Source organism: Vitis vinifera, chromosome 13, assembly GCF_030704535.1.
Source record: "Vitis vinifera cultivar Pinot Noir 40024 chromosome 13, ASM3070453v1".
Lineage (NCBI taxonomy): Eukaryota > Viridiplantae > Streptophyta > Magnoliopsida > Vitales > Vitaceae > Vitis > Vitis vinifera.
The window spans coordinates 25,185,696-25,257,784 of record NC_081817.1 but is presented as its reverse complement, the minus strand read 5'-3'; the positions used below and the strand labels follow the sequence as shown (position 1 = coordinate 25,257,784).

Sequence of the window (72,089 nt, the reverse complement as noted above, 5' to 3'; positions counted from 1 at the left end):
TTTGGTCTTTAAGATTACTAGCTTTATAAGCTTCTTTAATCTCAATTTATAAAGGTCTCCTACTATACTAATGGGCTTAAAGTCTATAATATCTTGTACTTCCATTTTCTTTTACATAAAAAATAGGAAGTTAGTTTAAGACTTCTTATAAATAAGCCTATGGAAGGAAATAGCACCTCTTACTAATTGGTTGTTAAATTGTTTATTATATATTCTTCAGGTTGTACAAAAAGGCATAGGTCATTCTATTAACAACATCACTACTGCTCTTGATGAAGGACACCCACAAACAATTCAAAACATATCATCAAAAGAATTTTGAGGTAACATGTTGTGGTTATTGTAAGTTTTATGAATCAATTCCATGTTTAGAGATCATTTCATGCAAGTTCCATATTTAGATAATAGATATCCTCATATTATTAAATGTTGACATACTAATACAATAAGAAGAACATAGATATTTTAACACAATTTTATAATTTTACATAAATATGTTAATTTACAATTTTATAATTTTTCGGACTTCTAGTTTTTTTTGTTTTTTTTTTTCATTCCTTAGTTCCTTCTCATGCAAAACATCTAATGTCTTGTACAACCTATAAGAAGAATGAGAAGATGTTAATGGTTGAAGTTTCATAAATAAGATAAAAATCATACCAAAATAGTCGATGAGATAAAAACTTTTTTTTAAAAAAAAAAAAAAAATAGAATAAGAGTTCTAAAATATTTAGAAATTTGGTGTAATAAAATTATTGGAGTTTGTTGAGTTCTTTTGATATTTTGAAATTTATTGCAATGGAAGAAAGATATTTTGGAAATTTAAAATTGGCATATACACATTTCATTTACAAAGTTGCTTCTTAACTATTTGTTAATACTAATAAATATGTAACCCTCTCAATTATTTTGCAGATTGAGCATCTAGAAAGTGAGTTACAACCATCCTTTTGCACTTGGAAGAAAAATGATGTAAAACTAGATGTAGTGAAGGTTATGAACAATTCAAAGTTGAAGAAGAAGTTGTAAAATTGTTGGTTTTAGTTGTTGATTATGTATGATGTTTATGGATAAATTGTAATAGTGAAAAAGGAAGACCATATTTGATACTTTTTGTCAATGGAGATTCTTAAATTAAGATTTCATTATTAATTTAATTGTTGATAGAAAATTATAAAACAGGGCATAATTAGGACATTTTAATTTTTGGGCTATTAAAATTTTATATGAGATAAGATGACGCTTTTTTAAAGCGTCATGCTTTACTTGAATAAACAGAAGATAACACTTCTCAAAAGCGTCAAGGTTGATGTTAAAAAAACATGACATTTTTTTTTAGTGTCAAGGTATAAAATGCTATACGATGACACTTATTATGAGTGTCAATGTTGCTCCTACAAATAAAAAAGCTATAAGATGACACTTATAGAGTGTCAATGTTGCTTCTACTTATACAATGACGCTTTATTAAGTGTCAACGTTGCTCCTACAAATAAAAAGTTATAAGATGACACTTATATTGAGTGTCAATGTTGCTTCTACCTATACAATGACGCTTCATTGAGTGTCAATATTGACATGAATGAAATTATTAACATATGATGACACTTATAAAGCGTCAATGTTTCAAATAATGACACTTACTATGAGCGTCATGGTTGACGTGCAAAGAAGATGACACTTCTAAAAAGTGTCAACGTATGCGATTTAAAAAGATGACAGTCTAATAAATGACGCTTTTAAAAAGCGTCATCTTATATCTATCTTGACACTTAAAAAGCGTCATCTTTTGACATTTTCCTTGTAGAATTGAACCTCTTGAAGAGTGAAAACATCATTTCTTGAAGTAAGATTAACAATGATTGACTCATATTTAGGATAAAATCCAATAAGAATATAAAGAATCATATCTTTATCAATAATGACCTGACCAATAGAGTTAAGATTGTCAGTCAAACCTCACATCTTAATAATATACTCCTCTACACTAAGAGCTCATTTCTTCAATGTCTATAGCATCATACAAAGCTACATCACTTTGGCCTTCAATTGAGACCAAAAATGTTATTCACGTGTGGACCAAACTTCAATACTAGTAGCACAATGATTGACATGATTGAGCATTGATTCGCTCATCGGTAAAAGAATCTAGCTTGGAAGAAATTGATCATGTCTCATTCAAATTAGGAAATCAAGATTCTAAACCCCAGTTGGTGGAGAACTATGACTGTTACAAGGAACTTTGACAAATTGAGGCAGAATTAGAACAAATCCAAACAAAAGCCTTCAAATCTTTAAGCTCGTATAGTTGAAAGCACTTGAGCTCGCCATTAGTAGCACTTATTGTGATCCAACCAAAGAGAAAAACATTGAAATTTGGAACAAAAGAGGCCATAAGAAAATTAGGAGCACCAAAGGAAGTAGAAGAGGTCAAAGATATGTTTCTAGAGAAAAATTTCAAAAACAAATGGAAGAATTTAGAAAGAGAAAGAAGAGAGAGAGAGATAAAAGAATTCTCAAATGCAAACTTGCTCTTATACCAACTTAGAGAGAGAAGAGATTTGGTGAGAATTACGACACTCACTTAAGTCTATTATTGATTATGCTATATATAGCTATTACAAGAGGGTTCAGTTACTTACAGTCTGAGCTGGCATAACAAACTCTTAGTTGATTATGTTGTTAGAATCCTTGTTATTAGAAAAGACATTAGTTGTTTGCTCTTTATATGGAATATAACAAACATCCACTTCATTATTGTGATTACTACTCAAAAAGTGCAATTTGATAACTTATAATTAACTCTTTTAAACACTTTTGAGTAGTAGTTATTGCCTTTTAACTCAATTAACATGTTAAGGACCTTCGCAATCAATTCTAATCAAATTGTGTTAAGTTTTGGTGTTTTGATAGCTTTTTGATCACCAAAGCAACCCGAGATTGAGGAGAGTTACTTGGAATCCATGGCAAAGCAATGGAAAGCTCAGAAACATGAAGAACCAAATCTTTGAAGTCCTTTGCCATAAGAAAATCCGGAATGAAAGGAGCAAAAGCAAAGATAAATCTGCCATGAAGCATTCTTGATGACAGTCATGTCAACCACTTTTGGAGCACTTCCTGAAGTCCAATTTATGCATGCTATATGTCGTTTCGAAGCTCAGGAAGTCAACAATCCAATGCTTCAAACGGTGCACAATTTGGAGTTGAAATAAAGGATTTACAGCCATTGCAAGCCGATCACTCCAAGCTGAAGGAAGAATTTTGCACAGCGCTGCGAAATCACCCTTTTGTTGCGAGATGATTTCGCAGCCTTTTTGTACAGTGCTGTGTTTCCCCCCTGAAGTTTCCCGTCATGATGGAAGCCGAATACCACAAGATGAAAGACCACTTCGCAGCATTGCGAAATTAGGCGTTTGCTGTGAAGTGATTTCGCAACCCTTTTTGTGCATCTGCGAAATCTCGCAGACCCCGTTTGCATCTGCGAAATGGTCCCTAGTGCTTCCCGATATTTACAACCGACACTTGGAGATATTTTTCATCAGATTTTTGTTGTCTAAATCCCAAAATTCTCCTTGTAAGCTACCAATTATAAGTTTCCTTAGCTTTTAAGTTAGGAAAAAGACTAAATATCCATGTAATAATTAGTATTGTAATTTTTTTATATAAATAGCTCTGGAGAGCCTGTAACAAAGGACGACCCTTTTTGTAAACGTTTGGAAGGAAGTAAAAATACAGAGCTTTGCTTTGCCTTACCTTCTCACTTTGATTGTATTTTTCATTTTCTTAGTTATGCACTCTTTGAGGAAGTTTCCCCAGAGAATGAGTAACTAAACCTTTAATTCCTTGGAGCTAAGGTTGCCGGGAAAGGTTCCAAGTGCATGAATTAGTAGTTTTGTGGTTTCAGCCATGAATGAAGAGTAAGTGTGATCCTTTGGTGATTTCTTTATGTTTTTAGTTAACTTAAAATGCCTTGAAGTCACCTAGGCCAACACTTGGTAAGGCAAGTGATCTCCGTCCAAGGAGATACACTAGTTTACCCTTTGCGAGCCTCTGGGAGGTGACTTGAAGGTAGGATTTTTTAGAATTGCCAACACTTGGTAAGCTTTTGGACTCCAAGGAGACATCCATTAGTTATCTCTTGCGAGCTTTTGAAGGGAAGTCCAAGGTTAAAGATCATCTTGAATGGTAAGTGCTCGTGAGAGGCATGAACCATTGCAAGTTGCATCAGTCAGAGGGAATTAAAGTTGAAATCCAATTCAGGGATGCATTTATACAGCACCGATTTGAGAATTGACTATATGCTAATTCTCTAATGCGAGGAAATGAACCAACTGACCGGAGCTATGTTTTTGCATGAGGAACCTCCCCTGTGAACCAAAAATCTCCAAGGAATGTTTTTCTTCATAATTAATTTCCATTACTTGTTTTGCCGTTAGCTTAAATCTAAATCTTTTTAAACCAAAGTTTGTGTTTTATTTCTTGAGCTAACCTTGAAATGAAAAAGCACCAATTCACTTTGAATTGGTATCATTTGTAATTTGGAAACCCTTCCCAGTGAACGATCCTAGAGCCACTATACTATAGTAGCTTTGTCTTTGCTACCCTAGTATATGGTGTAATAGGTTATAAATTTTGTTGATTACTCCCTCAATCAAGGAGTACCAGCTAGACACGAATCAACTGAGACATCAATTGGGCATGAATCAAATGGTGTCGTTGCCGGGGAAGGTGTCAAGTTTATAGTGATACTATTTCAGAGCACTTGTGATTTTCATCACAAGATTGGTACCGTTTCTTTTGCTTTACTAATTCTCATTCTTTTTCTACTAATTTATAATCCAAATTTATCTTTTAAATTCAACTTAGTTTTATTTTGTTTTTCGTAGCCCTGTTTTCTTTTGTTGTCCTTTATTTTCATTTTAGTTACAGATAGATACTAGTTGTGTATGCCAAATTGGATACGAGATAGTGGAGGAAGGCTTGTTAAATGTGATACACCTCATAACAAGGAATTGGAATTGAGCTTGAATATCATGGAAGCTACACCTGAAGATCAGCATAGTCACCAAGGTCGTCAAGACAATCTCAATGAATTCAGATCAATGAGGGACCTCATGCATCCACCTCGTATGAGTGCACCATCATGTATAGTGCCCCCTACAGAGCAGCTAGTGATTAGACTGTATCTTGTTCCACTTCTACCAACTTTCCATGGGATGGAAAGTGAAAATCCCTACGCACACATCAAGGAATTTGAAGATGTTTGTAATACATTCCAAGAGGGAGGAGCTTCAATTGATTTGATGAGTCTTAAGTTATTTCCTTTCACTTTAAAGAATAAGGCCAAAATTTGGCTTAATTCTTTAAGGCCAAGGAGTATCCGCACTTGGACTGACTTACAAGTTGAATTCCTCAAGAAATTTTTTCCCACTCATAGAACAAATGGCTTGAAAAGGCAAATTTCAAACTTCTCAGCTAAAGAGAATGAGAAATTCTATGAGTGTTGGGAAAGATATATGGAAGCTATAAATGCTTGCCCTCACCATGGTTTTGATACTTGGCTATTGGTGAGCTATTTTTATGATGGGATGTCTTCCTCAATGAAGCAACTCCTCGAGACAACGTGTGGAGGAGATTTCATGAGCAAAAATCCAGAGGAAGCTATGGATTTCTTGAGCTATGCAGCTGAAGTTTCAAGGGGATGGGATGAACCAACCAAAGGAGAAGTGGGAAAGATGAAACCTCAACTCAGTGCTTTCAATGCTAAGCCTGGGATGTATACCTTGAAAGAAGATGATGATATGAAAGCAAAGTTTGCAGTTGTGACAAGAAGATTGGAGGAGCTGGAACTGAAAAAGGTGCATGAAGTGCAAGCTATTGCTGAAGCACCAGTGCAAGTGAAGCTTTGTCCTAATTGTCAATCATATGAACATTTGGTGGAGGAGTGCCCTACAATTTCAGCTGAAAGGGAAATGTTTGGAGATCAAGCAAATGTTATTGGACAATTCAAGTCTAATAACAATGCACCGTATGGAAATACTTACAACTCAAGTTGGAGGAATCATCCAAATTTCTCATGGAAGGCTAGCAACTCAGTACAACAGCCAGATCAACCATCTCAACAATCTTCAAGTCTTGAACAAGCAATAGCAAATCTCAGCAAGGTAGTGGGAGATTTTGTTGAAAACTAAAAGGCCATCAATACTCAACTCAGTCAAAGAATTGACAGAGTGGAGAGTACTTTGAACAAAAAGATGGATGGAATGCAAAATGATATATCCCAAAAGTTTGATAATCTCCAATACTCAATTTCAAGGCTCACAAATTTGAACACAGTGCAAGAAAAGGGAAGATTTCCTTCTCAACCCCACCAAAACCCCAAGGGTGTCCATGAAGTGGAAAGCCTTGAAGGAGAATCATCACAGATGAAGGATGTCAAAGCCTTGATCACTCTAAGGAGTGGAAAAAAAATTGAGAAGCCAACACCCAAGCCACATGTTGAGGAGGTAGAAGAGACAAAGAAAGGGGAGGAAATGGAAGACAAAAAGAGAGAAATCAGTGAAAAGAAGGAGGACTATGATTCAACAATGAATGCAATTCCAGAGAAGGAACTTCTGACGGAAGAAATGCTGAAGAAATCAACTTCTCCGCCTTTTCCTCAAGCATTACATGGGAAAAAGGGGATTAGAAATGCATCTGAAATCCTTGAAGTATTGAGACAAGTGAAAGTCAATATCCCACTGCTGGATATGATTAAACAAGTTCCAACATATGCAAAATTCCTAAAGGACTTATGTACTATCAAAAGAGGGTTGATTGTAAATAAGAAAGCCTTCTTGACCGAGCAAGTCAGTGCAATCTTACAATGCAAGTCTCCATTGAAGTACAAAGATCAGGGAAGTCCTACCATTTCAGTCATGATTGGAGGAAATGTAGTGGAGAAAGCTTTGTTAGACTTGGGAGCAAGTGTGAATTTGCTTCCATACTCTGTCTACAAGCAATTGGGACTTGGTGAGTTGAAGCCAACGGCAATCACTCTATCTCTAGCAGATAGATCAGTAAAAATTCCAAGGGAGGTAATTGAAGATGTCTTGGTTCAAGTTGATAATTTCTACTATCCGGTAGATTTTATTGTTCTTGATACAGACCCTACTGTAAAGGAAGCTAATTTAGTTCCTATCATCCTTGGAAGGTCATTCCTTGCTACCTCAAATGCAATCATCAACTGTAGGAATGGGCTTATGCAACTCACTTTTGGCAACATGACACTTGATCTCAATATCCCTATATGTCTAAAAAGCAAACCACTCCGGAAGAAGAAGAGGGTCCAGAAGAGCTATGCATTATTGATACTCTAGTAGAGGAGCATTGTAATCAGAATATGCAGAACAAGCTGAATGAAAGTCTTGCGGATGTTGAGGAAGGTTTGTCTGATCCCCCTAATGTGCTTGCTACTCTACAAAGTTGGAGAATGATAGAAGAGATTCTACCTTTGTTCAATAAAGAAGAAGGAGCAGCTGCTGAAAAAGAGACTCCAAAACTCAATCTGAAGCCTCTACCCGTGGAGCTGAAATATACATACCTTGAAGAAAATAATCAATGTCCTGTCGTAATATCTTCATCTCTGACCAGTCATCAAGAGAAGTCTTTACTGGAAGTTCTCAAGAGGTGTAAGAAGGCAATAGGATGACAAATATCCGACTTGAAAGGCATTAGTCCTTTAGTTTGCACGCATCATATATATATGGAGGAGGAAGCAAAGCCAATTCGTCAACTTCAAAGAAGATTGAATCCCCATTTACAAGAGGTGGTGCGAGCTGAGGTGCTGAAGTTACTTTAAGCATGCATTATTTACCCTATATCTGACAGCCCTTGGGTGAGTCCTACTCAAGTGGTACCAAAGAAGTCAGGGATTACTATGGTTCAGAACGAAAAAGGGGAAGAAATTACTACACGCCTCACTTCAGGTTGGAGGGTGTGTATTGATTATAGAAAGTTGAATGCTGTAACCAGGAAAGATCATTTTCCATTGCCATTTATTGATCAAGTGTTGGAAAGAGTCTCTGGCCATCCGTTCTATTGTTTCTTGGACGGGTATTTAGGGTATTTTCAAATTGAAATTGATGTGGAAGATCAGGAAAAAACCACTTTTACATGTCCATTTGGAACGTATGCTTACAGAAGAATGCCATTTGGTTTATGCAATGCACCTGCAACATTTCAAAGATGTATGTTGAGTATTTTCAGTGATATGGTGGAGCGAATTATGGAGGTTTTCATGGATGACATCACCGTATATGGAGGTACATTTGAGGAATGCTTAATCAATTTGGAGGTAGTTCTTCACAGATGCATTGAAAAAGACTTGGTGCTCAACTGGGAGAAATGCCATTTTATGGTACGTCAAGGAATTGTCCTTGGCCATATCATCTCCGAAAAAGGCATTGAAGTAGATAAAGCAAAAGTGGAGCTTATTGTTAAATTGTCATCCCCAACAACTGTAAAAGGAGTAAGGCAGTTCCTTGGCCATGCAGGGTTCTATAGGAGGTTTATAAAAGGTTTTTCAAGTCTTTCAAAACCTCTTTGTGAGCTGTTAGCTAAGGATGATAAGTTTATATGGGATGAAAGATGTCAAAATAGCTTTGATCAACTGAAGAAATTTTTAACAACAACTTCAATAGTGAGAGCCCCTAACTGGCAACTACCCTTTGAACTGATGTGTGATGCCAGTGACTTTGCTATAGGAGCTATGCTTGGCCAAAGAGAAGATGGAAAGCCCTATGTGATCTACTATGCAAGCAAAACATTGAACGAAGCTCAAAGGAACTACACAACTACAGAGAAAGAATTGTTAGCTGTGGTATTTGCCTTGGACAAATTTCGTACTTATTTGGTAGGGTCTTTCATCATTGTTTTCACTTACCATTCAGCCTTGAAGTATTTATTGACAAAGCAAGATGCAAAAGCAAGGTTGATAAGATGGATTCTTTTACTACAAGAATTCGATCTCCAAATCAAAGATAAGAAAGGAGTGGAGAATGTGGTAGCTGACCACCTTTCAAGGTTAGTTATAGCACATAATTCTCATTCCTTGCCTATTAATGATGACTTTCCTGAGGAATCACTCATGTTCCTAGTGAAAACTCCTTGGTATGCTCATATGGCTAATTATCTAGTTATTGGTGAAATTCCAAGTGAGTGGAATGCACAGGACAGGAAACATTTCTTTGCCAAAATTCATGCTTATTATTGGGAGGAGCCCTTCCTTTTTAAGTATTGTGCAGATCAGATCATAAGAAAGTGTGTCCCTGAAGATGAACAACAAGGGATTCTAAACCATTGTCACGAGAATGCATGTGGGGGCCACTTTGCCTCTCAGAAGACAACTATGAAGGTGTTGCAATCAGGGTTTACTTGGCCATCTCTTTTCAAAGACGCCCACATCATGTGTAGAAGTTGTGATAGATGCCAAAGGCTTGGAAAGTTAACAAAAAGAAATCAAATGCCTATGAACCCCATTCTAATAGTTGAGCTATTTGATGTATGGGGCATTGACTTCATGGGACCTTTCCCAATGTCTTTTGGTAATTCTTACATCTTGGTGGGGGTGGATTATGTTTCTAAATGGGTTGAGGCAATCCCCTGTAAACAAAATGATCACAGGGTGGTTCTCAAATTTCTTAAAGAGAACATCTTTTCAAGATTTGGGGTGCCCAAAGCCATATTCAGTGATGGAGGTGCTCATTTTTGCAACAAACCTTTTGAAACTTTATTAGCCAAGTATGGAGTGAAGCATAAGGTAGCTACACCTTATCATCCTCAGACTTCCGGGCAAGTTGAGCTAGCCAATAGGGAAATAAAGAACATATTGATGAAAGTGGTGAATGCAAGCAGAAAAGATTGGTCTATTAGGCTTCATGATTCATTATGGGCGTATAGAACAGCTTATAAGACTATTCTTGGCATGTCTCCCTATCGTCTTGTGTATGGTAAAGCATGCCATCTCCCTGTGGAAGTTGAATACAAAGCTTGGTGGGCAATCAAAAAGTTGAATATGGACTTGATCAGAGCTGGAGCAAAGAGGTGCCTAGACCTTAATGAGATGGAGGAATTAAGAAATGATGCTTATATCAACTCCAAAGTTGCAAAACAGAGGATGAAGAAGTGGCATGATCAACAAATTTCCAACAAAGAATTTCAGAAAGGACAAAGAGTTCTACTCTATGACACAAGACTCCATATCTTCCCTGGAAAGCTCAAGTCAAGGTGGATAGGCCCGTTCATTATTCACCAGGTATACGTCAATGGAGTGGTGGAATTATTGAATTCCAATGGCAAAGACACCTTTAGAGTCAATGGATATCGTCTCAAGCCGTTCATGGAGCCGTTCAAACCAGAAAAGGAGGAAATCAACCTCCTTGAACCACAAAAAGCCTAAGCAAATAAGGGTTTGATGGACTTGGTTTCACCACAGTCCAAAATTTTTGTAAATTTCAAAGTTTTCTCACTACTTTTCATTTTAATTTTTGATCTTAAAGCATGTATTTATATGTAATTTAATCTTTTTGAATGATCTCAGGTGGGAGAAAATGCAAAGAAATTTGAAAGGAAGAAATCGGAGCGAAATCAACCCAAAAACAGAGTTAAAACAGAGCAAAAACAGGGGTATGCGAGATTTCGCAGCCTCTGCGAAATTAGCACTTCGCTGCGAAACCGTTTCACAACCTAAACGAAGCCGCTGCGAAATCAATGTGTCTCTACGAAAGCGGCTATCCTTTGCGAAATCAGTTCGCACCTCATTTGACTCCTCTGCGAAAATTTTCGCAGCTGCGAAACCAAGTTTGGCACATGAGTGCCACTTCGTAGAACAGAAGCCCCCATTTCGAAGCTGCGAATCAGCTGCGAAGCTACAAAGCGTGAAAATACCCGTTTTCGCAGTCAAAGCTCCATTCCGCAAGGTATTTCGCAGCTGCGAAACCAAGTTTGGCAATCGAGTGCCATTTTGCAGCACAGTGACATCCCTTTCGAAGTTGCGAAATGGGCTGCGAGAACAGCTTTTTGCTACGAAATCGACGTTCTTCTGCGAAACTCAAAATGACTTTTAATATTTCGTTATTTTTATATATACCGATCATTTGAGTTTTTTTTTTTAAAAATGATTTCAAAAGGAGGGAACGCCATAGTAGCCGTCTGTTCATCTCCTTGCCCGAGCCCGACGACGCACGAGTCTCCGATCATTTTCTCCGGTCACCACTTCCGGCCAAATCTCGACAGTCCGATATGGAGCGAACCAGAGGAGCCAAATCTTCCTCTCCTTCCAGCTACAAACGAATCCCGCGAGGGGCGCCTGTTCAAGGCTCCACCTCTGAGCCTCCGCGATCGAAAGCTGTTTCCCCTCCGGCGAAGCCCGCACCTCAAAATCCTCCGACGAGGCGTTATCTCACTAGGTCAGGGGGCCGTCCCCTGCAAAAGAGGGCCAGGGTTGAAAGCTCAAAGCCCATAGACTTAACAGAGCAGTCCCCGGTTCCCTCACCAGAGCCCTCTCCACCGCCATCTCCGGTGCCAGCTCCGGCGCCGCCAGCACAGCCTCAAGAGCTCCAGACGCCACTTTCTAAACCCCAAATTCCATCTGAGGTAGCACCTGAGGTACTAATCAGGCGTCCGATGCTCACCCAACCGCCAATTGAAGGGAATCTGGACTGTAGAGCTCGACCATTTCACTCTGAGTTGTGCTTTGACACAGCAACCTTCCAAGTGCGGCCGGAGCTTGCAGATTCATTCCGCCTACTGCGTAGATATCATATGGAGCATCTGCTGGCCCCTAGAGATTTCTTCTACCCTAGAGTAGCCATGGATTTTTATCAGTCCATGACTACTAAGCAGGTCAGAGATCCTACTTTAATCCATTTTACTATAGATGGTCGACATGGCATTTTGGGAGCTCGCCATATAGCAGAAGCCCTGCATATACCATACGAGCCGAGCCATTTTGAAGACTACCGAGTATGGACTAGTCCCTCTCAGCTGGAAATGGTCCATATCTTGTCCAGAGGAGCTTCTACAAATCCACATCTGTTGAGGGGGGAACTTCCTCCGAGCATGTTTCTCATTGATGCACTTTTGCGTCACAACATATATCCACTCCAGCACTGGACTCAGAGGAGAGGAGTTCTTTTGGAGGCCCTGTTCAAGATTTCAGAGGGATACTTCTTTAGCCCTCACCACCTAATTATGGCTGCTCTTCTCTATTTTGAAGAGAAGGTACATAAGAAAAAGCTATAGAGAGCTGATGCCATTCCACTTCTTTTTCCACGACTGCTGTGCTAGATTCTGGAGCATCTGGGGTATCCATCAGATCCTCAGTTGGAGGGCAAGCGTATTTGCTGGGAGGTATTTACTCTCGACAAATGGAACAATATGACAGCATATAGAGTTGAGCAGCCAGGGCGGCCACAGCCAGCTGAGATACCAGTTGCCAGGAGAGCATCTCCACGTCATATACCTGAGGGTATACCCATTGCCTCTCCTACCATATCCAGAGCCCCTCCAGTTACTCCAGCCTCATCAGAGCCATCTACTTCAGCTGAGCCAAGGATGGCCATTCCCATTTCGGAGTATAGAGAGTTATGCCGCTCACTGCAGACCTTGACCGCATCTCAGAGCAGTCTTGCTCAGGAGATGGCAGCTATTAGAGCATGCCAGGAGCAGATGTTGACCACCCAGGCTCAGTACACTGCCATCTTAAGGCAGCTCCAGCATCATCTCGGTCTTCCTTCAGTTGCTGAGCATCTCTCCTCCACCACTGCAGTGCCATACTCGCAGGCCACAGAGCCTCAGGCCCCTCCTGAAGAAGCTACTGAAGAGGCAGAGCCATCTGCCTAAGCTTTCAGCCCCAGCACCATCCATCCATCTGATCATATATTTATCTACTTTAATTTTCTTTTATGTATTTCGTTTTTATTACTCTTTTATGAAATCCCATCTTTTTTATATCTTATATGGGATTACTTGTATTGCTTTCTATCTGATTGTACTCGCATGAATTAAAGTAATACAAGTCTAGCATTTTTTTGTTAACTCTTAGCATTAATTTATTCTTATTTCCTTTTCTCACATCTTTTATCCTTTTTGAAACATGTGGTTTCTCCAATCAGTGTTCGAAATTGAAATCACTCAGGAGGTACCACTTCCTCCCTTTAATTTCAATCACCCATATCACATTGAGGACAATGCTCAGCTCGGTTGGGGGGAAATGAGGAAGGAAGTATGCTAAGTTAAAGTAAGTATGCTAAGTTATTTTGGTAATGCACTTATCTTAGTAAATTAGTTGTAATCTTTTACTTTCCACTCTAATCTCCATGGATTTTGAGGAAAAATTTTTAAATTAAAACAGGAGAATCTGAACTTTTGCTTTTCACTTGACTTAGAGTTTGGAGTATGCTTACTAAAGTGGTTTAATTGTTGAAGCTTCTATTGAAATCAAGTTTAGTCTTCCACTTTAAGCTATTCACACACTGTGCACACTAGATTCTGAATATATGATGAAAAACTATTTCCCTCTTGACTTAGGAAAATTTTGGGACTTGGTACCTTTGACCTTATTTAATAATATTGAGACACCTTATGAAAGGCCAATGAGCCTTTGAAAAAAAAAAAAAAAAAAAAAGAGAAAGAAAGCAAAATGTTTGCTCGCCTTGAAACCCGAGCAAGGTCTGAGGGGTATATGGTGAAAATCTTTAAAACCTGGTGCCCTAAGCCTTAATTGGTTGGGAGTCACCGACCTCAATGCTCGTTACAAGGGTGGATAGGTGGATTTTAGCATATGGTAGGTGCTTGGGTATTAAAATTCATTCTCAAAAGTCCGGGGTAAAATCCGAGGAGTTAGAGGTTGAAAGATCCTTAAAGCTTGATGCCCTAAACCTTAATTGGTTGGGAGTCATCGATGGACCCCCGTTACATGGACAATTCAGAAAACAATACCCCTTAAACCTTCTTAAAAAAAAAAAAAAAAAAGTGTGTTCTCTGCCTATTGAATTTGGTCAATTTGCTAAGTGTTGAAAAGAGATAGGTTGGGGGGAAAGATTAGTTTAGCATGCTATATTCGGAAGCTATCATCTTACACTTAGATTTTTGTGGAAGAATAAAGTTTGGTTCTTTGGAAGTGAAAATGATTTTAAAACTTCAATCTGCATAATGCATTCCCTTGATCAATAGTGTTTAGCAAAGTTTTTGATAACTCTTGTTGAATTTGAGTTTATATTTCTTCAATGTTCCATGTGGGAGTTAGATCATCATGTCACTTAAAATTTTTTGAAGTAATCAGCATGATGTTGTAAATTATAGTAATGTTTATTTTTATTTTTCTCTCCTTCATTGCTAAGGGACTAGCAATATGTCGGTTGGGGGGAGTGATTACTACTCAAAAAGTGCAATTTCATAGCTTATAATTAACTCTTTTAAAAACTTTTGAGTATTAGTTATTGCCTTTTAACTCAATTAACATGTTAAGGACCTTTGCAATCAATTCTAATCAAATTGTGTTAAGTTTTGGTGTTTTGATAGCTTTTTGATCACCAAAGCAACCCGAGATTGAGGAGAGTTACTTGGAATCCATGGCAAAGCAATGGAAAGCTCAGAAACATGAAGAACCAAAGCTTTGAAGTCCTTTTCCATAAGCAAATCCGGAATGAAAGGAGCAGAAGCAAAGATAAATCTGCCATGAAGCATTCTTGATGACAGTCATGTTAACCACTTTTGGAGCACTTTCTGAAGTCCAATTTATGCATACTATATATCGTTTCGAAGCTCAGGAAGTCAAAAATCCAATGCTTCAAACGGTATGCAATTTGGAGTTGAAATAAAGGAGTTATAGCCATTGCAATCCGATCACTCCAAGCTGAAGGAAGAATTTTGCACAGCGCTGCAAAATCACCCTTTTGTTGCGAGATGATTTCGCAGCCTTTTTGTACAGTGCTATGTTTCCCCCCTGAAGTTTCCCATCACGATGGAAGCCGAATACCACAAGATGAAAGACCACTTCACAGCGTTGCGAAATCAGGCGTTTGATGCGAAGTGATTTCGCAGCCCTTTTTGTGCATCTGCGAAATCTCGCAGACCTCGTTTGCATCTGCGAAATGGTCCCTAGTGCTTCCCGATATTTACAACCGACACTTGGAGATATTTTTCATCAGATTTTTGTTGTCTAAATCCCAAAATTCTCCTTGTAAGCTACCAATTATAAGTTTCCTTAGCTTTTAAGTTAGGAAAAAGACTAAATATCCATGTAATAATTAGTATTGTAATTTTTTCATATAAATAGCTCTGGAGAGCCTGTAACAAAGGACGACCCTTTTTGTAAATGTTTGGAAGGAAGTAAAAATACAGAGCTTTACTTTGCCTTACCTTCTGATGCGACTCATGGTAGCTTAGCTTTAAAGGCGTATCAACAAAATTTATACCTTGAATACTATTACTAAAGTAGCCAAGCTACTATAGCATAGTGGTTCTAGGATCGTTCACTGGGAAGGGTTTTCGCAAACACAAGTGATATTCAAATTAGGAAAATAGGTGATTTTCTTATGGATGTTAGCTTTAAAAGAAGATGTAAATGTTTTAGAAAGATTTAAACTAATCTAAGCTAACATTAAAGACTAAAATGAAAGGGTGTAAAAACAAGTTTCTCAAAGATAGGATAGCTATGCTCTGGCTCTTATGCAAATTGGAAATCTCAGGATAGGCTCCTCGCGTTGGGGTTGCAACTATGGTGATGCTTGCTTCCCGAACCGGTATGGATTTAGCAAATCAAGTTTTAATCCTTTAAAATGGCAAAACAGATGGTAGTGAATTTCATCAATGGTTATTCACCTTAGACTTCCTTTGAATGGCTCGTAAGAGATAACTAATGGTCTAAAGCCAAAAGCTTACCAAATATTGGCAACTCAAAGTCATTCCAAGTGATAAACTCACCTTTCAATGGCCATTGAAATTGGTTCTAACGGATTAATGCAAAACTTGGAATTGAAAACCTCACCTTCCAATAGCTCGTAGGAGATAACTAATGGATAGAAATCCAAAAGCTTATCAAGTATTGGCCGTTGGAAGTTGTCCAAAGGAAATAAAAACCAAACTTTGCATTAATGAACCTTTAATGAAAAACGACTACCTTACCTTCCGGGTGCGAGAAATTTCCATGGGATTGCATCCAAGCCATCACATAACATCCATACTTTGAGAAACTAAAAGTTTTAGCCAATCATCCTCTGAGGAAAAGCCCTCAGAGGCTGTTTGGCTTCCAAGAAAATAAAATAGTAAAGAGAAAAGAGAGACGAGAGAGCTCTGTATATATTCTTAGTGTTAAACGTAATATCTCTTCTATATTCTATATATTTTCCAAGAGGTGATATCCACCCCTTATATAGTCTTTACAAAAGCAAAAGCTTGTGATTGGTTAGTTACAAGGATAAGAAAGGAAATTACATCACAAAATACAAAGGAAAATATCTAAAGTGGAGTCGGCAAAGGCAGAGGAAAATTCGCAACACGCATGGGTTATGCGAATTTTGAAGGTGTTATGCGAATTTCGCATAACACCTTGTGGAATGCGAAATTTTCGCATAACCTGGAGCAGTTGGCTTCCGAAGGCGATATCTTCCTCATTTCAGCTCCAAATCGTACACGGTTGGAAGCGTTGGATTTTTGACTTCCAGAGCTTTGAAATGGTATATAGCATGTAAAAAATGGACTTCGGGAAGTGCTTCAAAAGTGTGAAAGAAGACTGCAGCTGCTGTCCTCTTTGCTTCTCTTCACTTTGCTTGCTTTTCCTCTTTTCCATTGTTCTTTCCTTGCATACTTTGAACGACTTTGGCAAAGGGCTATGGAGCTCCAAAGCTTGGTTCTTCATGAATTTGAGCTTCCAAAAGCTTTTCCATAACTTGTCCAAGTAGCTCCTCCATCATTTGGCATGCTTGAATTGATTCATAAGCTGATAAAAACATGTAAACTTGCCACAAAATGGTTAAAACCAATTACTAAGGACCTTAATGAATCAATTGGGTTAAATGAATATGATTACTACTCAAAGGTGCTTAAAACCATTATAATTAGGTCTACAAAATAGCACTTTTTGGTAGTAATCACCTTCTCACTTTGATTGTATTTTTCATTTTCTTAGTTATGCACTCTCTGAGGAAGTTTCCCCAGAGAATGAGTAACTAAACCTTTAATTCCTTGGAGCTAAGGTTGCCGGGAAAGGTTCCAAGTGCATGAATTAGTAGCTTTGTGGTTTCAGCCATGAATGAAGAGTAAGTGTGATCCTTTGGTGATTTCTTTATGTTTTTAGTTAACTTAAAACGCCCTGAAGTCACCTGGGTCAACACTTGGTAAGGCAAGTGATCTCCGTCCAAGGAGATACACTAGTTTACCCTTTGCGAGCCTCTGGGAGGTGACTTGAAGGTAGGATTTTCTAGAATTTCCAACACTTGGTAAGCTTTTGGACTCCAAGGAGACATCCATTAGTTATCTCTTGCGAGCTTTTGAAGGGAAGTCCAAGGTTAAAGATCATCTTGAATGGTAAGTGCTCGTGAGAGGCATGAACCATTGCAAGTTGCATCAGTGAGAGGGAATTAAAGTTGAAATCCTATTAAGGGATGCATTTATACAGCTATGTTTTTGCATGAGGAACCTCCCTTGTGAACCAAAAATCTCCAAGGAATGTTTTTCTTCATAATTAATTTCCATTACTTGTTTTGCCATTAGCTTAAATCTAAATCTTTTTAAACCAAAGTTTGTGTTTTATTTCTTGAGCTAACCTTGAAATGAAAAAGCACCAATTCACTTTGAATTGGTATCATTTGTAATTTGGAAACCCTTCCCAGTGAACGATCCTAGAGCCACTATACTATAGTAGCTTTGTCTTTGCTACCCTAGTAAATGGTGTAATAGGTTATAAATTTTGTTGATTACTCCCTCAATCAAGGAGCATCAGTTGGACACGAATCAGCTGAGACACCAATTGGGCATGAATCATATTGAGCACTTTCTCAAGCACGAATTGAATATCAATCTTGATATGTTTAGTTTTGGCATGAAAAATAGGATTTGAAGTAACGCAATAACACCAATGTTATCACACCACCACATGAGGGTTTTTTCAAGAGAATGACCCAACTCATGAAATAGAGATTGAATCCAAATCAATTCTGTAGTGGTAGAAGATGAAGCACAATATAGGAACAAATACCTTTTTTTATTGAAGAATTGATTGACACACTTTGACAACTAGATTGAGAAACACTAGGCTCTTGTAGTAGAGAAAGCAAGGCCTTAAACATAGAAGATGACTTGGACTATAAAGATTGTGATTGCGTGAGATCAAGTTGATAGAGACCATTCCTAAGAGCTCGTTCCACCATAATTTTCTTTGAAGCTTTGTCCTTGCTTAGACAATAGTCATAACAGAATTCAATTAAAACATTATTATATTTTGTAAATTGAGAAATACTGAAAAGATTTTTGGTTATGTGTGGAACATGTAAGATGTTATTAAGGAGAAGAGGTTTAGAAGAATTTTTGTAAGGTAAAAAGGAATTTCCAAACTGAGAAATAGCAAGTTTAGAACCATTACCAACCATAAGCTTCTCATTGCCTATATAATCTACCTTGATAGTCAGATTGTTCATATCGACAGTGATATGGTTTGTTGCGCTACTATCGACATACCACTCGTGATCTGCAAAGTTAGAGGTGAAAGCAATATTTGCCTGATAACTAGTCAAATCAACACTTGAAAAGCTAATATCAAACCTTTTGTAGCATTTAACAACCACATGACCAATCTTGCCACAAAGTTGACAGATTGGCTTGTTGCCATGACTAGAACCACCATTGTCAAGGCCATGATGACCACGGAAATGACAGTTACCACCATGATTGGCATTACTCAATACAACAAGAAAAGATCTGCGATAAGCAACATTAGTAGAGGGAGAATTTTGCAAATCAGTTGGCAAAAAGACCAATTGATGTTGAATCATCATTTCATGAGTCTATATGACAAATTGAACCTCTTGAAGAGTGAGAGCATTGTTTCTTGAAGTAAGATTAACGATGATTGACTCATATTCAGGATAAAATCCAATAAGAATATAAAGAATAAGATCTTTATCAATAATGACCTAACCAATAGAGTTAAGATTGTCAGTCAAACCTCACATCTTAAGAATATACTCCTCTACACTAAAAGCTCATTTCTTCGATGTCTATAGCATAATACAAAGTTGCATCACTTTGGCCTTCGATTGAGACCAAAAAAGTTATTCACGTGTGGACCAAAGTTCAATAGTAGTAGCACAATGATTGATATGATTGAGCATTGATTCGCTCATCAATAAAAGAATCTAGCTTAGAAAAAGCTGATCATGCCTCATTCAAATTAGGAAATCAAGATTTTAAACCCTAGTTGGTGGAGAACTAGGACTGTTACAAGGAACTTTGACAAATTAAGGCAGAATTAGAACAGATCCAAACAGAAAGCCTTCACATCCTTAAGCTCGTATAGTTGAAAGCACTTGAGCTTGCCATTAGTAGCACTTAGAGGCAAGAGGCAAATTAGGAGCACCAAAAGAAGTAGAAGAGGTCAAAGACATGTTTCTAGAGAAAAATTTTGAGAAAAAAATGGAAGAATTTAGAAAGAGAAAGAAAAGAAAGGGAGAGAGAGATAGAGAAAAGAATTCTCAAATGCAAACTTGCTCTGATACCAACTTAGAGAGAGAAAGGATTTGGTAAGAATTACGACACTCACTTAAGTCTATTATTGATTATGTTATATATAGCTATTACAAGAGGGTTCAGTTACTTACAGTCTGAGCTGGCATAACAAACTCTTAACAAACTTCCTAACAAATACAAGCGTAATTTAATTATATCACTAATATCATCAAATGTGTTTGTACATCTTTACAAGAACGGAAAATATTGTTAAAATATTGACTAAAGAAATGAAAGTTGTATTCTTATTAGGCCACTCTTCTAATCAAGCTCACCAAGAAATCCTTATAGTTTCCAAGAGCTACATCTTCAATCTTCTGGGTTAAAGGAATTTTATATTGCTTATCAAATTCTTCTATGATTTCTTTCATATCAACATTGCTCCGTGTCATTATTACTCGAGTTAGGGCTTCTTTTGTATTCTCGTCTGCATCATCTTTGAATGCATTATTTAAGACCTAAAAGAATTGAAACAATCAATCCAATACATGATTCTACAAACAAATATAAGATCATTTCTAAGATGTTGTTTGTGATGAATTAGTCTTACCTTACTGAAATATGCTTGGGGATTGCATAGGCACTGAAGTGTCTCCTTCAAACTCATTAGAGTGTCAAGATCCTAAGCAAATTAATGAGAATCATACTAAATTGGTAATTTAAGATGATAAGAAAAGTAAATTAAAGAAACCCTTCATGTGATTTTTCATTGTTTTTCCTACTTAATTCATTCACTTTTTATAAAAAGAAAAAAGAAATAAAATATGAAAATATTAAATTGTTTTCCTTTGCTACATTTCATTTTTTTTTTTATATTTATAATTCAGTAGGTATGTTATACTCCTTCCCCAAAGATTTAGACTTAGTAACTAGAGCTCTCTTGGTAAAAATCTTGGCTCTTACTCACCATGGTTTTTAAAACAGATGACATAATTAAGAAAAGTCTACTATATAAAAAAACACCTAAAACTTTTCTTCTAACTAATATGGAATATCATATTACAATTTCAATTTTATTATTATATATCTACTAAGGGGTTTACTTATCATTGTTATTCCTTCAAACAACTATGGTACCTTCCTTTTTTTTCTTTATTTAAAATTTATTTTAATTACAACTGTTGTTGAATTAAAGTTTAAAGAAGAAAAATCAAGGTATATTACACATATATTATAATATCATTCTCGTTCCTTACCTCATCTATATTTTTGCCAAAAATCTCCTTATAGTACTTGACCACCGCCTTGAGATGGAGCTTGCTCCTTGTTGTTAGAATCCTCACTATCGCATCATCTTCAATTGGGTTCTTATCAACATTCTTAACCGCAATTGCAAGTGTCATGGCCTCTGATCTAGCAATCCCCTCATTAACCCGCAACCCTTCATATCTATACGAACTCACAAGGGCTACTAGGAGCTATCAATGTAGGAAAACAAATTTTCGTTATACCATAATTTACATTAATTATGGAAATATTTAACCTTCTTTAAATACCTTTAAAATCAAAGATGTCAAATAGGGCCTTAATCTATCATAAATAAGTTAGATTTGTGTTCTTTTGCCCTTGTACTAATTCAAATTGGGTCAAACATAAGATGAGGCTTGAGAGGGAAGAACTTTGGTGTTAGCCAACTATATTGTCATGCATTTGAGGCTTAATTTTTAGGTTATCAACAAAAGAGCCATGCATATTATGGCACAATGATTGGGCCACATTGCTTGGGCTAGCCCAATCTTGAAACATATGAGCTGGCCTAGTTTGAGCACAAAGTGGGCTCTTGTCATCATATAAAAATCAATCCCACAAACCATAATAAATTCTTTTAATTTTATAAAAATATTATAATATATTTTTAATCATATAAATAAAACCGTTAAGAGGAGTATTTGAAAATTTTAATATTTTACAAGAAGTAATAAAACTATCATGAAATGGATTCTCAAAAAGATTATAAAGTATAACAATTGTGTGACAAAATTGTTATTTTCATATAAAAACTATGTTCATGCTTTGAATATCATTCATTTGATGTGATAACCTGACTGAAGTGGCACGAACCTTGCGTTCGATGCCTTCAAGTCGAGAAGCAACATCCTCGATCGATTGGTCGAAGAGGGATTGATAAGCTTTCCTAGCACCAAGCAGCTCTTCTGATGATCTTGTGCATGCAATCTCAATGAGCAAACCATATGCTTGAGGACCCTTAGAAATAGCCTCATGCACCAAACGAGCATCCCTTTCCCAAGGATGCATGATCCATTGCACCACAATATCCTGACCATAAAAAAATTCAAAAGAGTCATAAGATTGCAAAAAATTCAACCATTCATAACTAACATATTATCACATCCTAATATATGTGCCTTGGCAAAATATAATACAATACTCTTAGGAAAATACTAAGATATTAAATTAATGCCTCTAAAACTTCGAATTTCAGTTTCTATAAATATACGATGAAATTTGGATCATTGAATAAAAGTACAAATATAAAGAAAGAATCATGGTATAAAAACAAATTAAATTAAGGCATAAGGGAACAAATTTAAGGTATAAACAAATGAGACCAAGTTATAATGGGATAGAACCAATATATAGAGTAAGGAGACCTCGAAATGTGATACAAATGAATGAGCTTGGAATAGTACAAAATAATGAGACTTGAATTACATATGCAACACCATTTATTGGTGGTGCCTTTTGAATAGGTTCCACAAAAAGTATATTTGGATATTGTACTAAAATGTGTCATCGTGTCAATTAAAAGCACTTAAAAAATAAGTCAATCCAATTGATCCATGAGTACAAATTGGGCATGAAACAATGATATGAAAGGGTAAGTGTTAGCAAACAATAAGTTTATGAAAAGAAAATTTTATTTTATTTTATTTTTCATTATTTGAAGTAATGGTACTATGTCATTATATATATATATATATATACTTTAGAATTTTCTTATATTATATATTTCAATTTTTTGAATACAGAAAAGTATTTATAGGCTATATCTAGTACCAAAATACATTAAAACTAGGTTAAAAAGAGAACATTTTTCAGCCATTTTCCATGTGATATCCATAATTATGACTTTCAGCTAAGATTTCTATTACAAGAAGAAGAACATGAGTACCTTAAACCGCATAAATTCTTTCGTTAAGCATGCAATATGGTGATCATCCCACCTCTCAAAAAGACGTTCATCCTCCAAGAAGAATTTAGGAGTTCTCTTTCTAAAGGATTCCAAGTGCTCCAAATGCCACTTTCCTAGGATCGATACCATCGAATCCTCATCAACTCCAAATCCTAAAAAATGCAAATTAAGGTTGCTTCAAATAGATGGACTACATATAATTCTTGGTAAGCCTATATAAAATAAAGCAAATAGAAAATAACAAAAGCCTAAAAAAGTTGAATTTCACAATTTAAGACTATTATACCATAATTTAGAGTGTGATAGGTTGTGATTTTAAGAAGTATTTTTAATATTTCTAACATTTGAAAATTTTTATCTTTCGAATATTAAAAATGTTAGAAACACTTCTTAAAATTACTATCAAATACATTCTTAAAGTTCGTTTAGTTATAATTCTAAAAAAATGTTTATAACATTTCTAACATTTGAAAATTTTTATCATTCAAGTACTAAAACAACGAAAAACATTTCTTAAAATAATTTCTAAACACATTGTTAGTGTCCAACTAAAATAAACAAAATTAAATAAAAAAAATGATAAGAAAAATATAAGGGGCAAACCTGAGAAAGCCTTGGTGAGAGCTTCAAAGTCATTTGGAGGATCCATTTTGGTTGTTTTTCTTTTCCCGAGTCACGCAATAAGATGAAAGGCTTCTCATTCATACATGAATATGAGATGATGATTTAGTAAGCGATCCATCCAAGGGGATGGATGCAGTAGAATAAAATGTACACAAAAAATGGAATGACTTGTGGGAAGAGGAAAGGCATCTGTCCTCAAAGGACTGCATGTCAATATCATGGAGTCCTTTCACTGATTATGAGATTCCGACTATAGTGTTTGAATTTTGCTTTTAAGACTTGATTTTCTGATCAAGACTTTGACCTAGGTTTGGGTGATTTTAGTTCATGGAATAATGATTTTGAACAATTTGAATATGTTTTGATCTAATAATAATGAATTTATAGTTGGGCTTGGGCTTGGGCTGAGCTCCTATATCTCTTGTGGGCCGGCATGGGAATTGAATACTAGTACTGGTACAGTGTTGGTCAAAGCTGGTTTAGAATTTTGTCGTGAAAAGATTCATGGAAACTTAGGCACTCATCACGGTGCTGAATGTTCATGTGCCTCTTCTATGGGGGTCAAATTATGATGAATGTATTGTGTGATCAAGTCCTTATGTATATACATGATCCTACACAAAAAAAAAAAAAAAAAAAGTTGATTAGCATTTAGAGTTCGTTTTATAGTGATTCTATGAAACGTTTTTAATCTTTCTAACTTTTGAAATTTTTTGTCATTTAAGTATTAAAAATACTAAAAATATTTTCTAAAATCCCTCATAGACGCATTCTTAGACTCCATTTGATAGTGTTTTCGAAAAACACTTTCAACCTAAAAGGTATTTTTGAAAAAAATAATTTTTTTGATAAAATTTAATAAACACTTTTAAAAACCATTTATAGTATTAAAAAAAAATTAACAGTGTTTTTTAAAGAAACATTTGATAATTGATTATCTTAAAAAACTTTTAGAAAAAAACACAATTTCAGTAAAAAATAAAAAATTGGGTAAAAATACTATCAAATAAACTCTTGAACCTGTTTGATAGTACTTTTAGGCGAAATGTTTTTATTGAAAATGTTTTCTCTATAATATTTCTATGAAAAACTATCTTATGAGATTATGGAAAAATGATTTTAATAATGTTTTTGACAATATGTTGCATAAGTATAAAAATATTTTAATATTAATAAATTATCAAAAAGGACATATAATTTAATTACAAAAAGTAAATATTATAATAAATCCAAAACTTTTCATTGTAAAAGAATGTAAAAACATTTATATTGTTAAAAAAACTAAAAATAATAATTTTTATAATTACAAGAAAATTTTGGAAAATATATATTTTTAAATGGATTAATAAATAAACATAAATCATAATATAACAATTTTTTTAACTAAAAAATGAAACAAACTATTTGATTATATATTAAATTATAAATAATAAATTTTTATTATAAAATGATGGGTGGTAGCTACTTAATATTCAAAAGTTTTCTTAAATTGTATTTGTTTAAAATTAAAAGAGTCAAATATTAATTCTTACCCCATTGTATTCCTATGTGGAGTGGAGAGTTGGGTTATAAAATATGGTTAAAATTATACCTTTTATGATGCCCACATAATGTCCATTATAAGCATATGCGAGTTTCTTTCCTTTTGTGAGGTAGGAATGCCTAAAAGCATTCATTTCGAATATATATTTGCAATGTACACATTATTCACTTTATAAAACTTGCTCATCTAGAACGGAGAGTACTTTGGAGCCGATTTCAACGATGTTGAACAAGGGTGATAAAAGCCTTCGACTGTAGAGTCTCCACTCGGATGGAGAGGGAATGAGGAAGAGAAAAGTGAAAGGGAAATGGAAATGGAGGATATCAGAAAACACTTGGGGGTATTTTAGAAATATTTGTAAGCTTTTAAAGTGATTTTTAAAAAAATCACTTCCTAAGTGCTTCTCTAAAAATCGCTTCAAGTATTTTTCTAAATTTTGAAAAGTGTTTTTTTTTAAATATTATCAAATACCTATTTTTTACCTTAAAAATGCTTTTAAATATTTTTAGGACTAGAAACACTTTTAAGAAGCATTACCAAATGGGCTTTTAATTATTTTTTACATAAAAGTTTAAGACATATTTGGATGTATAGTATTGTTAGACACCTTAAGAGCTATGTGAAGATATAGGATCTAATATTAAAAGCTTCAAAAAGCATCCATCCCTAAAATTGGAAACCCTTTTTATGATCCCCTCATTTTTTAAGCTCTTAAATTTATAAAAAAAAAATGGTAAAGATCCTATATCTTCATTTCTAATATTATCGGAAATGATTATTTGTTTTTTTTATTATTCTAAAATTATAATTTTTAGAAAAATATTAGAGTTATGAAAAGATTAAGAAAAAAGAAAAAAAAAAAAAAGAAGTGGGACGATGATCTGAATTAATTTGTAAAAAAATTTCAATCTTCTCACAACTACTTTTATCTTTAAAAAACCTATAATTCTAATGGATATATAGAAAGTTTATCCTTGAAAAATCACAATTCTAATGGATATATAGAAAGTTTGGTAGATGCCAATATAATTTCTCTTTTAACACTTCGAAACAATCCAATAAATTGGTGCTAGCCTACTAAGCCTTGAGGCCCAAAAGAGAGCGGGCTTGAACAGTGAAGGGATACTGCCCAGCCCGTGTAATTACATGGTCATACTATTTGGGTCAGCCTAGTCTTGAGATCTATGGGCCATCTTGGTTTTGGCTCACTAAGGTATCTCTTAGGCAAGCTCAACATGCTTGATGCACTTCTCTTCTTGGAATAAGCCCAGAGTTGGGACGACCCAATCTTTGACTAAAGCCCATGTAAGAGCATCTAGGCTTTAGGCAATTACATTTAGGGTTACTCAGTGTACTAATGCATGTGGCAATTTTGACACAGCCTAACATGAGTGAGAAAAGACATAAATTTTAGTGGGTTCGGGTCACACATAATCACGTTTTTGTTATAATCATATCAACTCATATAACTCATTCAATTAGTCATGTTTATGATTTGTTTATGAGAAAAGACATTTATGATTTGTTTAACCCAATTTATTAATTTTAAATATTTAAAAATTCTAAAATTTTAAAATACCTTTTAATTATGAATAATATCATATAGTTAAAAAAACTTAAAGAACTAAAGTATAATTTCATTAAAGATTAAAAATATTTTATAATTTAATAAATAAATAAAATTATAACGAGTATATAATTAATTTTTTAATTTAATTTTTATTTTATAAATGTATTATAACTTAAAATAAATAATTAAAATGAATGAAAAGTTTAAAAATCAAACTTAAAAGTTAAGAACAACTAAAAAAAATATTTTAAATTAATATTCTTATAAAATTAAAATTTTAAAAAGGTTAATTAAAATACAATCATATTAATGAGTTTAATGAATTAAAATTATATTAATCAGTTTAACGGGTTATAATCATGTTAACAACCAGGTTTCATAAGAATTAGTCTCAGCCATTTACTTTGAAATTCTCCAATAACATGCAGTACAATTTGATTTGGGAAAAAAAAAAAATCAAACATATCATTATTTTCCATGCAAAAATTATGCTCATATACTTTGAATGTCTTCTAAGTGGCACTATCTCTCTTCCTTTTGATGTCTTAAATTTGGAAGTCAACATTCTCAATTGATACGTCAAAGAGAGATTGACAAGCTTTTCCAGGCTTTGTGCATGTGATCCCGATGAGCAAGCCGTATGATTGTCGACCCATGCATGGTCACAGCTTCTCAGCATGTCAAATGAGCATCCCTTTCCCAAGTATGCATGGTTCATTGCACCAAAGCATTCCAACCATGACAAAACTCAAATCTACCACAAGATCGCATTGACATCTTGTCACATCCTAATATGAATGTCATTTTTTTAGAAGAGTTGTGCAGTTCTCTCACTAAAGAAGTATAAATACTCTGAATCCCATTTTCCAAATATCATTGTCATCCATTTCTCATCAACTTCAAATCCTATAAAAGCAAATTAAAGGGGTTTCAATATCTAAAAATAATAATTAATATAGGAATTAAATTAATTATGATTGGGTCGAGAACTTTCTCTCTATTGCTGCTTATGATGAAAGCTATTAGAGAATTGCTAAATGAGGGGAACGAGGAGATCTAGGACATGCCAAAACCTAGAGGTGGGCATTTGTAGGAATCTTCCTTGCATATAGGAATGGCAACGAGGTGGGTTCAAGAAGGGTCCCCCCATCCCAATCCTGCCCGTTTATTCAAAACAATTCCCATCCTCGTCCCATTTAAAAAATTAAACGGGGCGGGGCAGGGTGGGGCGGGTATGATAAATTCTCATACCCGCCCCGCCTCACCCTGTTTAATTTTTTTTTTAATTTTATTTATTTATTTTTTAAAATTTACTTTTAAAATTTTTAATTACATTAAAATAAATATATTTTATAAATAATTAAATTATCATATTTTTTATAACTTATTTTATTTAAAATATTTTATTATTATCTATATATTAAAAATAGTAAAATAAATTAATTTTAAAATTTAAATTAAATTAAAATTTAAAATTAATTTTATATATAATCGGGGCGGGGCGGGGTGGGATGGGGCAATACTCGAACCCGCCTTGGGTTTTAAAAAAAAAATCTCATACTCGTCTCAAACCCGTTTATTAAAATTGAACCTTGTCCCATTAGGGGCGAGGCGGGGCGAGTACCCTAAACCCGACCACCCCCCCCCCCCCCCCCCCCCCCCCCTATTGCCATCCTTACCTGCATACGTGTTGTGAGCACAGAGGGTGTGGGGGCCATTTTGAGAGAAAATAGAGGGAAACTCTATTGAAATTTTCCTAGTCAAACATTGTTTTAACATTTAAGTTCAATTAAACTTTGGTTATTAATTTCTTTTTTTAGAGGATGTTTGGTAAATCAATATGAATTAATGATTTAATGACTTAATTTAAGTCATTAAGTAGATTAAGTATATTTGGTAAAATAACTTAATATCAAAATTTAAAGTAAAAAAATGACTTTAAGTTTTAATTCAAAATAATGAATTTATTTTTAATCTCAAATATCTTTTATCACATTTATCCATATTTACTAAGAGTATATTTTACAATTATGGCTTTACATTCATAACCCATCTTTTGTAGTAAATATTTTTATAATTAATTTATATATCTACAATATTTTAAATATTAATGTTTAACAAATAAATTTATTATTTAAAATTAGTAAAAATATAAATATTAATTAAAATTAATGAGGGTAAATATGTCAATTTGATGATTTAGAATCAATTTTAAATTAACTTTATCAAACAACCTTAATACTTAATATAAAAAATAAGTGATAAGTTTTAAATCAATAACTTATGAATAATTTAACTTAAGGTCAACTTAAGTCATTATTAAGTAATAAGTATTAAGTTTTTATCAAACACCCACTTACTAAGTTACTTAAATTAAAAGATATTAGAGTCATCATAATTTGTCTTCTTTGGTTCTTGGAATCATGTAAGAGAATGAGAGTAAGAATGGGAGAGAATGCATTGGGTAAGAATAAGCATTGTAGAAGTTTGGTTACAATAGGAAACAAATCGAAGAGTAATGACTTGGGAAATGAAAGGGAATAAGATATAGGATTGCTAATGCATGGGAAAATGGGTAAATAGTAGGGCTATGTACAAAAAAGTGGATTCTATGCTTTTCATTTTTTTTCAATATGTTATAACCATTTTTAAATTGGATTAGATATACTAAATGCATACCTAATTGTTAAGATTTTAGCTAGCTCAACCTCAAGTAATCATTGTAGAGAGAGGGGGAGGGTGAATGGGTGAGGTCACTTTTTGCAAATTTAAGCTAAGGCAAGTGGCAATTATATGCAAATGTATAACAAATATAATGGAAATTAATTGCATATAAAATAGAGAAAGGAAGAGAAATTGTAAACACGGGATTTAATGGTAGTTTAACGCAACTTGACTTATGTCCACTCTTCTCAAGTTCCTAATTGACTGAGAGTTCCACTAATCCAAGACTTCCAACACAAGTATTCAAGATATATAATTGGATTTTTCAACTCTAATGGGCACTACAAATTTCTTCAAGAGATGTCTCACTTTTGAATTCCTTAAGTGATATCCCATATTTGGCAAACACTAAGTGATATCTTATACTTAAATTTTTCTGTTAAGTGATTCCCCACACTTGAGATTTCTTTGCAAAGGTTACAAATTGATAGGAAATATAATCTCACAAGATCCTAGTACAAATTTAAGCTAAGCTCAAATAATATGAAGAAAAACTAGGATTGAGGTGCATTAAATGGATATGCAAGTTCTGAAATAAGGTGCACTTGGATATGTAAGCTTTGAAATAAGGTGCATTAAAAACACACTCCCCCAAGGTTTAAATATAATCAAGAAAGATTTTGGAATGTTAAACTCTTTTAAACAATGAAGAATGAAACCGTTTTATAAGAGATGAAAGCCCAAACTAGCCATAGGCACAGTTTGGGGGTTGATTGGTTGAGCATCGACTTGACTAGTTCACTATCCATTGTGCATTAATTGCATAAGCAATTGACCATTGGGGTTCAATGCTTCAACTGGGGCTTGATCAAAACTCGGCTAGTCCTCGATTGGTCTCAACTTGTTGAACACATGCTACTAGAAATCAAGGGTGCACAAAATGCCCCTCGATTGATAAAGCCTAACTGGCTCAACCAATTCCCTAGACCCTTGACCTGTCGCATTGTGAAGTGCTTGAATAATCCGGTTTTGAGGTTTGGAACCTCTAACAACTTGTGTAAAGCAACTTAAAACCTTTAAAGCAAGTTTATAAAGAATTTGACTTAAGGTTTTGAATCGTCCAAATATAAAATATTTTAAGGCAATTTAACTCTTGGATGATTGTGGGTGCATCAATAAAAATACAACATATAATCCTAATGTATCAACAACCTTACAAAAAGATCCTAAGGAATGAGTTTTCATTGATTTTCTCTTTGAGGTCTTCATTTTCTTTTTGAATTTCTTCTGACTTATTTTATCTTTATGATTACCACTTTATAAATCTTCTTGCCTAAACACATTTAAGATAAAATATTAGTTTCAAGCTTTATTTTATTATCATCAAAATGGAGATTAACCAAATCTTGGTTTAACAATCTCCACTTTTTTTTTTTTTTTTTATGATGACAAAATCAAGGTTGCTAAAATGCCCCTCCTCAATATATGATCCTTAATTTTTAGAAAATATTTAAGTTTAAGAACTTTAAGGAGTATATTAAAAATGTTAAAAAAATAAATATACCCAAATATAAATAACATAAAGAGCAGTTAAGAATATGACAAGATAAGACATTAAATATGATGCATGCATATTTGACCAATTATGCACATAACATCAATAATTAAGATTACGAAATACAAGATAGTCATTTTAGTACAATGATAGCCTAATACTAATATTTCATTGTAATTACATCCACTCATAACTGGGGAGAAAAATCAATCATAATACCAACTCTTAAAATTAGCAACCCTTAATTTTTTTTTTTTAATTATTAAGAGAAGACATTTTGCTCCTATTTTTCTCTATATGCTTGTGGGTGTTTGAAGCTATCTTAGATATATTTGTGGATAGTAGAGAAGAAATTCGTTAAGCAAAATACAAGGAAAGTAAAAACAACTATTGAAATAGAAAGCTCCAAAAGTATTGTTTTTAATTAATACGATGTTAATTTTTCTTTTTTATTTTATGGCATAGAGTTTAGGTGTAAATAAAATATTTTGAATTAAAAAGATTGCATTTTGTACCCTATCCAATTCTTGCCATGAGATATTGGTGATATCTTTACCATGATGATCAATTATACAAGAGGGTTAATGCTTTAATATATACTATAGCACAATGAAATTGGACTTGAGAATAACCAATTTATTTAATTGTACAAATATATAGGTCCTTGGTACAAACAAATAAGAGCATGATACAAAAGCAATAGAACTTTGGTACAAAGCTATAGGAATAATGGTTCAATTGTATTGGTCCAAATGCATAAAGAAATGGGTCCAAAATAAAAGGTAATAAGATCAAAGATACAAAGCAATGGGACCATAGTACAAACTAATTGAACAAATGATTTATAATTCTATCATTGAGAGTGAAATTAGGGATAATAGAAGATGAGTGACTAATTTAGGGGAGGAATGATCAATTTCTAAATTGGAATGACTAATTTCATGAAGGCAATTAATAGTTAAAGGAGCACAATGTGCCTCAAAAGAGGGTGAAGGGAGGAGACAATAGAGTTTTTCATGTACCATCTCTTTCCATTGATGGTGGAGTGATTTTTCTCTCTAAATTAGTGTGTCTAATATCATTCAATAATGTAAGTGTGGTACCTCTTGCATATAGTTGTTAAAAAATAATTTTTTTAAAAATTTAATGTTGTTGTATAAGCTAGATGTTGAATTTAAAAATTAAGAACAAACCAGGGACATGGTAGGACAAAAAAAAAATGAGTTTGTTAGGGAACATGGGAAATACTGCTGAACCTTGAAACTCAAGTCACTTGCTTCACTATTAATAAAGAACTAATGGAGCTATTAATTGAAGATTCCTTTAACACATGAAAGCAAGATGCTTAGCTGTTGTTGGTTCATTTTCAGGACTAAGACAAGGGTTGATTTTGGGAAAAAAACACATTAAAGAGGGTTTCCACGGTTCTGAAATTCTCCCTTGTAAGTCAGAAAGTTAAGCTTTCTTTATTGGCTTGGAGGATAGAGCATTTTTAGATGGATAAGGTTAGATATTAATTTGGTGTTATAATTTTATGTATTTTTACTTCAATAAAAATTGAAATTGAAGTCAATATCATGATTTCCAAAGAACAATGTTGATATATATTATGAAAGTTTACACTAAACAAAGCATTTGCTTGCATAAATCAAAAAACGGTTTTTCCTAAAATCAATATAGTTGGAAAGCATGATATTATCGGCTCAAATTCTATAAACTTAAACTTTTAGAAAATATGATTGTCCAATATGATATCACAATCTCATTTGATAAGAGATCATGTGTTCAAACATTACTACAAGGACATTTATTTGATCATATTTAAGAGGTGTTAAAGACTATAATTTACATTATAGATGTAATGTAAATTATTCTCATTCAAAGAATTTTATATTCTTAGAGGTTACCTAATTTAGGTTTTACTAAGGATTGAAATTTTGGATTTTATCGGCGATATTTCGTAGATATATCGAATATTGGACGACCTTGAAACGATTTTGAGCACTGATTATCAAATGAGAGGAATTTTGGGAAAATGTTGGAAATATCGTCGAAATATCGCCGATATATTGGTTTGGAACTGATAATCAACAATTAAATCAGTTGTGGAGTGACGCGCAGAGCAATGGGGAGAAATGGAAAAAGTCGTTGATATATTGTTGATTTTTTTAGGCAGATTTTTTGAAAATTTTGAAAATTCATCCAACGGTCAAATTTGAATTTTTGATGATCCGATGGCCTATATTTCACTCGTGTTTTTTTAAAGGCATCCAATAGTCAGATTTGTGATCCAATGGTGGAAAAGCAATATTGACTTGATCCAACGATCAAAATTAATTTATAACAGCTATTTGACCATCCAACAACTAGCTTGACCAAAAAAAAATCCTATAAATACTGACAATCCATTCTATTTCATACATAAAAATTTGATCTTGTTCTATTGCTCTAAATTTTTATTTTATTTTATTTTATTTTATCTCTAGCAAAATTTAAAAATTTTGAAAATTTGGTGGTGAAGGGGATTAACTCTAAGTTAAGGCTAATTAAGGTATACTTTACCTTTCACAAAATTTATTTTTATTATGCATAATTCAATTTTATTTTTTATGTATAGTTTAATTGATATTATCTAATTTTAAAATTTGTCATATTAACATTATATTTCATATGGAATGGAAATTGATTTGACATCTATGCATATTTAGTTTCATTTTTTAATAACTTTAAAATTAAATTTAATTCATATGGAAATTTAATTGTAATGTTTATCTATTTCATGCATAATTCAATTTTAATTTTAATTTTTATTAGTAATGATTCTTATCAATTTCATGAATATGGAAAATTTATTTAATTTAGTTTAATTTAATTTAAATTAAATTAAATTCATATGGAAATTTAATTGTAATGTTTATCTATTTCATGTATGCATAATTAAATTTTAATTTCAATGGACATTACATATATGCATAATTCAATTTTAATTTCAATTTTTATTAGTAATGATTCTTATCAATTTCATGAATAATATTAATATTAAATTTCTTAGATGTTTTATCTTTAATAATTTTAAATTTGATATTAGTTTTGTATAGGAATTTAAAATACATGTTTAGAAAATGGCTAGTGGAAGTGGAAACGGTATCATGGGTCGAGATCCTTATTGGAAATATTGTACACTTATGGAAGGGAACAAAAATGGAACAATATGCAATTACTGTGGGTTGACAATAAAGAGTGGTGGGATTACTCGTTTTACATTTTACCTATGTCATACAGACCCTCATTCAAATACAAAAAAAGTGTTCTAATGTGCCTCCATAAGTGAAACAAGAAATAGGACGACTTCTAAAGGAAAAAAATAAGGCAAAAATGAAGAAAACTACAAATATAGAAGAGATATAAGCTGAAGTGAGACACAATAGGAGGAATACATAGACATGTAACTGATAAAAAGGATGAAAAGAACCATGATGATGATGATGATGTGTATATGTATTTGGTTGACATGCACCTTGATGAGTGGCATGCTTATAGAGCAACAGTTTGAGCATCAAAAGCTATTGAATGGAATCGACAACAAAAAGAACATTTTGTAAGAGGCAAAAGAAAAACAAGTATAATATTAATTTGAATTATTACTATTTCTTATCAACTTTATCAATAATATTAAATTAACATATATGTTTAATTTTAATAATTATAATAGGTGAGTCTTCACATCCAACTAGTCCAACAAGGCATATATGAAGATCGCAAAGTGTTTGATATTCAGATCCATCACCGCCTACTGCACCCTCATTGTACAAATCTTTAGTAGCAAGACAGAAAAATGCGAAAAATCTTTTCGAAGGTGGTGCCATCAAGGAAACCATGGGATGTTTGATTAGTAAGTTCTTCATATATGATAGTGTTGCGCCTAATAAAACAGACTCTCACCACTTCAAGAACATGATTGTTGGTGCACAACAAACAGATAATTAGTATAATTTTAAAAGTTGTATTTATTTTAACAATATCATTATTATTTATGAAGTATGATTGCCACAAATGTTCTTATATGCTTTAATTATATATGGATGGTAGTTATATGTATAGAACCGCTGTCTCCTTATGAAATCAAACACAAGTACTTGGATATGGAGTACAAAGACATGGAAGCTTATGTTAATATTCAAAAAGAAAAATGGAAGACTTATGGATGCACGATTATGTGTGATGAATGGACTAGGTCCACAAAATTAAGCATAATTAATTTAATGGTATATTCAAAAGGTAGCACAATCTTCCTCAAATATATTGATGCATCAAATTATATAAAATACAACAAATACATATATGGTTTGTTAAATGATGTGATCAAGGAAGTTGACAAACAAAATGTGGTATAAATAGTTATGGATAATGGGTCGGCATTCGTGAAGGTGGGGAAGTTTTTAATGAAGAAATACAATCTTAATTAGTCTTCGTGTGTAGCACATTGCATCGATTTGATGTTCGAAGACACCGATAAAAGGCCGAGTATTGCAAATGTGATTACAAAGGCTTGAAAGATAACCAACTTCATCTATAACCATAGTTGGTTGCTTGTGCAAAAGCGCAAGGTGTGTGGTGGAGACATAGTTCGCCTTGGAGCAACAAGACTTGTAACCAATTATATTGCCCTGGATAGTCTTTTGAAAAAGAAGGTGGACTTGAAGAAAGTGTTTATCAGTGATAAATGGGCACAACACAAGTTAAGTCGCAAATTAATCGGCAAAGAAGTTGAAAAACTTATGTTTGACCATGCATACTGGGAGAGTGGGAAAGCTAGTGTCAATCTATGAGGCGCTATACACAATTCTTCGCATTGTCGATTTCAGAAGTTGCTCCTACAATGCCATTTGTGTACGAATCGATTCAAGTTATGAAAGAGAACCTCATTCGACTTAATGCTAAAGAATGGGTGTTAGAAATAATTTCATACCATTAGGATATGACTCTTAAACATCCTCTTTATGCAACAAGTAACTAAGTATTATCTATCTTTGAAAGTTATTGGTATTTAATATGTTTCTTCATAACATTCTAATTCTACATATCTATTTTACTATTGTAGCATTCTTTTTTAATCCAAGGTTTCAATATAAATGTACTGATCCTGATCTACTTCAAGTTGTTCATGAAGTCTTTGCGAAATTAGATCCTGCAACAAAAGGTCTTAGTTAATTTAGAAATTAGGTAAATTATTAGAGTTATAATATAAATTAAAATTTTGAATTTCATTTACTCAATTTTTGACTTTCAATTATTTAATATATATCTTATACTATTCTGAGATGCAAAAAGAGAATTTGGTGATCAAGCAACGATTGCTTCGAGGTCAGAAATGGTTCCCAGTGAGTATTATTTGTGAATTAATAATACATTTCATTAGCATATTATTGTAGCTTTCCAATATAAGTATTGATATCATTTATTTGGTTGTAGCTGAATGGTAGTTCATGTATGGAAACCACACTCCTACATTAAGAAGGTTAGCCATCAAGGTTTTATTGCAAACTGCGTCATCTTCAACTTATGAGAGAAATTAGAGCAAGTTTGCCTTAATTCATACAAAGCAAAGAAATCAGCTTGCTTACCCGAGGTTCCAACTATTAGTTTTCTGTTATTATAACATGAAACTAAAGACCCGTGATATGAAGACAAAAAATGACAAAGTTGCGGAGAAAGATTACCTCGATTTACTTGACATTATAGCTAAGGTTGGTGAAGAAGAAGATAACCAATTATTTTAATGAGTTAGACCTTTTCATTTAGATGATGAAGATGGAAATCCCGACCTACGAATTGTCGCACATGTCCGAGAAGTAGGTGTTGATGTTGAATGGGTGTTATTTGAAGAAGTTCATACTAATAGTTTCATCCAAGACATGAGAGATTCATTTCTACAAGGAACTTCTCAATTGGCAGTCACTTTTTGACCTTCTTTTGACTCCACGAGCATTGAACATAGTAACAGAACTAGTGTTGCTGGTATTTCCGCTTTCGGTTATGATGGTTCAAGAGGAGAGGGGACCAATGATGGTAGCGACCCTGGAAATGATGGAGGGGATGCTAGACAACAATAGAAAAGTGGAGAACCATTGGCATTTATTTGTGAAGATGATTTCACATATTGTACTCAAGATGAAGATCACGACTCTAGAAGAGCTAGTCCAATTGTTGGAGCCATTGGAAAGCCATATAGAGGAAGACAACGAAGTATGACGCCATACAACGAGGACTCATTGTTGGCCAATTTTGAGTCAATGAGTATAGAGACTCAATTCAGTGACTCATCAAATGAAGCCAACATTTATGCCCTTTATGTAATGAGTTATGGTCAACCTCTTCCAAATCTTTCAAATTCCACTGATGAAGCGTGTGAAAGGTATAACTATCCTTTTTTCCACACAAATATTGTACTACCTTCCATATCAGATGCAATAACAAGGATTTCAAATGAGCACATGGGAAAACCCTGAATTTGGTATCCATGGACAGGTTGTGGGTAGGGCTCAACCTGTCTATTGACTATGAGTTGTAGGGAATCCATTCATATTAAAGAATAATTAAATATTAAAGTTATATGTTATCTTCATTGTGCTATTGATAAGAATGAACACAATTGCATTTTCCATTTGAACCTGTAAAAATATACAGGGACACTTAGTAATTACCCATGAAGTAACTAAAGTAAAAAAAAAAAAAAAAAAAGGTTTGAAATCAATCTCCTTGTGTATAATTATAAATTATTTTCTATGGAGGATTTTGAATCGATTGTTGAATATTCACTAGGTTTATGAATATTATCAATGGACTTCAAGCCTTAGAAATGACCTACACCAAAATGAAGAAAGTTATGAAGATTTTGAAGTATCTACCAAAGAAATAGGGGGCAAAGGTAATGACAAATCAAGATCTCATTAAGCTTTTTCTTAAAGAATTCATTAGGTCAATTATGACTCATGAGATAAACATGAGAAATCATCAATAATCAATAAGAAAAGAAGAAGAATAACATTGCATTCAAAGCTTTAAAAAGAAGGTTTTATAGTTTCATATATATTAAAAACACATGTCAATTTAATGAAATATAATATATATATATATATATATATATATATTATTTACAAAAGAGTATCAATCCTTTTATTAGTATAACAGATTTTTTTAGTAATATTTATTTTAGAGAAAAAAATTGTAAATTTATTTACATAAATATTTCAATACTTTTTTTTGTATATATTTCATTACAAACGATTTTTTATTTGATATATATATATATATATTTACAAAAGAGTATCAACCCTTTTATTAGGAAAAATATTTGTATTAGTATAACAAATTTTTTTAGTAATATTTATTTTAGAGAAAAAAATTGTAAATTCATTTACATAAATATTTCAATACTTTTTTTTGTATATATTTCATTACAAACGATTTTTTATTTGATTTTATTATAATAGATTTATTGAAAATTGATTTTATCTTTATTTAGTTTAAGAAACAGTCTCCCAAGTTTGTTACAAAGATCCTTGCAATTTATTTCTAAAAAGGTTATTTCTACTTTATAAAAAAAAAACTTCAAATTTATTATTTTAAAAAAAGGCTTCAAATTTATTTCAAGAAAACATTAGGAAAAATTTTGTCCTTATTTTATTTTAAAAAAATCTAGTTTATTTAAATGATCATATCTCACTTTTATTAAAAGCAAAATGATTTTTTAATTTATTTCTTTTAAAAGGTTTCATAATTTTTATTTTTATTTTTTTTTTAAATGTTTAAAATTTATTTTTAAGAGAAAAGGGTTCATATTTAATTTTTTTTTAAAAAGGTTTCGGATTTATTTTTGAAAAGAAATAAAGGGTTTCATATCTTTTTTTATTTACTTACTTAGTGACTCAAAAATAAAAACAACTAAAACTATGCAATATACAAAACTAAATAAAATATATAGAATAGATAAATATAAAGGGAAAAAAAACAATAAACAATAACCATTTAAATGAAATATATTTAAAAAAATGAGATCGATTCTTTCAAAGATAGAAACTCATATTTTGTCATACATTTTATCATCAGAAAAGGTTTTTAATCTTAAGTTTTCAAACGGAACCAATATGAGCAATTAAAGGTCACTTGTGCATCAAGTTCCAATGTTTATTGTATGTTTGATTTGTGGTTGACTAAGGTAGTCAACCAATTGACCTAAATAGTTGATTGATTTAGGGGAATTTTCTTAAATGATTGGCAAAAAGATTTCGATTGAAGCAGATCCTTGATCGGTCAAGCCAGAGACTTGACCCATTGACTCAATGCTACATTGATTATCATCTTTTACTACCTAATAGCTTGTAAACATTGGTTGAGCCTTATTGTGTTTAATAGTTAGGTTGAGCTTCTATCTCCTATATAAAATTATATTCTTCATGTTCAATTATCTATAGAGCCTTAGAAAAGAATTTTGAGTGTGCTAAGTTTAAACTTGAATTTCATTCTTAGTGTACCTTATCAATCATAGTTTATACTGTATCCAATGAGCAAAATTATAAATAATGAGTTTTAAGCTTTGTAAACTCTATCTTGTAACCTTGTGAGGGTAGACTCGAATGTGTGGTATCACTTATGGGAAAATTCAAGTATGAGACATCACTTGATAGTTTGCCAAGTGTGGGGTATCACGTGGAGAATCCAAGAGTGAGACACCTCTTCATAAATGTTGAATGTCACTTGAAACCAAGAATCTAAATGTGCAAATATATGATGTTTGGTTTGAAGCTTTAAAGATAGTGAAATATGAGTTTGGAATTGAAATGAGAGGATAGTGGATGTAGATTGGGTTGAGTTCGGGTCGAATCATTACAAAAATCTTGTGCTAGTATTCCCTTCTTTATATATATATATATATATATATATATATATATATATATATATATATATATTAGTGTCTAGATAATTGCTCATAACAGTTTAATTTGTTATTTGCATTCATTTTGTAAAAATTGTTAAATTAATAGAAATAAAAATGATAAATGTTTATTGTATTTTTATTTGCAATAAGTTGTTTCATCTATTATGATTAAACAATAATTAATGTGTAATAATTAGTATTTTATTTTTTAATGAATTAATATTTTATAGATAATCATAATTATTTCATTAATAATGGTTCAAAATCAATATTGTATTTATAATAGTGAAAATATTAGTCATAATCTAATTGTTTCCATTTATAGCATTTATTTTTTATTTTTTTTTCAGTTTCAAAGCATTCTTTGAAGTTTATATGAAGGATAGTTTAAAATTTTCAAATAATTTCTCTAATATTAAAATGAGCCCTTAAATTAAAAAAAAAAAAAAAAGGTTGTGCCCAACAACAATCCCATGCATGAAAATTCTTAAGATTCCAAATAAGAAAAGAGAGAAGGGAAACATGAACAAGGAAGAACACGACTCCAATGGGGATCAAACCCAGAATCTCTGGTTTCGTAGACTAACGCCTTATCCATTCAGCCATGGAGTCCTGATACTTAATAGAGAGGTTAGGCATAATCCACATTCTCACTTTAATTGATTTTTTTTTTCCTTCAGCTACTTATGGCTTATTTGAAAGACATCCTTCCTTTTATTTCTTTTCTATTTTTATTTTTGTTTGAGTAGTTGACAACTTTAATTTATTAACGTTCATCTTTTTAATTTCATGTGTTTATAAATAAATTGAGATGGATCATTTTTATTAACTTCTTGTAATGTAAAAATGGGTTGGTTGTTGCTTATTTTCATATTTGTATTTTCTTTTCATTTTTGGATACTCAAGAGGAATTTTATATTGCTTTTTTATTTGAAATTAATTTAATACATAGGAAAAAAGATGGGTTATGTTTTAAGATTCGAGTTCAAATAAATATTGATTAATCGTCGAATCATATTTAATTATTATATAAATAAAATAATTAACTTGCAAGATGTGATTGGATTAATATGTGCATGGATAAAAAAGTAATTAATTTTTACATAATTATAAGCTTTTACTAGAAAGATGGAAAAAATATAAAAATATATGGGTTGTTTAGAGGGATGACAATGGGTAGGTTTTTCTTTGAGTACCTATAATGACCTGCACCCAACCATGTAAATATTGTCTACTCTAGACCCAAAGGGGCTCTCATGACTTTAAAACACGTCTATAGGTTAAGGGGAGTTCATACTTATATAACGTCAGAAACTTTTCCCCTATTCGATGTGGGATGCCACAGACACCCCTATGAAGACATAACGTTCTCGTTGTATCCTACAAGATTGCGGGGCCAAACAAACCCTTACATTGGGGTCGGGGATCGGTTCTGATATCATTCTATAACGACTTGCACCCAACCGTGTAGATATTGTTCGCTCTGGACCCAAAGGGGCTCTTACGGCTTCAAAATGCATTTACAGGGTTAAGAGAAGTTCATACTTATACAACGTCAAAAAATTTTCCCCTATTTGATGTGGGATGTCACAGTACCCACCTCATTGGGAATGTAATAGGATAGGTATGGGAGGATTGAGGAGTATAAATGGGTCACAATTAGGTTTTGAAAATTTTTAAAAAACTTTAGGTAAGGTTTGGGGCAAGTTCAACTATTGTCTTAGCCCATCCCACCCTGATTATGAATATAATTGAATAAGAATTACTTAATTTAATTTATTTTTATTTTTCTTTTTTATACTTATAAAATAAAAAATTAATTTTTTAAAAATAAAATTTTATAATATTCATTTATTTGTAAATTATATTTATCATTAATATATTTATTTTTTTTTAGAAAATAAGCAATTGAAAAATAAAAAAAATATCAAATAGGGAAGGGGGGGTATGAGAAATTCCCATACCCATTTAAAGTGTTTTTATTTATTTATTTTTGGATGGTTATAAGAATAAGTGTAAATAATTGACCTACAGTCAAGACAAAAGTGACCTATCCCAAACTCATTTTATTGTCATCCTTGGTTGCAAACTTTTTTTTCTCAACATGGTAAAGAGTGGAGATAAGATTTATTTATTTTAACAAAAGTCTACTTATATTACTCTTAAATCATCAAATAATCATACAAATCACTTATGATATTTTAAAACAGGGTAACACCCTTTCATATTTATTTTTCTAAAACCTTTTCTTCTATACAACACTGTAAAAATTTAACTTAAAATATTATTATGTCCACATACAATTATTTAATGATGAATTATCAAGAGAAAGGTCATTAGTGATACTAATAAATCAAAGAAAAAAAAATGAAACATGTGTTTACTTTTCTCCTTTCTTTTATTGGATGGAAGAAATACTTATAATATTTTATAGAAAATGAGTTAGAAGAAGGAGAACATAGAATGCTCAAAGAAAAATATTGTCTCATTTCATTAGCGCTAGTTAAATTTTTTCAATATTTATTTGCCCATTTCTCCTATTCCACAACTTCTTTGCTAAACTAAAAACTATCCCAACGAAGAACTACACTTAGGGGCTGAGAAGTGGGATGTGGGGAGTGGGTGGGTTGGGTGAATAGGTGATTTTATACAAATTCAAAAGGTTCTTCCTTTCTTCCCACAACCATTCAACAAAGGATAAAAATCACAAGCAAGCATGAATGCAACAATACTCTCCTAATAATTTATAGATGCAAGTCATGTGCAAATGCTTCAACACTCCCCAATTACATTAATTCATAAGAATAATTATTTCCGTAATACATTTTGAATTACCCTTTGATACCATTAACAATATGAACAAAAAATTTATTGAAGAATATCCAAAAGGTAATCACACCAATTTTAGCTCATATTTTATCATTTCAACATACATGCTCAAGTAAAAAATAATATCTAATATTGGAAATAAATCAAAGAGTAGAATGAAAGTAAGAGAGATAATGACACCAAATTTTACATGAAAAATCTCCTTAGAGATCAAAACTATGAACCTACCAACGATAAAGAATTCCTCTATGACGAACAACCAATTTGTACAAGGTTTTACTTAACTTAAGCTTGCTAATCCTTCATAGACTACATAACCAACACCTTCTTACTTTAGCTGCATGCGTTCATCTTCCATAATATACTTGGAGTCCTCACCAAGTTTGATCTTGATCTTGAAGTTCAATTAAGAAGAAAATGAGTTTTCACCTAAAACCTAAATAGATAGGAAATTGAAAGATGAATGGAATAGAAGAATCAACCCCTTTTTTTTTTTTTAAGGAAATCTATTGGAATATAGTTTGGAAATCAAGATGAAAAAGGGAATTTTCTTGACAACCAAACACCCTTAACTAGATAAGGATAGAGAGAGCTCAAGAGAGAAGGAGAATGGTTGCAGATATCTATTCCCCAAAATAGGAAGCAATTTTAGGTTTTAAATGGAAAGAACCCCTTGATCCAATGGTTAAGAAAAAAAAAAACCTAAATCAATTTGACCAAAACCTGGATCAATTTTAGAACATGACATTTAAACACCTAGACAAAAATAGTTGTCCTGGCTTCCTCAACTCTTTTTAGAAACAAATAGTTCTAGAAGAAACACTTTGAAAAACTTTGGTTGATTCCATCTCATCCATCTACAACCTCAACTATATACCTTAGTCCCTTAGTAAATTCAATATGTTGATCTTCATTAGGCTAGTAGTCTGAGGAAGGATTTGGAAAAACTGAGTTAAATACTTAGGAAATTTGTCTGGAATTACTAATCTAGCTAAACACTCATAAAAACATAAATACTTGTATTACTTTATCATAAAGCTTCCCTTATTGTTTTTGGGTCTTTGCAAAATCATCAAATAAGAACAAGTGAGAACAATGTGCTCTCCATATGTCTTTTAAGTGTTTTTTTTTTTTTATTCTAACAAATGGAAACCACAATTCCCAACAAAGCCTTTATATTCCTCACAATGCTCTCCATGGATAGTTTATGCTATCATGAAGAAATAATTCGGATATTGATGAGTACAAGAAGCAGCACATCACTTATCACAACTTTTAACCTCTACAAAGATGAACATGACATTTCCATCACTAAGTTACAAATGATAGCAATCACTTCATCTTCTTTAACTGAAGCACAATTTTTTTGGTAGTTGAGTTTGAATTTCTAGTAGGGTTTTTGCATTGAATCAACTTCAAGGAAGCATTAGTAGATCTTTAATTAGATTTACAAAAGTAGTACTTGTGTGCAACATTCCAACTAGTCCTTTCTACATATTGTTAATGAGTAAAAAAATGCATGCAATTCATATTTGAGTCTATCTATTTTCATGAAAACTCGAGGAACTTCCAATCCATAGGCACTTGATGCCTGCATTGCATGAAACCTTTTGTTGCATCAAAAACCCTAAAAAATAATTTGCAAATGTGAAATTTCGATAGCTAGTACTAGTAGAAACTAATGATTTCAAGAACCCAATCGAATTATGTTATTTACATATTTCACAACAAAAAGAGCAAATTTGATCAAGATATACTTTGTGTGATTGCTATGAGACTTGAGAAGGACTAGAAGGTGATCAAAGAGCTATTCTACAAGAGGAACAATGTCTCTCTTGATGATGTGGTAGTCAAGACACTTCAAACATTACAAGGATGGTATAAATAGGTTTTTTTTTTTTTTTTTTTTTTTTGCATGCTTGTTAATGTATGAATTGAAGCAATTAAGGCTAGATTAGTTGGATTGACATCAACATTAGAGCTTGAGTTGATTTGAGATATCACTCAATTAGATTGATTAATGTACAACCTAAACTTGATTAATGTTCATCTTCAATCTTCTTGGTTAGAGGAGTTCCATATTGCTTATTATATTCCTCAGCAATGTCCTTTATATCAACATTGGCTCGGGTTACAATAACTCGAGTTAAGGCTTCTTTTTCATCCTCGTTTGCGTTAACTTTCATTGCCGAATCTTAAATCTAAGATTAAAAAAAAAAAATTGTCCAAGAAATGCTTCAACCAAAAAAAAAAAAAAGATTATTTTTTTAATGTGTTATAGTGAATTTATCTCACCTTACTGAAATACATCGGATGAGCATACAAGCAATAAATTGTGTTCTTCAAACTTGTCTCATCAAGATCCTAAACAATGAGGAATTATATTAAAATGAATATTTTTGAAAGCTAATTCAAGGAAAAATGAGTTCTAATAAATATTAAAATGAAAAGAATTGTTCAAAGTAACACAGGAATGAGAATTGTTTTTTTTTTTTTAAAAGAATTTATAAAAAATACTGGAGTTTAAAAACAATATAATGAATAAGAATAAAAATAGAGTAAAAAAAAAAAGGCACATGAGTGGACCACACAAATAATGTTCCATGATTCAAAACAATATGCTTTTCCTTATAATTTGTATGTCCATAATTTTACATGTTAAACTATTAGCAAAGTATATATTTCAATTTAATTACTTCTTAGAATGTATTTGGCATGTGAAAATAAAACAAAAATAAAGATAAATCATAACATCACGTAAAAGAGAAAAAATTAAAATCCAAAAAACAAAAAAAAAGAATTTTGTATCCACAAGATTGAAATTTTAATTTCATTCTTATATTTAATAAGTAATTTGGACTTAGAAGAAATAAATAGGAAATGAAATAGGTTCTTTTTATTCCTATACCCATTTTCTATTCTAGTGTTTCAAATATGTAAAGTGATAATAGTAGAGGAAAAGGGAAGAGAAGGAAATACAAGGAAGAGGAAAAAGGAGCAAAGAAAGAGAAAAAAAAAAAGAACATAAAATAACAAAGAAGGATAACAAATACTAACTTTTAAGTTAAATACTAATTACCTTTCATTTTTTTTTCTTTTTCACTTTATTCATTTATTATTGTTTAAGTAAAGAATAAAAAGTGCATTTGATATGGAGGAATTAAAATACAATAGGAATGTTGGATGACGTGTATTATGTAAAAAAAAAATTATAATAATATATATACTTAAGAAAAATTGTGTTTTCACACATTCACTCATGTAAAAATAAGGAAAAAGTGTGTTTTCATATACTTGCATAAAAATAATTACAAAATAGGAACTTTGTAAAAATGATTCAAGTTTTATGCACTCATCTAATCAAATATAGTATCTATATCATTAAAATATAGTATTTGAATGATCAAAATTGTAATTTGAGCAAAAGTGCATGAAATGCTAATTATTTTTAGATAACTACTTGAAATTTGTATTTTATAAATTTGAGTTCCCATTTGGTGGTTTTTTCATATAAATGTATGGAAACACATTTTTTTTTTTTTTACTTCTCATTTCCATTTTTTAAATAATTCAAATATAATAATGATTGGAAAATAGAATAGATTTCCTATTCCTATTTCATATTCTAATGTTTCAAACAGGCCATAAGAATTAACAAATATAATATCATGATTATGTTATACCTCTTCAATTTTCTTGTTAAAAGTCTTCTAGTAACATTTGAAGATGACCTTGAGCTGAGGCTTGCTTCTTGTTGCTAGAATCCTTACAATCTCTTCATCTTTGAATAGCTTCTTCTTATAACCTTGTCTATTAATGGTTATACCAAGTTTTACAGCCTCTGATCTAACTGCCACATCACTAATTCGTGATCCTTCATATCTGTACGTACTTACAAGTGCTACCAAAAGCTGTTGATACAAGAAGCAATTTTTCATTACATTATTTCATGTTGATTATAATATTTGTTACATGGTTTCTTTATGTGGTTATGAGTTTTTAGTTATCATTAGAGAGAATGTGTTTGATTAAAGCTCTCCAAAATCAAAGATGTGGGAGGGAAAGAACTATGTTTGGTTGGTGGGCAAAATGGGCTTTCAAGTTTCAAATTACGACATACAATGGGCTAGGTTCAGTTAAGAACAAGACTTTGAGGGTGTTTGTCTTTTTAGCTTTTTATTGAAAGCAATTTGCTTTTGGACTTTAAGTTGTTTGTTTTTTTACTTTTCATGACTTATTATAAATTTTTGGTTGAATAGAAAAAACTAAAATATTTGGTTGAATAGAAAAAATCAAAATATTTGGCTTTTTCTAAATGGATAAAGTACCATGTTGTTTTTCTTTACCTTTTAATGCTTAATAGAAATAAAATATTAAAAAAACAAACAACCTAATACTTAACAATATTAAGCACTATTTAGTTTTAATTTCTATTTAAAATTAAGTAAGAAAACAAACACCACCTTATGCTTTTTGGCCCATAAATGAACTTCAAATTGGATCCAAAATATGATAAAGCTTGAAGTCCAATTTATTATGGTTAGGCTTAGGGGTTGTACAGATTATTGGATGGAGTTTTTGAAGTGTTGGACCAAACTAAAATGAAATCTCAACTATTGAGTTGATATTTGATGATATTGATAGATAATTAAACTAAGAGCCCGTTTGACAATGATTTTAGGAAGTGTTTCTAACATTTTTAATGCTTAAAAATTTATATCATTCAAGTGTTAGAAAGACTAGAAACATTTTATAAAATTACTATCAAACGCACTCTAAAAGTATGTTTGACAATAGTTCTAGAAAGTGCTTTTAACTTAAAAAGTGTTTTTGAAAAAAATTAGATGTTTAGTAAAATTTAGGAAACACTTCTAAAAATATGAAAAATCACTTGTAGTATTGAAAAGTCACTTATAGTATTTTTTTGGAGAAACACTTGATAAATGGTTTTTGTAAAAATATTTCTAAAGAAAACACTTCCATTAAAAATACTTTAAGTTGCCAAACACACTTTAAGAGTATATTTGACAGTGTTTCTTCTTGAAGTGTTTTTAGCCTAAAAAGAGTTTTTGAAAAAAATTGGATGTTTGGTAAAATTTAGGAAACACTTCTAAAAATATGAAAACTCACTTATTGTATTGAAAAGTCACTTATAGTATATTTTTTTGGAGAAACACTTGATAAATGATTTTTTTAAAAAAAAAATTTGAAGTGTTTTCTACATTTTTCCAAACAGTTGATTTTTCTTCAAAAACAGATTTCTTATTTCTTTTTTATACTAAAAGTGCTTTCTAGAAATACTATCAATCGGACTCTTAAATTACCTTTCAAATATGACCAAATTGCTTTCTAAATATGATCATCTTACATAATTATGACCATAGTAATTCTTGATTGGTTCATTAACATGACTATATATATTACCTCTCACAGTATCCTAACCAACACTGCACCATATAAAACTCCATTATTGAGAAAAGACACAATTATAGGACTTTCTAGGAGTCCAACTAATGGGGACAAAAAAAAAGTTCGAAACTCCAATTGTAGAAGAGTAGGCTCAAAAGATCATTTGCAATTGCATACTTTATGGAGAAAATATATGTTAGAAAGAAAGACGAATGCCATCTTTTTAAGAAATAATTAGTCAAAATGCTTCAATAAATTAATAAGATAGAAATGCTCTTTACTTGATTAAAAATTGCATAATATCTCACTAATCTAGGTCAATTTTTATTTTCAAATAAAACAACTAAAAATAATGCTCATACACTTCAAATATAGTTTGATGCAAAAAAGAAAAAAAGAAAAAAAAAACGTAACTAAAAGTAGTACTAACCTGGCGTTTGATGCCTTCAACTCGGGAAGCAACATCTTCCTCGATGGATTCACCATAGAGGGACTGGTATGCTTTCCTAGCTCCCAAGAGCCCGTCTGATGATTTGATGCATGCAAGTTCAATGAGTAAGCCATATGCTTGAGGGTGTCCGTCCAAAGCCTTCCTTGCCATGCGAGCATCTCTTTCCTAAGGATGCATGGTCCATTGCACCACAACATCCTGACCACAAAAATGTTAAAAAACTAATCATATTATTGTAAAAACCAATATTTAAGTCATCATTTGTCTCCTTGTCTTTTCTAATTGGCTTGTAATTTTTGTTTTCTCATAAGAATTAATTTTTTTTAAAAGATAAAATAATATATAAATATCTTTAATTTTATGTTTCGCATAAATACCTAATTTTATATTGGACATATAATACCTGAAAACGCAGAAATTCCTTTACTAGAAATGCAATATGATAATCTTGCCATCTCTCAAACAAGAAGTATTTATCCTTAAGAAAGATGGAAGAACTTTCATTCCTAAAAGTTGTCAAGTCTTTTGGACGCCATTTTACTAAGATCTCCATCATTGATTTCTCGTTAACTCCAAGTATTCCTAGAAAGGTAAATCAAGATTATTTCAACCTTCTAATCAATATTAATAATGAAAGAACAAAGAAACAATTTGAAATCATATGGGACATGAGATCACATGAAATCATCCATATTGTCACAAATTTTCACTAGAATTATTAAAAAAAATAACATACCACAATAAGTACAACTAGAGTAAACAAATTGAATGTAAAAGAATGCAGTTGTTTGTGATTTAGAAAAAATAAAGTCAAGGGAGAAGGAGAAAGAACCAGAGAAAGCCTTTGTGAGAGTGCGGCTCTCATTTGGCAAAGACATAATTTTTCTCCCTTCTTCGTTTGTTTTCTTTTTCCTTCTTTTGATGTAGGCATCAAGAATGGTGGCCTTCTTTACCTCCATCAGCTGCATGCCTTCATCTTTTGGAACATTCTTGAAGTCCTCACCAAGCTTGACCTCGACTTCTTCAAGTTCAATCAAGAAGAAAACGAGTTTTCATCCAAAACCTAAATAAATAGTAATTGAAAGATGAATAGAATAGAAGAAGAAAATGAGTTTTCAGCCAAAACCTAAATAAATAGGAAATTGAAAGATGAATGGAATAGAAGAATCAACCCATTTTTTAAGAAAATCTGATGGAAAACAATTTGGAAATCAAGATCAAAAAGAGAATTTTCTTAACAACTCAACACGCTTAATTAGATAAGGATAGAGAGAGCTCCAGAGAGAAGGAGAACGGCTGCAGGTATCTCCTCCCAAAATAGGAATCAATTTTAGGTTTTAAATGGAACGAAACCCTTGATCCAATGGTTAAGAAAACATAAAGAAAAAAGCAACTTGAATCGACCTGACCAAAATCTAAATCGATATTGAAACAAGGCGTTTAAACACTTAGACAAGAAAAGTTGTCCTGACCTCCTCAACTCTTTTAAGAAATAAATAGTTCTAGAATAACTAATTGAAAAACTTGGTTGATTCATTTCGTCCATCTACAACCTTAACTACATCTTTTGGTCCCTTAGTAAATTCAACATTTTGATCTTCATTAGGCAAGTAGTCCAAAGAAGGATATGGAAAAATTGTGTTAAGAGACACTTAGGAAATTTGTCCAAAATTATCAACCTAACTAAACACTCACAAAAACATAAATACTTGTATTACTTTATCATAAAGTTTCCCCTATTGTTTTTAGGTCTAGAAAAATCATCAAACAATTTCTGGACAAGGTGTAACTAGATGTTGCCGATGCCAATGGAGTTGTGCTTGTAGAGATGAGCCTCAAGTAGAGAAGGAGCATTGCTAAAGAACAAGTGAGAATGATGTGCTCTCCATATGTCTTCTAAGTGTTTTTATCTTTAAATATGTTCTCTGAAAACACAGTTTTGAGAAGACATAGAACAACATTGTTTTTTAAATCACCATTTGTCAAACATGTTTTTAAGTGTTTTTTATTCTAAAGAATGAAAACCACACTTTCCAACATAGCCTTTTTATTCCTCACAATGCTTTCCATGGATAGTTTATGCTATCATGAAGAAATAATTTGGATATTGATGAGTACAAGAAGCAACACATCGCTTATCACAACTTCCAACCTCTACAAAGATGAACATAGCGCTTCCATCACTAAGGTGCGGATGATGGAAATTACTCCATCTTCTTTAACTGAACCACAATTTTATTTTATTTTTTTTTGGTAGCTGAGTTAGAATTTCTAGTAGGGTTTTTGCATTGAAGCAACTTCAAGGAAGTAATAGATCTTTAATTAGATTTATGGAAGTAGTACTTGTGTGCAACATTCCAACTAGTCCTTTCTACACATTGTTAATTAGTAACAAGTGCATGCAATTCATCAATGACTCTTTGCCTATTTTCAGGAACTTCATCAAGGACTTCCAATCTATAGGCACTTGATACCTACATTGCATGCAACCATTTGGTGCATCAAAAACCCTAAAAATACTTTGCAAAGGTGAAATTTCCATAGCCAATACTTGTAGAAACTAGATTGTATTTCTTGATTACTAGTAAAATTCTAATGATTTCAAGAGCACCCAATCCAATTGTGTTATTTGAGTATTGCATAACAAAAAGAGAAAATTTGATGTAGTTATACTTACTTTGTGTAATTGTTATGAGACTTGAAGGTGATCAAAAAGCCATTTTCTGATTAATTAAATTTTATGGCTAATAATAATTGCTCATAGACTTAGAGCAACAAACTCGCCAAAAAAATATATATATATTGTGGAAAAAAAATCTTTTATCACAAGATACTAATTTTTAATCAAAAATTAGTTTGTGACAAAACCTCATATTTGTTGTAGTGGCATTACAAGGATGGAATAAGTAAGTTTTTTTTAATTTTTTTTTTTGCATGCTTGTTAATGCATCGTTCGACATGATTAAGGTTGAATTAGTTGGATCGACATCAACCTTAAAGCTTGAGTTGATTTAAAATACCACTTAATTAGATTGATTAACGTACAATCCAAACTTAAATTAGGGTTCAGAGTTTATGATTTGGTTTGGAGAAGAAGTTGGCCAATTAACCTAATGCCCAAAAGACCACTTTTTTAAAAAAGAAAAAAAATGCTATGAAGATAGGTTTTTTGAAATTAAATGATATTATCACACACTATCCTTAATCCAAATAGAATATTATTATATAACCAAGCTTCAATCAATTAAAAGGCATGCTTTGGAACTCAATCATACTAGAATTAATGATTTATTAAAGTTTCACTTCATAGGAACACCACACTTTTTATTATTACACATTGCTCTTGCAAACATAGGAAAATAAAGCATTAGTAGAGTTTGATTCAAAGAAAAAGAACAAGTCCATCAAGAGAGGCATTTTTAATCACTTCCTTTAGGCAGAGCTCTTTGGACCAACGTGACCAAGAAATCTTTATGATTTCCAAGAGCTACATCTTCAATCTTTTGGGTTAGAGGAGTTTTATATTGCCTATCATATTCCTTAGCAATGTCCTTCATATCAACATTAGCTCGGGTTACAATAACTCGAGTTAGGGCTTCTTTTTCATTCTTGTTTGCATTAGCTTTCGTTGCTGAATCTAAAATCTAAGATTAAAAAGAAAAAAAAAAGTTCAAGAAATGCTTTAACAAACAAAAATAAAAAGATCATTTTTGTAATGTGTATAGTGAATTTATCTCACCTTACTGAAATACTGTGGAGGATCACACAAGCAATAAATTGTGTCCTTCAAACTTGATTCCTCATCAAGATCCTAAATAAATTAAATACGGAGGAATTATATTAAAATGAATATTTATGAAAGCTAATTCGAGGAAAAATGACTTCTAATAAATATTAGAATGAAAAGAATTGTTCCCAGTAACACGAGAATGAGAATTGTTGTCCTACTTATTTATTTATTTTAAAAAAAAGAGAATTTATAAAACAAAAAATAATAAAAATAGAGGAAAAAACTAAAAAATAATGTTCCATGATTTGAAATAATATGTTTTTCCGTATAATTTGTATGTTCCTGATTGTACATGTTAAACTATTAGCAAAGTATATATTTCAATCTAATTACTTCTTAGAATGTATTTGGTATCTGAAAATAGGAATAAAAATAAAGATAAATCATAACATCATGTAAAAGAGGAAAACCAAAATTTGAACAAGATAGAATTTTGCATCCACAAGATTGAAATTTTACTTTCATTCTTGTAATTTAATAAGTAATTTGGACTTAGAAATGAATAGGAAATGGAATGGTTTTTATTTTATTTTTTATTTTTTTATTTATTTTTCATTCCCATTTTCTATTCTAGTGTTTCAAATATTACACAATTTTTCTTTAATTTTTTCCAAGTAAAAAAGTGATAATAGTAGAGGAAATGAGACAATAGGGACATATAAGAAAGAGAAAAAAATGATAATAGTAGAGAAAATGGGACAATAGGGACATATAAGAAAGAGGAAAAAAGAACATAGGATAACAAAGAAGGTAACAAATACTAACTTTAAGTCTAATGCTAATTAACTTTCACTTTTTTTTTTTCTTTATTTCACTTTATTCATTTATTAATATATAAGTAAAGAATAAAAAGTGCCTTTGATATGCAGGAATTAAAATATGATAGGAATGTTGGATCACATGTATTTTCTTAAAAAAAAAAAAGGGAAATCAAAATTTTTTTGGTAATAATTTATTTTTTTACTTCTTATTTCTATTTTTGAAATTATCCAAATGTAATAACGAATGAAAAATGGAATAGATTTCTCATCCCCATTTCATATTCTAATATTTCAAATAGGCTCTAAGAATTAACAAATATAATATCATAATTATGTCATACCTCTATAATGTTCTTGTTAAAAGTCTCCTGGTAACATTTGATGACAGCCATGAGATGAATCTTGCTTCTTGTTGTTAGAATCCTTACGATCTCTTCATCTTTGATTAGCTGCTTCTTGTCACCAATACTAATGGATTTTTCGAGTTTTTGAGTGTCCAATTTAATTGCCCGATCATTAGTTTTTGATCCATCATATCTGTATGAACTTACAAGTGCTACCAAAAGCTGTTGATACAAGAAGCAATTTTTCATTACATTATTTCGTGTTGATAATAATATTTGTTGCATGGTTTCTTTATGTGGCTATAAGGTTTTAGTTATCATTAGAGAGAATGTGTTTGATTAAAGCTCTCCAAAATCAAATATGTAGGATGGAAAAAACTATGGAAAGGGTTGGACCAAACTAAAATGAAATCTCAACTATTGATTTGATATTTGATGATACTAACAAATAAATAGACTAAGAGTGCGTTTGATAGTGATTTTAGAAGACGTTTATAGCATTTCTAACACTTAAATGATACAAATTTTAAAGTATTAAAAAGTTTGGAAACACTTCCTAAAATCACTGTCAAATGGGCTTTAAGAGTCTATTTGACAGTAATTTTAGGAAGTGTTTTTAACATAAAAAGTTTTTTTGGAAAAAAAAATTGATGTTTGAAAAAATTTAGGAAATATTTTTAAAGATTTGAAAAATCACTTATAATGTCTTTCTTTTTTTTAAGAAACACTTGATAGATGATTCGTCTAAAAACACTTTAATTAAAAATACTTCGAGTAAAAACACTACTAAATGCACTTAAAAAATGTATTTGGCAATGTTTCTATTTGAAATACTTTTAATAGAAGTGTTTTGTTTACAAGTATTTTTAGGTGATTTTTTAATTTTTGAAAAGTATATTCTAAATTTTTCCAAACAATTGATTTTTCTTCACAAATGGTTTATATATATATATATAAGTGCTTTTTAGAAGCACTATCCAACAGACTCTAAGTTACCTTTCAAATATGACCAAGTTACTTTCTAAATATGATGATCACATTAATTCTCGATTGGTTCCTTAATATGACTATATATATTACCAGTCATACTAACCTAACCAAGACTGTACCACATAAAACTCCTTTATTGAGAAAAAACACAATTATAGGACTTTCTAAGAGGCCAACTAATGGGGTTTTAAGGCTCAAAATAGGTGGCTTAAACCCAAAAAAAAGTTCCAAACTCCAATAGTACAAGAGTAGGCTCAAAAGATTATTTGCAATTGCATATCCTTAAGCCCAACCATCATTTATGGAAAAAATATATGTTAGAAAGGAATATGAATGCCATTTTTCTTAAGAAATAATTGGTCGAAATGCTTCAAGAAATTTATAAGACAGAAATGCTCTTCACTTTATAAAAAATTGCATAATATCTCACTAATCCAGGTCATTTTTTTTTTCAAAAATAACAACTAAAAATATGATCATATACTTGTACTAACTTGGCGTTCGATGCCGTCAACTTGGGAAGCAACATCTTCCTCGATGGATTCGCTGTAGAGGGACTGGTATGCTCTCCTAGCTCCCAAGAGCTCGTCTAATGATCGAGTGCATGCAAGTTCAATGAGTAGGCCATATGCTTGTCTACCTCTTTTCAAAGCCTTCCTTGCCATGCGAGCATCTCTTTCCCAAGGATGCATGGTCCATTGCACCACAGCATCCTGACCACAAAAATGTTCAAAAAACTAATCATATTATTGCAAAAACCAATCTTAAGTCATCTTTAGTCTCCCTGTCTTTTGTACTTCCATTGTAATTTTTGTTTTCTTATAAGAATTAATTTTTTTTTATGATAAATAATATATAAATATCTTTAATTTTATATTAACATAAATATCTAATTTTGTATTTGATATATAGATACCTTAAAACGCTTAAATTCCCTTTTTAGAAATTTAAGAAGAATTTCTTCATATTTCTCAAACGGGAAGCGTTCATCCTTCAAAAAGATGCTAGAAGTTTCATTCCTAAAAGTTGACAAGTGTTCTGGTTGCCATTTTACTAAGATCTCCAGCATTGATTTCTCGTCAACTCCAAATATTCCTGGAAATGTAAATCAAGATTATTTCAACCTTCTAATAAATATCAATAATGAAAGAACAAACAAACAAACTGAAAAATGTTTGAATATGGGAATTATGTAACATTTGCTCTCCCGATATGATAATGTATCTAAATTCAAAATTGTTATATTAATTTGTAGACTGTATTCATTAACCAGTGGGGAGAAAAAACTATAGTGTAAATTACAAAAAAAAAAAAAAAAAAAGGTTTCATATGGGACATGAGATCATATGTAATCATCCTTACTATCACAAATTTTCACTAGAATTATTAAGAAAATAATAGATGAATGAGTAGAAAGTATATTGTAAAAGAAGGCAGTTGTTTGTGATTTAGAAAAAAACAAAGTTAAGAGAGAAGGAGAAATTACCAGAGTGAGAAACAGAGAAAGACTTTGCAACAACATCTGACGAAGACATAATTGTTTTCCCTTCTTTGTTTGTTTGTTTTTTCCTTCTTTTGATGGAGGCAACAAGAATGGTGTCCTTCTTTACCTCCATCATGGCATTAATTTTATGAGTAAGCTAAAGGGGTATATAGGGTAAGCAGGACCATGAGACTAAAAGATGGAATGACTTGTGGGAGGGAGGAAAGGTCTTAATTGTATGTAGTCATTATAGTGTACTTGCATTCATTTATGGGATTCTTAAGTTATTTTTGAAGTTTTATCCACTTTTAAGACTTGAATCTTTTTAATTTGAATTTGAGCCAGACTTGAGGGTGGTTTTAGCTTATAAAAAAATGTTAAAAATATTAGGGCTCCTTTGAAGTGAATTTGACAAGGAGGCTTTTGGTCTATAGCATTTTTTTTAATAGTACTTCTAGCTACTACACTTATTTTTATAGAGAATTATTTAGTGTCTATGTAAATTAAAAAACAATAATTTTTATAGTATGTTCAGTAATATCGATTTTTAGAAGAAGCATTTATCGATAGTACTAATTTAAGAATCATTTCAAGTGATTCTTCAAAAATTTTAAAATAGATAATAAAGGATTTTTATTCCCCAACAACAATGGAAATACTATGTATTGCTAATTTAGATTATGAAATAGCAAGAGAAATTTTGACACTCATAAATGTTGACTTCTCTAAATGCATTCATGAAAGTTAAAGTTTAGAATAGACAATATTTATATATAGAATTCTCAAATTAGAAGGATAATTTTTTTATATATAATTATTAAAAAATAGAAAATATATGCATAAGATAACAATGAGATATATACTCCAACAGAGAATCTTGTAAAGTGGTTTCAAAATTTTGAATTATTTGTTTATTAAAGGAGCTCCTTACGAGAAATATTCAAAAGGGGTTCCAAATTTTAAGACTTTTAACATGTTCAATGAAATCTATATTTATGCCAAACTTGCTCTTGGAGAAGGGCACATTATCTAGTTTGGTTAATTAGAAGTGATAAGAGGTTCCAAAGTTTAGAATTCTTCTCATATTATAGAAACCATATTTTATTTTATTTTATAATTTCTTCGAGAAACATTTCCATCGAAAGGTGCAAGAAGGTATTTGGCAGAAGTGTCTTTGCACCACTTTTTTTTTTAAAAAAAAAAAATAAAGATTTGAGAAAAATGCAAGTGTATTGTTTACATGTAATCATTTTTTTGACATAAAAAAGTAGAACAACCTTCAAAATTAAGTAATTTCATTATCAAAACATTAATGAAACTATTGTAGATTCCATTTAAGGGACTAAAGGTTTAGAGTATGTTTGGAACATTGAAATAGAAATTAAGAATGAAAATTCATTTTATTTTCTATTTACTATTGTAGAAATAAGAGTATAGGAATAAAATACTTGTTCTCACTGAAACTAAAATCCATTCTAGCCAGGATTTTAATTCCCTTTATTCTACATAGTATTTTTATTTTTATTTATCCCCATTCTTATTCCCATTCCTATGTAACTAACTTACCCTTACTTTTCTTAAATAGTAAGAGAAGGTTGATTTTTTAAAAAATTATTCTCATTTCAAAGTAAATTGGCTAACTACTCTTTGTTTCTTGGCTAGGAGGAAATAAATCTTTTGAGTTACATATTATGTATCCTTAGCCATTTTTCTTCCTTGTGAAGCAACTATATAACTTTGACAAAGACTTCGATTCAATGGTGAAGAAAAGAAATGTGCTTCTATGTTCATGAAAAAGGATACCAACTTGTGCCTCTCTTTGTCTCTGTCTTTGTCTCTCTCTCTACTAAAATGAATAAAGTAGATCTAATACAATTACAATGGATGACATTGAGGATTCACATAAGAATGACGTATTGGCATAATGATCAAAGAACAAAATAAAGTTAGTAATCTGTAAATATGAAAAAGAAGCAACAAATTATGAGAGTCATCTACACTTCAACTTTAACTGCATATTTTGCTTTAGATAAGATATGTGGGTCCTTAAATAATCTTTCAAGTTAAATGAAACATCGCTTTCAACATTAGAAAAAAAAAACAAAAAGAAGAAAAAAACTAAAGAAAAAATCACAATTTTTATGCTTATTATTTATATTTCTTAGTTAATATAACATAATGGTTAGGCAATTTTTAGTAAATACATGATAAAATATAATCAAATTAGCTAGAATATTAAATTCATCTTTTGATAATTTGATTTTTAGGTAGGTAAATGTTTCGGTGGTTAAATTATTATTAAATTATTATTATTATTATTATTATTATTATTATTATTATTATTATTATTTTATAAAGATTAGGCAAAAAAATTTCTTATTATGGGTTATGTTACACCCAAAAATTCGAGAACATTACTTAATCTATACTTAAGATCCTACCATGATTCCACACTTCAAATTAGGATTAAGAAGAAGAAATCATCACGTTCATGTGCATAAACCACTAGATGTAAAATAGACAATTTTACATCTCATCACATTGAACATCAAATGGGAGAGCTTGAGAATAACATAGAATAGAGCTCAAGTAATAATTAACTTGTCACACACCAAAGTTTAATCCATGGTACATCATGATAATATAAATAAGTACTTTGGATCTGATGCCCAAAGACATGTCTATGCCTCCTATCACATCCACATGGGATCTTCTTAAGTTAGCTTTCACTTGTTTTAGAATCCCAATGTCCTCTCCTTTAAGGCTTTCACCCTCACCTTTGCCACCATTAATTAAAGAGCAGGAACTTACCTTTATTGGTACTAACAACCAATGGTTTCCAACATCTCCAAGGCAAAACCTTTATCGATTCCAAAAATTCAAACCTTCATAACCAAAGAGATACCTACCTATTTGGTTCCTCAAGGAACCATCCCTGATCAAGGTTCAAGTAGTAGCCCTACAACAAACCATGAGCTGACAAGTGTAGCTTTGCATTAATCCATTATAGTATGCTTGAGCTCTACAACGGTTACATGCATGAAATATGTTAAAACAATACATACTTAATGGATATCCATGAAACCAAATTTTGGAAAGGTAACCAACGGATACTTAATCTTAAAAACAGAAGCTACCCGACCAATGGTGAAAATCACCAAAAATCAGTTACTAAAGTAGTTTCTTTTTCCCGTGATTCAATTGATTTAGGTGCTGCAGGTAAGCAAATTCATGGAGAAGAAAATGCAATGGAGAAAGATGAGGAGTGTTGGTGAGCTAAATTATCTAGTTTAATTTAAGTTTAAAATTTTGTTTCCAAACATTACCAGATCCACTCTACATACTTCACTGAGACTATATTGGTCATTGAAGATTGAGTTCATCAATTTATGTATGTTGTATACAGTTGAGTATGAAATGAAAGTGGTTAGTAAGCTTAATGGTAAATAAAAAGGCATAGGATGGTTTTATGGAAAAAGTGGGCTAAAACACTGCCAAGTTGTGAAAACATTTCATGGAGTGCTCAAGAACCCAAGGTGCTCAACTGCCCTTGATAAGTGCTTAAGCACTCAAGCCATTTTTTTTATAATAAATTTGTGGTAAAAAAAAAAAAAAAGGATTCCTTTGTCATACCCAACTTGTTAGGATTTTGTTATATAGATATGCCTTCTAGAGTTTAAAAAAGCTTCATGTGCCCTAATATGATATATATATTTTGCATCCTTATCCAGTTTTCTTTTTTGTGAAGCAACCATATAACTTTGACAAAGACTTTGATTCAATGGCATGAAGAAAAGATATGTGCTCCTATGTTCATGGAAAATGACTCACTTGTGCCTCTCTCTCTCCTAAAGTTAATAAAGTAGATCTAAAACAGTTTAGACGCCATTGCAGCTGATTAAAGTTGAGGAGTACTGTAATTCATTGGTTTCTTGGATTGTTGATGTTCATCCTAGGCTCTAAAGGGTCTATTTATAGTTAATGTTTAGATCAGAATATTGTTGAAAGCGTCTAAAACATGAAGAACGGGATGGGTCTGCAGGCCACAAAGCGTTGCCGCGGAAAAAGCTTTGGTTAGTACGCAATTATTCCATGAGTAATTAATATAATTGTATGACAATTGTAAACCCATAATTCTCTTGGCCGTTTTCTTCGGTCCAGACATACACACTCGAGCATTGAATGGTCAATGTTTAGCTTTAAAAGCACAAATTGAAGTTCCCTGGAAAAGTGAATCTTGGGGCCGGCTTTGTGGCTAGGTGGACATGCACAACGACAAAGTGCTGTTGTGCCAAGCCCAACTCAATTTTCATCACCTTAGCCTAAGTTGATGCATGGGTTTTGGTATTGGGCTTGTGGTAACCCTAAGGTCCAACCTATCAGGGTTGAGGAGCGTTTTTTTGTTCTTAGCTCAGTTTTTTGTGCCCATTATCATGGGCTACAGCTGGCCCTGTCTTTGGCCTAATATATCAGTTCGAGTAAAAGTAGATTACAGGGCAATAGTACAGAAGAGTATCCACCAGTCCTCTTTCTAGGGTTTTAAACTTCATCATTCTCTTGCAATCTCCGTCTTATTCTTTCTTCATGCTTAAGGAAGGACTATAGTGATGAGATTTGTTCCTATTTCTTTCTAGTTATGGGCTTATCCTTGTATTAATTGAAAGCTTATATTCTTGATCACGGTATTACCTAGGATATCTTAAATTAATAACTTTTAGACTTATTTCTGATTGATTAAATTAAGTTTATTTTCCCGTTTTGATTGATCAAGTGCATTTTGATAACAATCATGAATATTCAGTCACACATGGAAAATCACCTATAGAGATTGTCTCAACGCTAAACATATGAAAACCACTAACTAGTCAATTGATTGCAGTAAAATTTCACTAAATATAAAATACTAGTGCACAATTTTATAAAATTGATTGGTGTGGGATATTTTTTTTATTATTTTAAAAATTAGTTAATTAAATTGTTTCATTTTTTTGTCTTTTTGAACATTTATAAAATACAAATGTAAGTTTGGCTTTTCACTAAAAATTTATAATTTGATATCATCCCTACCTAATAGTCCTTAGGACGGTACGTGGACTTAGCAAATAAGAGAAATAAATAAATAGTGAGGTTTGAACTTATAACCTTTGATAAAATAATATACTTTGATATCATATTAAATTTGTGATTAAAATATCAAAAAATACAGAAATATTGATGGTTGAATTTGACGAAAATATCATATCAAAATTTAATGAAAAATATCAATAGAATAGAAGTAAATCAAAACTTATAGAAATATCGATAAAACTACAAGAAATGATAAAACAATGAAAGTTATTTTTTAAAGACCATATTACCAATATTGAACTTTGGATAATGATATATAATACTTGAAAACACATTTAATATTAAATAAATTATTTATCTAGTTTATACATATTTAAAGACATGAAAGAGAAAGAGGTCGTTTTGAAAAAAAATTTCAAATGAGGGCCAAAATGCATATTTGGTTGCCCAATGGGGTTGTTTTTAACCCAAACTCTTATATATCTATACATACTCAAGTTGTGTGTACTTTTTTCGCCGCTTCTAGGCATTACTAATACAATCTCTCATTTACCTATAAATATAAAAAAAAAATCTATACATACTCAAGGATGAAAATATCAATAAATATAGGTATATTGATACTTGAATCTTACAGATATATTGAAAATTACATCAGTAGATATTTTGACAAAAATATCAGTGGACCGAAAATTGTTCAAAATTCATAAAAATGCTTGGAAAAACATCAAAAAATGATAAAATAAACAAGAATACACATGTTAAAGTTATTTTGTAAGTGTAATTGATATAGGTATGTATTATTATTATTTTTAATTAACTTATTTATTTATTATTGTTTTATTGCTTTCTATTTGTGTATATCAATTGGGGAATTGGTGGAACTCTTACATAAAAATCATTTTTCAAAAACCTTCTTTTGATCAACTTATTCAATTTATTGCACACCTGAAAATAAAATTTGATTTGACCTATTTATGATGTTTTTAAAAAAAAATTTAGTGATTGTATGATATTTTACACATCTTGAATATGAATTTAGAACTTTGTTTGAATTAAAAAGCAATTCTAAAATAGAAGATATAAATGAGTCTTTTAGGGATTCTGTTTTCACTCGATTTTGGACATTCAAAATATTTTTGTAAAAATAAGTTATTAGGTGACCTTGTAATTTTTATTTGATTCTAGACTTCTTGAAATTGACTTTAGACACATAAAATATTGAAAATAGTTTCCCTAATCAAAAGATATATATATATTTTTTTCTTGCTGCATTCATTGTACTACCCTAATTTTGAACAGAGGAGTTGTTTGATTGTTTTTAAAATTAATTCATGTGCCTTCTGATTATATTGTCTTTATTTTTCTTGTAAAGTAGACATTCTGAACATGTTGCGTATTTTTTTTATGATTTTGTGGCACTTCTATGTTAGTTTAAAAAATCAGTTTATGAATACTATTGAATTTTGTTTTGGTTTGGACCTTTAGAGATGTTTCTATAAACTGGAATCAATCGAAGCTTTACTAAATTGCTTGGCTTTTTGGTTGATAATCTAGACATATAGAAGAGGCCTCCGAAAATTTTTGTAATTAAAATCCACTTCTAGAAATGTTTTTAGGATTTATTCTTTAAAGGTTCTTATTGTGATCACATGTTGGGATTTCTATACAATGTTTAACTTACCTTTTAACTTGGAGTTAATTGATATGTCTTTACTTGATCTTGGCTTTGGTATTGTAATATAAACATAATGAGGATGTCATATGATTCCTTTTATGTTGAAATGATGTCTCTAGATATTTGTTTAGGATTTTTCAAGTGAATGCAACTGTTCTACCCATTTACTTCATGTTTTTGTCTTAGTTACTAACTTTGATACTTATGGCTACCTAGAGTATTAGTTTAAATTTAATAATGAGCTTATATGTATGTCCTAGGTGATAGATGATATTCTTTTGGAATCTTGCTTTTTTTAGCTATACAAATGTTATATATATTAGTGTTTTTTTTTTATCATAGTTATTTATTATCATAAATTGTTCTAACCCTATTTCATCACGTGTAAGCACACTATAAGTTATGCATACTATCCAGGTATGTCTCTCACACCTTTTATCCCTATAATTATGCAAATATGCAAACTTTGAGCGTGCAAATTCAGATATATGTTGTTGCTTTGTATGTTTTGTTTGTTACTTGATTATTTGAATGGGATGAAATGCATGGTGTATGCTATATTTATTAAACTAACTTCAATATTTTCATGAAAGCGCTTTGGGACGTAGCTCAAGTATGCAAATCCCTTCTTCCTACATGAGTGTTTCTTGTGGTATGATTGTTTGGTTATGAATATTATGTTGTTTACTCTTAAGCTTTATCACCTTTGCTTCATTTGCAGTCTCAATCAAGCAATTAATTGTCATCCTTCCCTCAACCTAGCTAATAGAGACCTTTTTAGGGTTTAGAGGGGTTCTACACTTTAAGGTATCTCCCTAATAGGTAACTTGATCCCTAGACCTAGATTCGGGTTTTTCAAAGACACGTTTTTTCAAAAGTTTAAGGAGTCCTTTTTTCTTAGGGTTTTAGTTTCTTATTTTATTTTTCCTTAAATAAAATAATAAAAATAAGTGGCGACTCCAGTTTTTTATAAAATACAATTTTTCACCCAAAAAAAACGAGTCTTGCCGATTGAGTGGGGATGCATGTGAAAAATATGGGTCCACAGTATGGTTGATGATGAAAATATTAGTAAATACAGATATATCGATATTTGGATTTTAAGGATACAAAATATGAATTTTGGAAGTGCACACTTAGAATTAGGATAAGAAATATTTGGTTTCATTCAATGAGAACAATTTATACATATTATATGGGAATAGTGCTTTAGTGCCAAAATGAATATCGTTGTGGTTTAATCGCATTGTTAGACAAAGGGATCCCATTTTGTTGAAAGGATTGATAGTATTGATTGTAAGTTTGAACATGTCATGCATAAATTTATGATATTAATCTATTTAATTGAAATGTATTTAATGATGTAAAATAAATTATGATACATGTATGATTTTTTTTAATATTTATATTATTTATATTTAATTATCATATAAATAATATAAAAAAAGACTTACTAAGAAAAATATAATGATGGTTGGTAATCAATTAAAATAAAATGATTAGAATTAATTTATATATTATTCTCTTAATATTAAAATTATAATTTATTTAATATAGTAATGTTTGTTTATATACAACAAAGTGCAACGTTGGCCCAACGGCTGCCAAAAGTTCAATTTGAACTTTTTAACTTGGGTTCAAGTTGGCCAAGTAAGATGGCAAGAGGAGCATGAAAATATTGATAGAAAAATTGGGAAATTTTTGAAAATATCATCGATATATCGGCTGATGATAATCAGTGATCGATTTCATATTTAGCCCTCTTTTTTGTCCATGTGCATACTTGATGGTTAAAGTGCCCATGACTCCATTCCTACCTTTTTAAAACACCTCAATTCCTTGCTTAGTGCCCCACCAATTGAAAAGTCTATGATAAAATTGTTGGTCAGTCTTTCCTTATCATATTTGGTATTCGTGGAGCCCGATACCTAATATTGTAGCAAATCCCATTGAAACTTTAATCATTGTTTAGATCATGATGGTCACTATTATATATTAAGCTAGGCTGCAAAGTTAGAATGCCATATTTGACATTTCATCACATAATGAAACTTTATTGTTGCACATGAATTTGATTCATAAAATATTCCATTTAAAAAAAGTTTAGGATCACTTTAGTCAATCATAAAGCCATAGATGTTCATTATCAACCATGGAAACTCAGGTGGAGTCGTTGATTAAAAGTTTGACATTGCTTGCTTCTTGCTAAATGTTCTAGGACTCCCAATATAATCAGCCCAGGTTAAGGTCATGTAAATTGAGTTTGGATTGGGACTTTTGTTGTTCCACTTTCTAGTTGTGTAAGAATGGCCTAGTGTCCAAGCTGGTCAGAATAACTTCTTCAAGGGACTTCCATTTGTGGTACTTTTGAAGTTAAACGTAATCATTATTTAATTTATACCTAAAACACACTAGTGATTGTTGGGGTGATGATAGAACAAACCTGCAGTAATTCAAAAGAAGAAACAAGAAAAATTACAATGGAAGTAAAAAGAGCTTCGTTTGTTTAGAGGCTTGCAAATTGTAACGTCCTAAAGATAGAATTTTGGCACCCTGTTCTTGATTACAATAGTAAATGGTGTATGTCTTTCATGATACAACTCTTAAATGATTTAAAGAGAGTAATCTCCTATTTATATCCTTTCAAACCAAGTGTTGTATTCCCTCTAAAGGTTGTGTCTCCTTCATTAGACATGTTCTTTTCATTCACCAATTTTCCAACAATCCTACACATGAATGAAAGGACTTAGAACATTATTGGACAGATAGATGAGAATGCATAAGGTAAGGTGTCTTTTGGACTTGAACCTACCTTAGTGAATATCCATCGGATTTGCTCAGCGACAAAGTGAACTTAAGTCTTAAACTTGTCCTCCTTTGTAGCAGTGAAGATAATGGATATCACACATAACTCATCTAAACACATTTTGGTTTGTACGTTTATGTTCTTTTTGGTCCTGAATAGATCCTGACTTCATGAGAACTTTAGAGAATGAAGCCTTCACATTCTCATAGAAGCGACCCCACTTCTACCCTCATATAGGTGACATCAGTTAAAAGTATTCTGCTATACTTCTCTTGGTACAAGATACCGATGTCATTAAATGTATAACATACTGTGGACCTCGCATTGAGCCGAAATGCGAGGTCCACAAAATGACGACTCCACTGGGAGATCATCATAAAATAGCGAACCAATCAATCATCTCAACATACATCTCACAAGTGGGGATAAGCATGCAACTCCCTGAAGATCTGTAGATCTCGCCCGAAAGGGAATATGCCCCAGTATGGCATCGGAAGTGTGACAGGTCAGAAGAAAAAGTGACATGGAATCATCTGTCATCGAACATGTAATCCCGGTCATCCGAATCCATAACCGAATCACACCCATGATCCAAGAAGTACCTCTCGGATGAAGAAGCATGATGGCATCCAAGTGCTGAGAAGGGCCGACCTAACTAGATGGCTTTCGGGATGCTCCTCTGAAGAATCATGATAAGGCAACGATCATGTCTACGTCCCAATGAGCATCCAGTGAGTGATGATGATCGTGCAAGTCCGTGAGGACCCATAAACCTCTAAATGAAATGGGGTATGCCCCAGTGTGGCATCAGGTGCACGACATGTCAGAATAACAAATGACATGAAATCATCTATCGTCGAGCACGTGACCTCCGTGAAGATCCGTAAATCTCATCTAAAAATAGAAAATACGCCTCGGTATGGTATCAAGTGCGCGACATGTCGGAAGAACAAATGCCATGAAATCATCTATCGTCGCACATGTGACCTCCATGAAGATCTGTAAATCTCATCCGAAACGGAAATATGCCCCAGTATGGCATCAGGTGCACAAGAGGTCCAAGGAACAAATGACATGAAATCATCTGTCGTCGGGCATGTGACCTCCATGAAGATCCGTAAATCTCATTTGAAACGAAAATATGCCCCAGTATGGCATCAGGTGCATGACAAGTCAGAAGAACAAGTGTCATAAAATCATCTATCGTCGAGCACGTGACCTCCGTGAAAATCCATAAATCTTATCCGAAACGGAAATATGCCCCAGTATGGCATCAGAATGTATGGTAGGTCAGAAACCAGGTGACATGGAATCATCTATCATCGAACATGTGACCTCCGTGATCCAAATCAAGTCCAAACAACTAGGGAACGTCTCCCAGGATAAGAAGCATGGCCGCAACCAAATGCCTAGAAATGTGGGCCTGACTGAATGGCTCCACAGAGGCTCCATTGGGAGATCATCATAAAATAGCGAACCAATCAATCATCTCAACGTACATCTCGCAAGTGGGGATAAGCATGCAACTCCTTGAAGATCTGTAGATCTCGCCCGAAAGGGAATATGCCCTAGTATGGCATCGGAAGTGTGACAGGTCAGAAGAACAAGTGACATGGAATCATCTGTCATCGAACATGTAATCCCGGTCATCCGAATCCATAACCGAATCACACCCATGATCCAAGATGTACCTCTCGGATGGAGAAGCATGATGACATCCAAGTGCTGAGAAAGGCGGGCCTAACTGGATGGCTTTCGGGATGCTACTCTGAAGAATCATGATAAGGCAACGATCATGTCTACATCCCAATGAGCATCCAGTGAGTGATGATGATCGTGCAAGTCCGTGAGGACCCATAAACCTCCAAATGAAATGGGGTATGCCCCAGTGTGGCACCAGAGGTACGATAGGTCAAAAATCAGGTGACACCAAATCAATCATCGTCAAACTCGCGATCCCGGTAATCCGAACACAACTGAATCAGACCTACACATCAAAGAGGCGACTCCCAGAAGAAGAAGCATGACGATATCCAAACATCAACCTGATCTCAAACACCGGTCCAAGTAGAGGTTGTCGAAGACGACATCTGATCCCATGGCCTTAGGGTGGTCTTAAGACACAAGACGTAACGTAGGCTAGGGTGATAGGGTAATAGAAATGAAAGGAAACTAGACTCAAATACCCAACGATCAGAAAACCATGCCCTCATATATGAAATGCAACATGTATAGTAAGTCCTGTGAGCCTTGGACTTGAGGATGCCTAACGTGAATATGATGTCGATAAGGCAACAAATGAAGCAAAATGAACTGATAGTGATATGTGGAATGATGATGTGAAGTGAGTATCAAACCCGAGATGGGTTGCTGTAAGAAGAGAATAAAATGTGAAGGGAATGAGATGAATCACAAGCAACGATAAAAACGATAGCGAAACAATGAATATGTGAAGAAAGGTGGTGATCGACTAAGATCAAACATGAAGTGAAGTCACATCAATAATGAATGTAATGATGGAAAGGACAATGACTCGGAGTCCTTAGAAGAAGGTCACTCATCTCTCTCACAAATAGATATGACGAAGCAATACAAATAACATGGGATCTCAGAGAGCTCACATACGAACTCCCAATAACGAACATACTCGATAAAAATGACCCCTAAACATCAATATACATACTCAATGATCGAGAACACTATGCACATACACACATGTGCTTATTATTTTTCTTTTTCTTTTCTTTTCATTTTTTTTTTTTTTTTTTTTTACATATATACAAATACACATACCCTGAACATGAACAAATGAACCCCAAGGGTGATGTCGATAACGGATGGACACCGACCCAAGTGCTAAGGCAACCCAAAACTCTCTCAAACGAGATGACCTTCTCAAACTAAGGATCTCTAAACCAATGTCTGCGAGAGAGATGGTGGAAATGATGTGACTATCCTCCATGTGATGAACTGAGGAGGATCACCACTCAGGGTGGAGAGAATATGAAACAAACAAGTAGTAGATAGGATAAGGAAGAAAAGACGAGGAACACAACCAACGAGATGAGATGAAAATGCAGAGGTGCAGTGATAGGGAAAAGATAATGAGAAAAACGTGCCCCTAGATCCAAGGCTCATGAAACCCCCAAACAATGCATGCATACACTAAAGGGCCCCTATCCCGGCGTGAAAATGTGAGCAAGGCGATAAGAAAGAAAGGCCATAATGCGCATGCGAGGCTCAATGGGCTAGCAACGGACTATGTATCACAAAGGAATAACAAGGTAATGGCTAACCGAAATGATGGCCACCCATCCTACAACCATGGTCTCAAACATAGTACCTCTTTAGCTGATCCACATTGGTTGGCTTTGAGAATCAGTTTCCATCTAAATCCATCAACCATGCAGCGCCCTCTGGGGTCAACTCCCTGATGAAATAAGGTCCACTCCAGTTGGGTCTGAACTTCCCTCTAGGATCTCTAATCAATCCTCTGATGAACCTCAAGACTAAGTCACTTCTCTATAATGGTCAATCAACAATCTCTGCTATCTTCCCCTACCAGCGGGAGATGAAGGAAGAAATGGACTCATCTGATCTCTGTCTGAAACCCTCAAGCTCTCTCCTCGACACATCTACGATAGTACTAAATGAAAACTGTCATAGAAACTCCTAAGCTAGGTCATCACATGTCCTGTGTCACGAGGACTCCAAAGATGCGAACTAATACTAGGTTGCGCCACTCAGAGATAAAAGAAACATGATGATCATCTGTGACTCGTCTAACCCATGGACCCTCATCACAGTACTGTAGAGTCGAAGATGAATACATGGACAACCAACGCCCGTGTACCTCTCAATGTCAAGCATCCTGAACTTGGCTGGTAGACTAGCTACTAGTATACTATCAAGATCATCCCAAGTCGATGAACTGTCAGATACTCTCAACTACCAGATACGCTACTCAATACGATCCATACATGAATGAGTATCCTTAAGGACTGTCTACTCTGCTGACTGTCTATCTCCTGCCTGAGACTAGCCAAGGTCTCCTAAATAGAAGCCATGGCGGCCATGAACGGATCAACTGTGACAACCCACTGATTCATGTCTGATCTCTCGGAAAAGCGAACTAATATCCCCTCTACTCTAACCCAAGATGACAAATCCACACTGAGAATGAAAAACCAATCCTAAAGAGCATGAAGTACAAGATACCTGAATAAAATCCATGGCGTCTGTAAACTAGCCAACTGTGACAACCCGCTGATTCATGTCTGATCTCTTGGAAAAGAGAACTAATATCCCCTCTACTCTGACCCAAGATGACAAATCCACACTGAGAATGAAAAACCAATCCTGAAGAGCATTGAAGCACGAGATATGGTAGGCACAGGGAAAACATGGAAGAAATGCTAGTTTGAATTGGAATGAGCAGGGCATAAAAAACGAAGACGGACCGTCTGATCGTACCCAAACTCGTACTGATCTCGGTGCACTCTCACTAGAGACTAAAAGAGGGAATACTGAATCCCAACTATGATCAAAGAGGCTCTGAAAGCCCTCAGACGCACCCACGTGTAGGGAGGGAGTCCTAATTGAAGGATCTACGGCTCAACCTACGCGGTCAGGGTGGCCCTAAAAGGATAAAGGGTGGACTTTAAAGGATCCCTAGTAGAAGCGATCATACCCTCCAGCGGTAGGCAACCCTCTGCACGCCTCCGAAGAGAAGGGGCACTTCCATGCAAGGTGGTCATCACCTCCACACATGCACTACCTCAACATCCCAGGGGATTTCCTATGGTGAAACCTCTCAAACTCTCAACGCTCAATGGTCAACTAGAGTGCACAGTGAACGGTGTGGGTGCATCCGATAACCCTAGGAAGCTAAAACAGAAAATGAAACACACTGGCCACACAAATATTCATGAAACCTAGCTTTGGGCTATATGGGTCTTCAATGATTGGAATCCAATCGACATCAAAGTGTCGCTCTCCTCCAGAATACTCCCGTGCATCGATATAGCCCGTCACTAGACCCTACTCCTAATCTTCGGCTCGGTCAGAGAGCAAGCACATAGAAGGTCTCACACTTGCAATAGTGAGAACCAAGAAGAAATGAATGACCGAAACCAAGAGAGTTGGAGGTAAAAGGATATATGTGCGGCCCACAGAGACAAGCGACATGCAATCACGCAGAAGGAGGGCAGTCATGCAACATGCAATCAAGTAGAATCCAGGATATATCACTCATGTCCGCGCAAAAAGCTATGACTATCAGGACGAATAACGATACAAACATCATGCTCAAAAGACGATCAAGACAATATGCAAGCTAGAAGAAACCACACAGCCAGTCAAACGACGTATAATAGTGAGTCTATGCATGTGAAGTGAGCAGAATAATCAGGAAGAGATAGAATCGCTATACCAAGCAAACAAGATGAGCAATCTATGATAATCAGCATGTCAATGTACCAAACTAATCTAGCAATGAAGTACAGAAAAAGCGACATCTGAAGCCCCAATCAAGATAAACAATCATATCAATGTCACAACGCAATATCCAAGCATGCATCAAAAACTCCCAATGTGCAATCAAGAGATGGGTACTCACTAATCGACTCATCAAATGTCATGTTTACTTCATCTTAAGTTCAAGCTTGACCCTCTAAACATCCCCAGTGGAGTCGCCATTTTGTGGACCTCGCATTTCGGCTGAATGCGTTTCCCAATCAATGGCGAGCTCAATTTTTATTTAAAAAAATGATTTTTATTCATTAAAAATCTGACTTGGAGTCGCCACTTATTTTTGTTTTATTTTTAAAAAAGGGTAAACAAAATAAGAAAGAAAACCCTAAGCGCGACTCCTTATTCTGGAAAAGGTGGTCTATGAAAAACCGGATCGGGCTCGGGGGTCAGGTTACTTATCGGGAAGGTACGATATGAACCGTAGCACCCCTCTAAGTCCCTGAAATCAGGTCTCTACTAATATAATGAAGCTGACGCTGCAATCAATGAGAAAGTCAATGGATACTCACCTTAATCATGTACGACGTGGGAAGCAGAGCATGTATAAAGAATGAACAAAATATGAGTGGATGCGTACCTGGTCCTCTAGTCACGAATGTGCTATCATGAAACAGGATTAGTGAATGACGAATAGATAAAATTATGCACATGTCAAGGAACAGAATAAATCAAACAAGCATGGTAAATAAATCAATTAATCAATCAGTCAGTCATAAAATCACATATGTGGGGCCCCCACCAAAGCCCGATTGATCTTGCCTGAATTAATCTCGCGAATCCCATTATTTCGGAATTATGAAGATTCATCATTCTTGCTTATGTAAAAATCAAAAGAAATAGAACATTATTTAAAAATCGAAGTGGAATTAAAGCTATTCGAGAGAAAACTGGATTTTTGAGATTTATTTGGAAATTAGAGTCTCGAAAATTATTTGAAGATTGGAGTCTTGAAAAATTAAATTTAAGAATTGGAATTTTGGATATTAAATTTAAAAGAAATTAGAATTTTGGAAATGGGAAATTAAGTTCAGAAATTGGAATTTTGAAGAATTGTTTAAAATGGAATTTCAAAATAAATAACTAAAATAATAATAATTAAATAGATTAATGTGAATTTTGGAATTTTGGAATTAGAAA

At 32.7% G+C, this 72,089-nt stretch overlaps 3 protein-coding genes and 1 long non-coding RNA gene across 4 annotated transcripts in view; 1 reads left to right on the top strand and 3 right to left on the bottom strand.

Moving 5' to 3' along the window:
- The window catches only part of LOC104878010 (uncharacterized), a 2,459-nt gene extending 1,345 nt beyond the window's left edge, over nt 1-1,114 (top strand). The window contains exon 5 of the mRNA XM_059742105.1: nt 916-1,114. The gene's annotated coding sequence lies outside the window, so the exon portion shown is untranslated. The remainder of the gene's footprint in view (nt 1-915) is intronic.
- An 18,779-nt stretch (nt 1,115-19,893) lies between these two features.
- On the bottom strand, nt 19,894-23,675 carry LOC100267191 (annexin D4). The gene is made up of 6 exons (XM_002263735.3): nt 23,522-23,675; nt 22,898-23,070; nt 21,826-22,041; nt 20,961-21,182; nt 20,315-20,386; nt 19,894-20,222 (listed from the first exon to the last, which is right to left on the bottom strand). Exons 1-6 carry the CDS (start codon nt 23,565-23,567, stop codon nt 20,013-20,015), a joined length of 939 nt encoding a protein of 312 aa, XP_002263771.1. The 5' UTR covers nt 23,568-23,675; the 3' UTR covers nt 19,894-20,012.
- Nucleotides 23,676-46,351: 22,676 nt separating this feature from the next.
- Nucleotides 46,352-48,651, bottom strand: LOC100244881 (annexin D4). Its single transcript, XM_010647699.1, has 2 exons — nt 48,481-48,651; nt 46,352-46,552 (listed from the first exon to the last, which is right to left on the bottom strand). The coding sequence occupies exons 1-2, from the start codon at nt 48,649-48,651 to the stop codon at nt 46,352-46,354; spliced, it is 372 nt and encodes a 123-aa protein (XP_010646001.1).
- A 3,417-nt stretch (nt 48,652-52,068) lies between these two features.
- On the bottom strand, nt 52,069-53,615 carry LOC100250009 (uncharacterized). Its single transcript, XR_009467473.1, has 3 exons — nt 53,394-53,615; nt 52,241-52,312; nt 52,069-52,145 (listed from the first exon to the last, which is right to left on the bottom strand). It is a non-coding gene; the product is annotated as an uncharacterized LOC100250009 (long non-coding RNA).
- Between the last annotated feature and the right edge of the window lie 18,474 nt (nt 53,616-72,089).

What these genes read in the sequence shown, in the direction of transcription:
- LOC100267191 (XM_002263735.3), bottom strand. Translation starts at nt 23,567, where the DNA reads ATGGATCCTCCAAATGACTTTGAAGCTCTCACCAAGGCTTTCTCAG. An exon ending in TCTCACCAAGGCTTTCTCAG is followed by an intron (nt 23,071 to 23,521) that starts GTTTGCCCCTTA and finishes TGCATTTTTTAG; the next exon opens with GATTTGGAGTTGATGAGGAT. An exon ending in AAGAATTTATGCGGTTTAAG is followed by an intron (nt 22,042 to 22,897) that starts GTACTCATGTTC and finishes TTTTATGGTCAG; the next exon opens with GATATTGTGGTGCAATGGAT.
- LOC100244881 (XM_010647699.1), bottom strand. Translation starts at nt 48,651, where the DNA reads ATGGCAAGGAAGGCTTTGGACGGACACCCTCAAGCATATGGCTTACTC. An exon ending in TTGAAGGCATCAAACGCCAG is followed by an intron (nt 46,553 to 48,480) that starts GTTAGTACTACT and finishes TTGTATCAACAG; the next exon opens with CTTTTGGTAGCACTTGTAAG.